The 70,108-nt window shown below is 39.4% G+C and overlaps 6 protein-coding genes across 11 annotated transcripts in view; 4 read left to right on the top strand and 2 right to left on the bottom strand.

Moving 5' to 3' along the window:
• Window positions 1–12,962: 12,962 nt before the first annotated feature.
• Window positions 12,963–16,580, bottom strand: cks1b (CDC28 protein kinase regulatory subunit 1B). Its single transcript, XM_015047913.1, has 4 exons — window positions 16,446–16,580; window positions 16,186–16,253; window positions 15,917–16,044; window positions 12,963–13,578 (listed from the first exon to the last, which is right to left on the bottom strand). Exons 2-4 carry the CDS (start codon window positions 16,242–16,244, stop codon window positions 13,529–13,531), a joined length of 237 nt encoding a protein of 78 aa, XP_014903399.1. The 5' UTR covers window positions 16,245–16,253; window positions 16,446–16,580; the 3' UTR covers window positions 12,963–13,528.
• Window positions 16,581–18,633: 2,053 nt separating this feature from the next.
• pbxip1a (pre-B-cell leukemia homeobox interacting protein 1a) lies at window positions 18,634–32,077 on the top strand. 4 transcript variants are annotated; one of them, XM_015047919.1, is made up of 10 exons: window positions 18,634–18,917; window positions 19,687–19,814; window positions 23,573–23,657; window positions 23,737–23,804; window positions 24,573–25,165; window positions 26,641–26,876; window positions 28,416–28,471; window positions 29,180–29,266; window positions 29,420–29,600; window positions 31,109–32,077. In XM_015047919.1, exons 2-10 carry the CDS (start codon window positions 19,743–19,745, stop codon window positions 32,038–32,040), a joined length of 2,310 nt encoding a protein of 769 aa, XP_014903405.1. In that variant the 5' UTR covers window positions 18,634–18,917; window positions 19,687–19,742; the 3' UTR covers window positions 32,041–32,077. The 4 variants fall into 4 exon arrangements, with proteins under 4 accessions (XP_014903405.1, XP_014903401.1, XP_014903404.1 ...); XM_015047915.1 differs by having other exon boundaries at window positions 18,640–18,917; window positions 24,573–25,176; window positions 26,643–26,876; XM_015047918.1 differs by lacking the exon at window positions 18,634–18,917 and adding an exon at window positions 18,960–19,156 and having other exon boundaries at window positions 24,573–25,176; window positions 26,643–26,876.
• Window positions 32,078–32,661: 584 nt separating this feature from the next.
• Window positions 32,662–36,658, top strand: s100a11 (S100 calcium binding protein A11). Of its 2 annotated transcripts, XM_015047921.1 has the most exons (4): window positions 32,662–34,790; window positions 34,902–35,196; window positions 35,267–35,406; window positions 36,362–36,658. In XM_015047921.1, exons 3-4 carry the CDS (start codon window positions 35,278–35,280, stop codon window positions 36,491–36,493), a joined length of 261 nt encoding a protein of 86 aa, XP_014903407.1. In that variant the 5' UTR covers window positions 32,662–34,790; window positions 34,902–35,196; window positions 35,267–35,277; the 3' UTR covers window positions 36,494–36,658. The 2 variants fall into 2 exon arrangements, with proteins under 2 accessions (XP_014903407.1, XP_014903406.1); XM_015047920.1 differs by having other exon boundaries at window positions 32,662–35,196.
• Window positions 36,659–39,470: 2,812 nt separating this feature from the next.
• On the top strand, window positions 39,471–46,076 carry LOC106956852 (fibrous sheath CABYR-binding protein-like). Its single transcript, XM_015047924.1, has 3 exons — window positions 39,471–39,736; window positions 43,848–43,978; window positions 44,915–46,076. Exons 2-3 carry the CDS (start codon window positions 43,859–43,861, stop codon window positions 45,434–45,436), a joined length of 642 nt encoding a protein of 213 aa, XP_014903410.1. The 5' UTR covers window positions 39,471–39,736; window positions 43,848–43,858; the 3' UTR covers window positions 45,437–46,076.
• A 3,897-nt stretch (window positions 46,077–49,973) lies between these two features.
• s100s (S100 calcium binding protein S) lies at window positions 49,974–53,026 on the top strand. Of its 2 annotated transcripts, XM_015047925.1 has the most exons (4): window positions 49,996–50,079; window positions 51,645–51,691; window positions 51,914–52,067; window positions 52,275–53,026. In XM_015047925.1, exons 2-4 carry the CDS (start codon window positions 51,678–51,680, stop codon window positions 52,455–52,457), a joined length of 351 nt encoding a protein of 116 aa, XP_014903411.1. In that variant the 5' UTR covers window positions 49,996–50,079; window positions 51,645–51,677; the 3' UTR covers window positions 52,458–53,026. The 2 variants fall into 2 exon arrangements, with proteins under 2 accessions (XP_014903412.1, XP_014903411.1); XM_015047926.1 differs by lacking the exon at window positions 51,645–51,691 and having other exon boundaries at window positions 49,974–50,079.
• Window positions 53,027–62,036: 9,010 nt separating this feature from the next.
• LOC106956851 (SH2 domain-containing adapter protein E-like) overlaps window positions 62,037–70,108 on the bottom strand; it is a 10,040-nt gene continuing 1,968 nt past the window's right edge. The window contains exons 2-6 of the mRNA XM_015047923.1: window positions 68,390–68,516; window positions 67,076–67,297; window positions 66,559–66,775; window positions 65,745–65,864; window positions 62,037–64,686 (exon numbers count right to left, since the gene is read on the bottom strand). Of these exons, the coding sequence (XP_014903409.1) occupies window positions 64,503–64,686; window positions 65,745–65,864; window positions 66,559–66,775; window positions 67,076–67,297; window positions 68,390–68,516 (870 nt within the window). The 3' untranslated portion in view covers window positions 62,037–64,502. The remainder of the gene's footprint in view (window positions 64,687–65,744; window positions 65,865–66,558; window positions 66,776–67,075; window positions 67,298–68,389; window positions 68,517–70,108) is intronic.

The following is a 70,108-nucleotide window of genomic DNA, read 5'->3' on the forward strand; positions in this document are numbered from 1 at the left end:
TGGCGCTGCTCTTCCTCCATCCAGCTCCACTCATTGCTCTCTGCTACGTTGCAGAGCTAGCATGACCACCAATGACAGTGTATAAATGGTTTTCCTGTAACAATAAATTGTTTCTCCACCATTAGCACATTTAGCATTTCTTCAGACGACTATAGTAGATCAGGGAGGAACTAGAGGGGATCAATCTTTTCATAGATTATATGTCTCATATTATACTGTCACAACAAAGTGACAATTTTGACAAAATTGTAAAAAACATATTCCTCATAAAAGTTACATACTACAGCTTTACGACTTAAGCTATATTAAATCCAGTGCAAACAGCTGCATTCATAAGTAAATTAATTATCATATAGTGCACCTGTGTTTATTTTTTAATTAAAGTGATCCAATTCATGTTTTTAGAACTGAGATGTTCTAAAAACAAGAACATCTTAGTTCCACCGAGCCCAAAACACAATTTAAAACGGGATGTTGTTCTTCCTTTTCAGGTTTTGGCTCTACAATGAATAACATCCTTTTTTCTTCAAGCAAACAAAAAAATACGACATATTAATTTATTGGATTTTAGCTTTATTCCATGGATACTTTTGACTCTACGATTTTGGTCCACATGATAAAAAATTTGGACACCACTGATGTTGGCTGTTACTAGCATGTTGCCCGACTTACTCTATTTGTATGAAACCAGTTGTTTATAAGATTAAATTAGCTAAAATTCTAGTAATAGCTTAAGGGTTATCACTATCACGTGCTAACATGCTGATAAATAATAACGTAATCCATTCAGTAAGTTAGCTTTAGCTTTTTTAGTAAAAAATTAGCTAAAAAGCTAGTGTTAGCTTAAATGCTATTATTATGCAAGCATTTAACAGGAAAAACATATTGTTTGTGAACTAATAGTATAAAGTGGAATGTAAATAAAGAAAGTTAACCCCTGGTAGCGTTCTGTTGGAGACATTTTATGAAGTTTAGGCATGGACAGTAGTAAAAACTCAGTTCTGCATATTAGTTTCTGAAGCTGCATGTCACCGGTTTCATTTTAAGCATATGATTGTATTAGGACGCCCAGTGAAAGATCAGGTCTCTTCATCCAGTCTGATTGAGCTTGATTGTTTCAAGTAAAGTCAAAGTAAAAATTACTTTAAGACAAAAATGTGTAACTTTTAGGTTAAATTAACTCATAAAAGTAAGTTGTCATCACTGAACCAAAAGAATTAAGTGAGATTAATGTAAATAAGTCCATAACATGAACAACAGCCCATATACACTTTTTCGAGTGTACTTTTCCAAGAAGAATGCTGTCCCGATTTTTAAGACATACCCCCAAAGACTTTTAGCTTCAATTCCAGCAAAAAGTGATTCCACAAAATGTAAACCTAAGAGTTCAACACTTTTCAGACGTTTTTGTGGAAAGAAAAGAAACTAAACTACAATTATGAACAACTTTGTGCCACATAAAGTCCAAATAAAACACATTAAGGTTGGTTGTTGTTGGATGACAGGTGTTCTTTTGCAGGGCTCAGTGACAGCTAAACCAAACACGTCGCCTCCTTCATAGCTGGATTTAGACATGTTCGGCCAGCTGCATTCAAGATTCTCAACGTGTTCTCATTCAGACAGCAACGTTTTCATTTAATTGCAACAAAAGTGGCAATTTCATCCACACGTCAAAGCCCAAGCAGGGAATGTGGACGCAGAAAGAGCAGTAGGCTGTCATCTCAGTCTTCGCCACCCCGGTGCTAATGCGTATATATCTGCCTTATCCACATAATTACAGAGTTATCAGAGGCTTTCTCAGGTCCTCAGCCACCGACAGCATATGAAAAGAGCCCAATTAGGCAATTATCTTTAAAGGTAAGGCCTAATTCAGTCATTTGATCTTCCAGAAGAAGCACTGAGGAGGATACAGCAGAGCCCTGACAGCTAATTCAGGAAGAGGAGCGAAAAGCACGGAGGCTCATATAAAAGTGGAGAGGCCTTGTCATCGTGTAACACTCTGGAAAACGTGATAGCGGCACCCGAATGTCAGAGTCCTGGCAGGAAAGATTAGTTTCTGTTCGCATGTTGTGAACATTCACCTGAGCCTTCGACCCATTGGCTATTTATGGAACTGAAATCACTTTGATAAAACATTTAAATATAGATAAATGCTCCCAAGTTACTTCCCCGGATAAGGCAGGTCCTGCCTTATACATAAAGCTACAAAACTGATATTTGCACTTGTTAGATCCAAGACAAGCTCCCCTTAAAAACTGTTGTGACGTTGCTAAAATTCAACCTTTCCACACAGATGTGTGTGTGTGTGGATATTCTCATATTTCCGCTTTTTCCCGGTTGTCATTCAACCCTCTCTTCAAGCTTCTGCAGAGAAGAGTTTTTCTCTTCTGGCAGAGTGTTGAGCTCTCTGCAGTTGCATCAACCTCAGTTCTCTGTTTTGTTGTCAATGTGTCTATTCTGCTTGGGCAGAGTAAAATGATGGAAACATTTACTTTGGGTAATTGATGGGAAGTGACTTATAATGATGGTTGCTTTATTTTTAGCAACATTTCAGTGTCACACTGCTTTGCGCACACACTGACTTCAAACATGTTCTCAAATATTCCTATGCATTTTAGGACAGCTGCAAACATCAGTGTGTGTTTTTGGTATTTTATGTGATCCACCAACATAAGGCAGTGGAAGTGGCAGCATTATGCTGTGTGTGCTGGTCTGAGTTGATGGGTAGATGGACGTTGGGTCGCCTTTTTCCAGCAGGACAACAAATACAAAACCAGCTGAGATCAAACTCCATTACAAATGTGTGCAAAACTTTGTCAATATTCTACTAATGTCAAAAAAAAATATTTAATTGCCTTCTAATAAATAAGAAAAGGAAACATGCCATGCCATCATCCGTCAACTACTTCCTGTCGTTTCCTGGCAACATCCGGTTATTGATTATGTGATTTTGTGTGATAGAAAAAATAAGTGTCCCATTGCAGTTTTGCAAAATAAACACATTTTGATACAGCTGAAGAAAACCTTTGTCCTCGCACCAAAACCTTTTACTGAAAAGTAAGATTATTTATTTTTATTTGTTTTAAATTGGTCTATTTCCATTATGCAAATTTATTTTCAAAACGTGAATCTGTGCAATTATATCGTCAGTGGAAACACAGCTTATGTTATAATAGTCAAAGTCCAGATTTAAATCCTGATTGGTTTTAAAACTGGGCCGTCCAATCTGACTGCGTTTGAACTATTTTGCAAAGAAAAAAGGGGCAAAAATTTCATATCTAGAAACAAAATGCTAGTAACCCCAAAATACTTATAACTGTAAAAGGTGTCTTTTTTGTATGTTTACTATACATTACATCATTGTCAGCTACATAATGAAATCCAAATAAATACAATGAGGTTTGTTGCTTTAGAATAAAACTGAGCAGGTGAGAATAGATCTGAGTAGAACTGTAGACGGTGTGTTTTAAAACTGACTTAAAATGTATATTTTGCTTTCAGATGAGGGCCTGGAGCCAAGCTGTGTCTTTTTTATTTCAACAAGAGTGCTTTGGCTCATTCTGACAATAATCAGCACAATGATACCCAGACATTCTTCCATGCATTATTCATTTCTGTCTGTCTGATTACCCAGCACCATTTGAAAACCATCAGACTCAAATGTGTTTGGATTACAAGTAGTGAGGAGTGCAAAGGGGAAAATGGCTCTTATATTGCCCATCCATCATACACAAAGAGCCTTTTGCAACAGCAGGGGAAGGAAGAATCCATTCACTGACTTGCTCTTGGTACAGTTCATAAACAACAAGCCCGGTTTGACACAGTGGCCATCCGGAGGGAGGGAACGAGTGGCCATAAGTCACGCAGCGCTCCAAAATCCACCAAAAATAACTCTGCTGTGCCCGAGCCATTCATAACAGTTGGGTTGAGGGGAGTCATTTCACCATTTCCATTGATTACTGTCATTTCTGGAGGGCTATTGTCAAGAGGGTCTGAATGGAGAGGCTACTTTAGGCTCAACATGCTGATCAATAGAGCAGTCTTGATGTTTAGACGGCATTTCACACAGCATGTGGAAGTCCTCCTCAGGTCTCCTCCAGCTGGATCGATAAGCCATACTTACACACACACACACACACACACACACTCCATTTGCTCTTAACCTCAGGTGCGCTTAAATGTGCCTCATTTATGTGAGTGGCTCAGTGAATCACCCCAGATTGAGTCGCCTTGTTCTACATACGGAGAGCGGTGAAACGCCTCGGCCGGCTCGTACCGGTGCAAGAAACACACTAATGTTTAAAAGACCCCCGAACAGATCTGCCAAGGTTGAGAATCAAGATAAAGTGCTCGCTTGACTCTACAATTGATTTATAACCGACCTCACACAAAGAGCTTTTGAAAATACATGAGCCGGCGCCACGGCGCTTAAGGCTGATTTCATTTTGAGTCTGAAAAAGACGAAGACATGAACCAGCAAAATGTTTGAACCCTCACCGCCGCGCCGTGACGGAGAGAGAAGTGAGAGGCCTTGAGAGGCTGCGTAGCGCCCTCACAGTGCAGAGTTATGAGGACAGGAGGCTTGACCTCTGCTGCCCGCATCGACAGACGTTACCGATTTTGCTGCTTTCAGGACCGAGTCTGCCAAACAGCCGACGGCCTCCCGCTCCCAACCTCATTACACTTTTCAATACCGCAATTCATAGAACAACTTTTTACACAAACAGGTCATAAAGTCCAATAAGCTCGATCTGCAAGGGTCAATCGATGCAACCAGACGCGGCGCTGCCCCGAAGCACAGGTCTGAAAATCAGCATCTCCAGAGGAGCTTCTGGGACCGGATCAATGCCTGGCCAGGACCTTTTTAAGAGCGGCAGTGATTGGTTTAATGCGGTAGAGTTGGTGATCACTCGTGGCCTTTAACATCCTGTTGTAAGACAAGTGAATAAAGTCGTCTGCGATCACATTAAACAAGCAGGAGCTTCATTAAAAGAAACAGCAGGATTAAATGTATTTCCTTGAACAGGTTAGGATAAACCTACAGCCTGAACTAAACATGCTCACTGACTCTTTTCCACAAAGTTATTCTTAGATTGTGAGATTTTAGTCTGCTCAGATCTGCCCCGATCTAGTTATTACCTAAAAGTGGGTCGCAGCTAGTTGCATTTCTTCAATTACACTTACTTGAGTAATTTTGAGGTGGGGGGGAATAGTTTTAGCTACTTGAGTGATTTTATTATGAAGTATCACTACTCTGGCTGCACAGTGGAGCAGTTGGTAGAGCTGTTCCCTTGTAGCAAGAAGGTTCTGGGTTTGATTCCCGGCCTGGAGTCTTTTTGCATGGAGTTTGCATGTTCTCCCTGTGCATGGTGGGCTTTCTACCCACTGAATGAATAACAAACAATTCACCAGGCAGAGACACACCTGTAGTTTTTTAAGTTTTAGATTGAAGGAAACCGATTTATAAAAATTTTATTTTGTTGTTTTTTTGTTACTTGTATGGATTATTGTAATTTTGGTTCTTAAAATACCAACATTTCCACTTTCCTGAATATTGCAAAATGTGTTTTTCCTTACCGATGTGTCATTTCTTTACCCTGTCTTCTGTTTAGTTTATTACTTTTATAAATTGTGGAGTACAAATTACTTTAGGCCAACATTTAGGTTTATACTTTTAATAAAGGATCGAGACCAAGAGAAACTCCTGTTAGTTTATGGACTATGGATTAGCGACCCAGAACAAGAGTCATGGAGAACCAACATTTAGATTTTTACTTTACAAATCTAGAACAAACCTACAAAATACTATCTACTTAGCAACCCAGAACAACTGGAACCAGCATTTAGTTTTATACTTCATTAATTCAGAATAACCAGAGAAACCCCTATTAGTTTATAAATTATGGATTACTCCCATGCCTTTTGTCTTTATTTCGGTTTTGTTGTTTTGTTTGTATTTCCTTCTAATTACCTGCAAAGCACTTCGAACTGCTTTGTTGCTGAAAATGTACTAAATAAATAAAATTACCTTACCTTAACTTTACATTTCGGCCAATCTGATTATGTAATTTTTAAATATCAAATACTCTGTTAACTCATACTTGAGGGATTTCTTGGTTGGCTGCTTCTTACTTTTACTTGAGTAAAAACATGTTGAGCTACTTTTGGTTACTCCCCCCACCTCTGGTTCTGCCTATTTTCACAGAACTCAACTGGTTATGACAGCAGAGCCACTGGGTAGACTGGACCGTTCCCTGTGCTGCTTTTCCCACTTCACACCTACTTGCCAACTTGGCTACCCTGAGTGGATCAGAGATGTCACAGAGGCAGGTTAAATTTGACATCAACCAAATCAAGATGGCGGTAAGGTGCTGCAGTCTGATGGGCGATAAGTGAACTTCATAACATATTTACAGAGTGGAAACTCTTCATGCTGGATAACAAAGCGAGTCCTGAAGCAATGCACGCACCATTTCATAGGGTTAGTCTGGTACACTGCAAACAGCAGCTTATCGTAGATATTGCACTCGGTCTTGTTTTAACCCCACAAACCCTGATATAAGCAGTTCTTCGCTGGAATAGATGCCATGTTTATTTCCTAACCTCTGAATGTTAGCTGTTTGCATTAAAACCCACCTCCATTTACCCAGTTATATGTACGGTTATGCACATGAAGGGCTAAAATACAATACAAAGAGGTGTTTAAATGCCACGTTTCACACTGGAGGACAACTAGCCTTAATTAATTTCCAACTGATTAGATTTAAAAGGCTTTCGTTAAAATCAGGGATGTCTGAAAATGTTAAATTATGTCTCAGAGGAATTGCATCCTGGTCCACTTTAGAATCTAAAATAGCCTAAAAATTTTATAAAGTGCGTAACTGACTTTTCTCAATGAGTTGTCTACTTCTTCCTTTCCTGTATTTAACAATATGAGAATAAAGAGAGGCTTTTTGCTTCAAGTTTTCCCCGCAGCTGATTTAATCTGGAAGTTAAACGGATTTGCATCACAAATGACTGAATCGGGCCTTAAATAACAAATGTAGTCACACTTAGCCACATACTAGGTGCAGTGTAGTTGTTTGAGGGTATTTTTAACTTTTTAAATGCTTAAATGGTTTGTAAAAAAGATAGCGAAGGTCAAAGGATTTATTAACATAATTAGAAGATATGGCTGGATCATTATTTTTACTGTCCTATTTCTAAAAACGGGCTGCTAAAACTTATTAACTAGCACCACAAACGGCTGAAGTAGAAAGTATCCACACCCTCTGATCTTCATTAGATTTATTTCAAAATACAACCACAAACTCCAGTCTATTTTTTTATGTGATAAACCAACACTAAGCTGAAATTCTGAAGTTAACAGATTTTCACTTTTTTATGTTTTACAGCTTTTACAGCTACATTTCACTGCTGTTGCAGCTGCGCATCTTTTGGAGAATGCCTAAGAGTTTTGCACATCTGCAGACTGAAATCTTTGCACATTCTTCTCACCCTGGAGAAAAACATCCCCACAGTACCACGCGTCCACCACCGTGCCTCGATGTGGTGCTGAAGCGTTCAGTCAATACCGTATTTTCTGGACTAAAAAAAATCAGCCGTGTCCACCTCAAACATGATTTCCTTCCTCTCTCAGTGGAATCAGTTTTAATCCCACCAGGATGTTTGATTTAAACTTGTTCCCTCCTCGAGGCTCCTGCATCTTTTGGGCGGAAATCATTTAATATTTAGATTTCCTTTCACATGGCCACTCCGGAGGAAATTGCTGCAAAATGTTAGCTAAATTAAATATTGTGCTAGATGTGTGAATGAAGGATTAATTTATCAGGCAGCTTGTTGTTTTGCAGAATATGAATCTATTTTTTTTCTTGTGTACTGTGAAAGATTGGTGCTATGAATTATTTAAGCTGTTCTGAAATTCATTTCTGGAATATTATCCTCTGGACGGTCTAATGGAGCCAATTTTATGGCTCAAAGTTCCATCAGGCGTCCTCCCCCTCCTGCACTTTGCAGCAAACTTGGCTTCGTTTTAGGAGGTGCCCCACTGCGCTGACAACACCAATAAATATGCCATCTTCAAGAAGCACATTTCATTTCCTTATCTACCCTCTCTCCATTCTCTCCTTCTTTGTCTCCATTTCCTCGCCCCTCTTATATTACTTTCTCATTCACATACTCCTCTACTTTTTCACTTTAAAGAGGAGCGTCTGCCCAGCTTGGCTTTGTCTCCTTGAGCCTCGCCTCCTTTCTTCTTCCTCCTGCTCTCCGCTCTCCTCCTTAACTGAACACATCTTCACACTGCCTTGTCATCCATCACACTTCTCTTTCACTGCTTTCCTTTCTAGTTTAAATTATTCATCCACCTGGCCAAACTTAATAGCAGTCTGGAGTTCTTTTGGAAGTTTTATGTTATTGAATGGAGGTACAATGTCAGGCACTCCAATAGACCCAAGCTGTGATTCTGATGTGTTGAGCTGGAAACAAGTTTATTGTCTCTACAGATTAGGCCTGAATCCTTACATGCAGATCCTAGATGAACTAGTCGTACCTCTGAACGTGTTCACAATTTGTGTTTAATGTAAAATAGATAATTCATGATCATCTCTGCAAAGGTATGAGGATCTGCTATTTAGAAAAAATGGCAGGACTGAACAAATGCACAAGACAAAATTTGTTTATCTGTATATGGAACAATCTGTCTAAAGAGAGTAGTTAAATTTTTACTTAAGAGAATAAAATATAAGATTGTAAAAAAAGATTTTTTTCTTCAAGTTACTTGTTTTCATTCAAAACTTTTACTTATGCCAACATTTATGTCAGCCTGCTGAAATCAAGCTGCACCTAATTCAACTTCATCTCATAAATGATTTACACACATACACTGTTTTATATATATACATATCTATGTATCACATAAAGTTATTGATTTATTGATTTTATTTTATTTTGTGTATTCAATTTCTTAATCTGGTACCTGGGTCTGAATTTCATACCACAAACAAGAAAATGTGGCATGACAATAAAAAAAAATCCTTGAATTCTTGTCTTTGACAAACTATAAATTAATGAAATAAACAATTAAATAAAATTAAAACATGTCTGTTTTACAGCCCTACATTTGCCTATGGCAAATGTAGGGCTGTAAACACATATTGTGTATAAAAGCTATTCAAGAACTGAGTCACTGACATTTTCTTCAGATGGTGAAAAATGTGATGTTATGTGCAAATTCTGGCATTTTAAAGACTAAAGTGAAAAAAAAAATTATAGATACAGTAAAGGGTAAAGTAGTTCCTGTGGCGATATATAGGGTTTAGTTTACTCACTTGATCTTGAAATGGCACAAAAGAATAAGCAAATAAATAAATAAAGGTTTGTGCAAGATAAAGAAGTTTCACTTCAACATGAACTGAAGTTTTGTGTTTTTGTTGGGTTCATTTTTAATTAAAACATGTTTGTTCTTCATTAATCAATTTACTCACAGTAAGTAGAGTATCAAGAACCTTTACTCAAGTAAAAATAGCGATAATTCATAGTATTTTTACTCAAGTAAACTCCTAAAAGTAATTTTTGATTTTTAAATTGAGCCATAAATCACCTATTATTTTCCTTGTGCTGATCTGTGGACTCATAAAATACAATAAGATGTTGAAGCTTGTGACAAAATTCAGAAATGTCAGGTTGCATGGACTTATACAAGGTGCAGAAGTGTTAACACAACTTCCTCAACAACATAAGTAATTAAACACTTCAGAAATTATATTTAAAGTTGTCATGAGCAAACACTCATCATCTCTGGGTCCCAGGAAAAAGTTAATTCTGAGAGCTGGAGTAACCCTGGTAATGTGACAGTTATACATCCGACTAAATCTTTCTTTTGATAGTGACTTCTCTGTTGAATCATTCATTTGTCGTCCTCTGCCCTGGGAATCTTTTACTTTTGGTATATTTATCACCAAAAACACGAGCTGCTGGTTTTGTTTTGAAGCTGGAAGATAACAGCAGACGACACCTGATCATGGACATAATTAATATTTTACTACATCTGTATTTCTACCATGTTTTCTGGTGTTTGACTTCAAAAATAAGTCAGTTCAGATTTTTGGGAAATGTGTTTCTCTTGAATGGTTATTAGTAGTAAATATCTTACCAATGACACCTTCTGTGTGATGAAGCTAACGACTACTCGTTTACTACTTTTTTACAAACTGGATCTAGAAAATCCAATTCTGAGCGAACCAAACCCAAAACTTAAGAAATCTGCTTTTATTTTAAATACGACACTACGGTAACCTATAGGAATCCAGGAGAGACAGGGTTTTTTTTCACCTCATACCTGTCTAGCCTGCTTTTCTTTCCCGTCTACTCTGCATCACAGGAAGCAGCTCAGGTTGCTGACCATCACAGCCTAATCATTACCCAGGGGACACTTTGCAGAAATTGTCACAAATCTTCCTGTGATTCACAAAACATTATTTTTCTTCTATTCCCTGTGACTTGTAGAGTTGCGTAGTTACTACCCACGATGTGTGAGTGTCGCCATGAGCTGTTTGCACCCACTGCCAGCCTGCCAGCATCTGGAACACAACATCCTGTCCTCCACAGGCTATCTCCACATCTCAAAGCTTTACACTGGGACTCAAAGCGATGACGCCGTTTTAAATACCCACAGGTATTACATTTTTTATTTTTAGTTTTTAAAGGGTTAACGTTTGATTTCATTGCAGAATGTATGCAAAAATAAAAAAACTAACAAAAACAGACCAGTCAATGTAAATGTTCTCCATTTCTGCTGTGCTGCACTGCCCCCTACAGTTCAAGGTGAAAAATACAGCAGAAACGGGAGAAATTCTGAAAAGTGGGAAATTTTGATCTAATTTTTAAGCTTAAAATGACCTGAGCATCTAACAGAACTGAACAACATGACCGTTTGGAAACTTCAATTAACTTAACACTCTATATTAATACATTTCAGATCAGCCAGAATTACTGCAAACTGTTTAATGGGAATATATTTGTCCTTATGAGAAACTAACATAACTTATTTTTTCCAGTTAACTTTCTCAAGCTGTCATTTTTATTTAATCTAAATGTTTTGAAGTTGAAGCAGTGTTTCAGTGTGGGTGTATATTTGCGAAACAGTTATTTAACTTCAATGTTTAAAGACAAAATATCAAAATTTTAGTATCGTTTAAATAACAGCATGAAATTTGTAGTGTTAAAATAAAATGCCAGCATTTGCAGAGCATCAAGAAAGTATTCACAGCTCTTCACTTTTTCAACATTTCATGTTACAGATTTACTCTAAGTAAATTGAATTGCCCAAAATTCTCCACACAAACAGTCCATGATGACAATATTGACCCAAAAATAAAAAGGTGTTTTGCAAATTTATTAAAAACAGCAAACTTGGAAATCAATGCTGTGAAATAAACCTTGAAAAAAAGTGAAGTGCTGTGAATACTTTCTGGATGCACTGAACATAAACAAGAACTGCAAGATATTACAAAATCTCACAATAACATATTATATATACACTTGTTTTCTTTCTAATTTCTGATTCCTACTATGTGACCTTTAACATTTTTGGCAAGGTTATTTCTAGTGTGAGCTTTTGCTGTCATGAGGCTCACATACTATCACATTATCATGAAAAATACAACTTCAAAACTCCCAAAATATGACCAAAAATTATTGATGTCCTAACAGCCCTTTGTTATATGAATATGGTGCGACTGATATTGCAAAGACAATATATTGTGTAGCCTTACTGGAAACCTAAATCTACTTGTGCACAAGTGAAATTTATTTCTTTTCATAAAATTAAAACATGTTTTCATTTATCTGATGTATTCCAACTTTAACACAAAACCTGATGTACAGTAACAGTCTGCAAATTGGTTAAAAGTTTACAATGTTAAAATTGTAGTTGAATTTAACATTTTATTGGAATGACCTTTGGTTTTTAGTTCAAAGTTGAAGATTCATGCATCATCATCACTTAGTGGCTTTAATAACCAGCTGAAAAGTTCCTATGCCATTTTTTCTTAAGCTTGAAATTGTCCTTAAAAACATATACTCCATATTCTGGGGGAATTTTAAAAAAGCAAATCAAATGAAAATGTAAACAAGATCCAAAGCAAACACAAAAGTGAAGGAACATAGAGAAAGATCCTGCCAGTGACAAACACCACTCCAACTTAGGAAAATATAACAATTTACCGCAATGCCAAGTGAAGTAAAAAGGACAAACATAAAATATCTGGAAAGCATTGAGAAATAAAAATATACATCTTAGAAGAAAAAAAAGAGATACAAGTACATGTAAAACACACAAAGTTACATTTTATTCCAGTAGTTTGTCATTAGATTCAGAGTCTTGAGAAATACGAACTGGCTGCTGCTGTAAAGAGTAAATTTAGGCCGATAACATTTGGTTATTCTGCGGAGACGACTTTGATTTTCTAAGGTCACGGCCTCATAAACAGATCAGTCATGATTACTGAAGACGGGTCTAGACAATAGTTTTGAATTAGTCTATAAACTTTTCTCAAAGTGTAACATATATAATCAGTTTAAACACCCAGGAACAAATTATAAACCCTATAATCCTGCTTCATCTTAAATCTGTAAAGGGCTGCACCATATTAGAAAATGATTCACTAATCTGTGCTCCAGTTAGCATTTGGAGCAAGGCTATTTCCAACTTCATAACACTCTTGGAATATTAGTCAATTAATGCAGTCATTTGAAATATGAATATTATGCTGATATATTGTGCAGTCCTACCTCAAATCAATATTTACATCTTATGATGGTTTTGTAAATTAAGTAAAACAGGATGACAGCACTAACCAACCAGCTTCACCGCTTCCTGGAAAGTTTATCATGTTGAATCTTTCATGTTGCAACTTTAGACAAATCCAAAAAAAAAAAAAAAAAAAAAAAAACCCCATAGAAAAATTTTAAGTTTTAATTTTTTTTTTAGAAGGGCAACACAATTCATAAATACTGAGCAGCTCGTTGGTACATTCAGACCAAGTGAAGTGAAATTCTCTAAAGCAGAATGAAAAAAAGAAAAATCTAATTAGTTCAAAACAGGAATGTTGCAGATTATCATGTGTTAAATGTCAATTTACAGTCTCACACAACCAAGCAGCTACAGGTCAGCTCGAGTCAAACTAATCTAGTCACGATCATGTGCTTCGCTCACCACACTATAGCAATCGCTCTACTAAACTGCAGATCCAAGCAGACGCTGAAGCCGTTTTAAAAAGTCAAAAAGGGTTTGAATGCGTCGGACGACGTGTTGTTGGAGATTCCTTTTCTTACATAAAGGCCAATCCTTTTTTTTATTTTTTTCCTCTCCAACACGTTCACTCCACATCCATTGTTCATAAATGATAGTCCATCTCCAGGTCCGGCATCGTCAGCACAGAGATTCGATCCAACGGTTTGACAGCATGATGGGAACTCTGATCGGAGGCACGTAAAGGCTGAGCTTTGCAGGACCCGAAAAATACCTTTAAGATTTTGGATTAGGCAGAGGGCGCCGGAACAGCAAGATGTGAGGTTCTGGAGGGTGAAAAACGGAGAAAACAAAACATGTCAAATACAACAATACTTTAAAACCGCTGAGGTCAAAACTTTAGACGTCGGGGATCAACATCCTTTGCAGATCCGATAATATCGTGGTCAAGTCCAGTCCTCCACAGCTACATCATCCGATTTTCAAACAGATTCCTACTCTAAACACACCTGGATCCATCAGACATTCAGCTCTACAAAGGCCTGCTAACGAGCCAGTCAGTCAATCCAGGTGTGCTGGGGAAGGGACGCATCTGAAAGTTACAGGATGGGAGCTCTCAAGGACCGGACTTGGGCAGAGCCAGTATTAAGATCATACATGGGTGAGACAATGAGAGAGACTTTATTATGCAGGAGTAACAGAGGGAGCCGCTACTGGAACCCTAACCTGCTCCACAACAAGTCAGGTTTCAATATAGAAACGTATTTAAAAACAGAACCAGCTCCAGGCTTGTGTCAGACGCTATGAAACAAAGATGAAACTCTGAAAACAGAGAATCTTGTTTCAGAATATTAGATATCTTGTGGTGGAGGGTAGGGCTGTAGGATAATATCGATATCGCGATATATATCGATATTTTCTTTCCTAAAAAAATCGATATTCATCCGCAAGTATCGTAACATCCAACTGTCATCTTGCTCACTCACTGCTTGCTTCGCCGGGAGAGTGATTAGGTCATCAGGCTTAGAGTGATTCCTTCAGATGTTAAGTGTCAAGGTTAAAAAGGTATCAAACTATTCAGAGCAGGGTGCTTGGTGCACTTTATTTACTTTATAAATCCATGTAAGCTACAGTTTGTACTGTTTCAATTAAAAGAAACATGTTTTCTCTCCACTTTGATTCTTTTTGTCCAGCTGTCGACTTTAAGTCTGTGTCCAGGTCCAACCAGAGCCAGGCATTGTGTAGTTGGTGCTTTTAATCAGTTTTCCGTTAAATTAATTCAATCCAACTCTATAACAGTCACAAAATATCACCAAAATCACTCTGTCCCTCTAAAATCTTCCAGAAAATCGCAAAAGTATCGTCTGATGAATATCGCAATATATATCGTATCGTGGACAGAATATCATGTACTGTATCGTATCGTAAGATTACTGTATCACTACAGCCCTAGTGGAGGGAACAAGCAAATCTCGAAACCTTGAAGCAGGGAGGTGATTTAGGGGGAAAAAACCTGAAGGCAGGGGTCCGTTTTAGGCCGTTGAAAGAAAATTACATTTTCACTGTGCATACATTTTTTTTATTCACTAAGGTGATAACATTTTACTACATCCTGTTCCTAAAGAAAAACTTTTGGATGAATAAATAAATAAATTAAGAATTTAATCTATTCAAGTGTCTCCACAAGCTCATCTTCCAGTCTGCAAATGGGAACACGTGTTCATTTAGGAAACAAGATTGGATTTCACTGAGAACTGAAAAGTTTTGCATCTACAAGTTTAAGAAAACTTGCAGATGCATTTCTTGTAAAAACAAACAAAAAAAAAGTAGATAATCCAACATCAATACTACTAGTACAAGCATACATAACCAAGATAATTAAAAGCTTAAACCTCTGTGGCTCTTGACACGGTGCACTCAATTGTCAACACTTCCACTCCAACCCAGCTTCGTTTTGTTGCTGTGCACATTTCGTGCTTCGCCGTTTCTCTTGCTATTTTTACCTCCCAAACACTTACAATAGTCTTGTAAGCTATTGGGGGGGAAAACTGAATGTCTGAAGGTACATTCCTTTTTGACAGACCCATCACTTAATTGCATTACAGAGGTTTTTCTTTTTTCCACACCACAACAACCACATTATTCAGAGTTCCAAATCATAAGTGTCAGTTTCTCAAAGTAGAAACTGCATACATCAGTCAAAACCAAAGATAATGTATGATCCATTATTAAAACTGTATGCTAGACTTCAAGTTTCATCTTTATTAATTTCAGAACTTAAGTCCTGATTTAAGAAGAGATTAAATATGCATACAAAAAAAGCTTATGGAGCAACCACTTCATAGTTTTATAGTGAAGTAATTGTTTAATAAGCCAGCCAACATAGGAGAGACATACTTGTGGATTTCACTTCTTTTTTTTTCTTTTTTTTTTAAAAAAAAAGCAGGTTAATCAAGCAGTATGGATAACTAACTGCATGTTAATATTCAAAACCTGGTAGTCATCTTAAAGAGTGGATCTAATCACATGGTCACCATCAAGGCTAGAACTTACACATATCATTAACAGTCACTTGTATAAATAAGAAACTGAAACAAACAAGGGTAAAATCAGTAATATAGCTGTGTAAAGGTAAATTTATGTTTCAGCCAACACCACCCGTACCTGGTTGATGGATCATGTAATGCACCCATCCCTGGCTCTGCTGGACCCCCAGGTTCCTCCACTCGGTCTCGGACATCAAGTGGGTCTTGGGTACACGTTTTGCGATGTCTTTGGGCAGCATTACATGTCTGCAGAATTATACAACGTTAGAATAAACTGGTTCAGTTCATGTTGGGTTGCCAGCTACAATAGTATGTCATACAACAGTTACGCAACATGAGGCCAACAAATGTCAATCATGAAAGTTGAAAACTACGAATAAAGCCCACCTGTATTCGTATTTGTCATCGTCATATTTGTCAGAGTAGTAGATCTGTTTGTGAGACATGGCGGAGGCCTGGAAAGAAGTTTCAACCGTCAGTTAGCGTCCAAAGTAAAACTAGGCTAAGTAGCGTGTTAGCAGCAAGTTTTAGTAAAGCAAGCGCAGCTAAGCTAACGGCTTTAAGTTAGGCATGAACTGGTGAGACATGTAAACAACAAGACATTATTTACCCGTTATAAACGACAGTGGAATAACTTTTACACTTACCGTATGAAAGCGCAAAGTTGCTCTGATCGAAAAATAATCAAGTTATGTAGTTATTCACATCCGATAACAGCAGGATGTTCGCTCTCTCTTTGTTTCCCTCCCGACTGTTTTCAAGCCCGCTTTACTCCGTTCAAAAAGACCTGGCTTCCCCTCATTGGTCAACCAGAAGACCAAGCTTACCTTTCATTGGCTGCTCCGAAGGTGAAACTAGATTTCATTGGCTAACACATTTTGTTAGAGGAAATAACGTAGTTTCTATCTGACTTTCCAATTGGCCAGTACAATTTGGTCTGTGGCTTTAATTGGAGGTAAAAAAAAAAAATCTTAAAGCTTACCACGTAATGAAGTTTAAAGTCTGCTCTATTTGCATTTAGTGTAGTAGTTATTTTATGCAAAAGTACAAATGTCTTGTTTTAAAATTTACATTTAAAACGGTTTAATTTTTGTTTTCATATCGATTACCATCAGTGTCACAGCAGGAGACATTTTCTACAATACATAGATCACAGTTTTCTGTAAATACTAACAAAACATGTTTTTTCTTTATTTAATATTTTCCTCTACTACTTAAAAATATTAATCTAATTGTTCCATCTTTGACACTGGTTGGTGGGATGTCAAACCTGGGTTATACTACTATTTTTAATTATTAGTAAGAAAATAAGACTCTTGTGGATTACAAGAAATAAAGGGGTTTCCAAAGTGAGTGTTTTGTTTAATGGTTTCTTCCTGTGCAGAAAACAAATCCGGATCATTTGAGACTATAAGGTCTCAATCTGATACCTGTAGTTTTAAGCACAAACATGTACACGCCGTATCATGAATATTCCTGTACCAGTTTACTATTTGCAGGGGCAAGGACCAACTTTCACACCTATTGACCACTTACAGTGGCAACCCTATATTTTGTTTTGGGACAGTGAGAGGAAGCTTGGACACCTTTGGAGAATCCATGCATGCAGTTTATTTCATTGATATAGGCCGGCACGAAGTAGAAAATTTAAGACTATCTTTTTAAATAAAAAATCTGAAAAGTGAATTGTGAAAAATGCCATGCAATTGCATTTAACCTTAAGTAAAATCTGCCATTTTGTCTATTTTCTTTACCAAATGGCCTATCTTAAAGTAACAAGAGGCAGGACATACAACCACATACCTGATGGCAATTAAGATGGATCAACCTCTATGCAGAAAGAGCGTAGGCCAGGATTCTGTGCAGCAACATAAATATATATTTAGATTAATCCAGTTGTACAGAAAGATCCATCTTTCCGTCATCAGCTTTTCCAACTCTTTGAAGCATTCGCAAAGCATTCATAGGAAGGATCAAGAAAATTATGGGCAACCCTGACCATCCTCTTTACGAGGCTATCTTGGGAAGGCAGAGCATCTTCAGTCAGAGGCTTCTTCGGATTCAGTGCAGTACAGGCTGCTGCAGAAGACCTTTCCTGCCCACAGCCATCACGATATTAAATAACTCTAAGAATCTAAGTTTATGAGTTACAACAACATTTAATATTTATTACTTCCCTTTGGGATTGATAAAGTATTTTTGAATTTGAATTGAATTTTGAATTTGAATGATTCAGTCACCACCATATGTCATGGTGGGGGAGACAAATTGAAGACAAGTTGCAGTGTTAGTTTTTCATCACATATAGCATTTTTCATATCAGACAAAAAGCTAGAATTAGATTTTATCTGACTAGATCTCATTCTTCCACATGTCTCTCATGTCCCCAACATAAATGGCCTTTTGCTTCTCTAGCAGCTCTTCAATCAAAACCTGCAGTTTTAAATGTGCTCAGAATATTTTTGACTGGACTAAATTAAATAAGAAAGACTAGAGTTGTTTTATTTTTTTCCCTGATCTCTGTATAGTTTTACCATATTCCACATTTTAATATAGATCTACGGAGTTGTAGGAGGCAGAAAAGTGCCTATCACAGTCTGAACACTAAACACTAATTATAGAGGATAAGGAATCAGATGATGAAACCAGTGTCCACTCTGCAGCAACCGGATCGTTGGGGGTGTCCACTCTGGTAAGTCCCACAGTCAAATATAGCTGTGTAGACGTGTCAGTGAGCCGCTGGTCCGTCCAGCCTCTCCCTGCTGTGTATAAATATGTGTGCACGGATGCATCCTTGGGGGTCGGGGTCACACATGAATCTGTATTATTATAAACCCAGGAGAAGAAGCCCCGTCCATCACCTGCCGCTTTTTTCACCTGCGTGCGTCAATCACGTCCCTTTCCTGACACAACGCTTCTGCCTGAGTGGTTCAGCTGTCATCCGGGGGCGGGCGCTCCCTGGCAGATCCTGAAATCCCATTGGCTGAGAGGTTTCTTTGGTTGACGTGACGCAGCTTGGAATTCCCAAAGTTCCCAAGTTCACAGGAGAAGAGCGTTGATTTTAAGAGTAAGCAAGAGGTTTTGGAGGAAAAATCAGCTAACGACTGGAGTATAAACAGGTTTGTGTAAATAAACCGTCTTTTATCGGGTGTAGTTTGGCGTGCTCGACGCTCCTGCTAGCTGCAGGGCCTGAGTGGGAACGCGGAAGAGTGGGAGTGGGAATGTTCAGGCTACCATCCTTTGTTTACCATCATGAGTGTACCTTCAAATCGGTTGCTACAACAACCGCAGCCCCTAAAGTGTGTCTCTAATGTGATTTAAACGGAGCCGTTACACTCCTGAGCCTGCGGGTTAGTGAGTATGTGTCTCTATTTGCCTGTTTTTGGATCAATGAGCTGCTCCAAGCTGAGGTTTCACCATCTTTGGTGATTTATCTGCCGCTCACACTGTCTGGCTGAATGGATGTGGATGAATTGTTTGTCTGTGGATGTTAAGTCAGGTGTTTTGCTTGCTTTTCCCTTCTTAATTTTACTGCGCAGCTGTGTATTATGGATGCCACCATCCCATTACATAACTGGAATCAGGCACAATCAGCTCTTTATCCCGCCTGAGCTCCGTATTGTTGCTTAAATCTTTCTTAGGTTGCACAATTGTGTCCTTTTAAACAACAGTTTGCATAATCACCTCAAACACTGCATGCATTGTGGGAGACTGTGCCTTTTTTGTATTTGTTTTCCCCCTACTTCAAAATCATGCACGATATATGCAGTAGTACTGTTATAAAATAATATCACAGCCAGTTTGTTGAGTTAGGATAATTTGCTTGAAAAGATTAGTGCCATTTGGACATGTCCACTGAGGACACGTTGTTGCTTTCGTCATGTGCAGGATATTATAAAGGTGAATCTGTGTGGTGCTGTGCCAACCTGAGCCTGCAGAGGGCGATGTCTGACAGCAGCAACAGCACAGGCAGCACTGGCTCCTCCACCAACAGCTGGACCCTCCTCTCTCCTGAGGTAAGAACCAAACTTTGGCAGCCATACAGTGACAGGAAGTCCAAATCCTTTAGCTTAGCTTTATAAGAAGAGAAAACTAAACTTAATTTAGAAATTATTGATGAGTTGCATGTTGGTAAGATGCGTGGTTTTCCGCTGTTGTTAAACATCTTGGTCAAAACTTTAGATGATCAGGACAACAGGTGAATGTGCAGGTTTGTTGCTGACCGATATTTTCATTTTTCAAAAACTCCACTCATCCTTCCAGTCTCCAAAGTCATGGAGATTCAGCAAGATGCTGCTTCTTTTCTCGCTCATTTCTTCATTTCAATCCAGACCTTGTCTTCCTGGTTCCTGGCCTAAACCACTATGTTCACTGTTGAGCTGAATGTAAAAGTCGCACTATTAGGTGCCTTGAAATTGTATCCAAGCTGCTCCTGCCAGTTTTATAAAGCACCCCCAGGTGTGGCTTTCTTAAATTATTTAAAGGTGTCTTGGTGTGTGCAAACTTTCATCTTTGAAGTAATAAAAATGTATTGCTCTCATTATTCTGGCATTTAGAGGTTAAAAATTAATTCGGTAGTCCTCACTGACATTGAAAATACACCACTTTAAGTTGTTTAATTTCAGACAGTGAGGAAAACTGGTTGTATGCTCTTATTTGGTGTAACAGAGTAGATATGGTGGCAGTAGAAAGGGAGGAGGGTGAAAAATTAAAGCAAAATTGATCACTTGTAAAAGTTGGGTCACAAGAAAAAGGCAAAGATTTTGAATAACATCAGAAAGTGTACACATGCATAATATTCACCCAACCTCATTTCATGGAGAAATGTCAGGACCTTTTTGAGGCTAAAGTTTGTTGGTAAGTTTGTGGTTGTTGTTTTCAGAAAGGAGCTTTTTAATGAGACCTGTGATTATTTCAACTTCTACATGTTGTAAGCTTAACTCCTAACCTTTTTTTTCTTTTTTGGAGGGTTTCAAACTTAAATATCTCTCATAAATGGATTCATTTGTTTGCCCAGCACAGTGCTCACATATTTGCTTCCTTAGTCAGGGTGACTTTCATTGTTGAAAGACAAATAAAAGAAAGCTTCAAGCCACTGGCTCTACCTCATCTGACTTTAAAGCATCAACCAAAATGGATGAAAGCTTTGAATTTTCAATTCTGTCCATGGAAAGACGGTGCTGTTTAAATTAAATTATTATGTTAGTATGGCAATATACATTTAAAAAAAAACTGAAATGACAAAACCATAATAACCAGCAGGGGGCGATGTTGGAGAGGGAAATGTCTTTTACCTTGACTTACCTGTATTTTAGTCGTAACCAAAGCATTTCCATAGCAACTGCTTTTTTTTAAGAGATCCAATCGTAGTTTTACGCACAAACATAAAATAAAGAACACTAACTACTGACAAGTAGCTTATAAAAGACAACTTAATAATGTCTGATTAAGAACCTATTGAGCCACTTGAGTCAACAAATGAGTGAACATATAAACAATAAGGAAGATGTTTGTTTCTATGCATTTTTTAAAACGGGTACAAAGAATTATTTGGGTAAAAATAAAGAATTCATATTAAGCTTTTTTGGCTCTAGCTTTCTCACTGAATCTATGACAACCAACTCTAATTTAATAATAACTGCATTATAAGATAATAAAAAAAAAAAAAATCATATCCAGTCTTTGCCTACCTGCGTTTCACCATACTCAACTAGCCCATGTGAACAAACAATCCGGTTCGTCTATGGTTTTGAGATGGCAGGTGTCAATTCATCAGAGCATAGAGGGCGCTCCTTTTTCGACAACCAAAGACCCAAGACTTCTGAAAACTGAACACAGCTGCTCTAGAGCATTTAAGATGCAAATTCCTCTCATTTGTTATTGTCATCCAGTTTACTGGTCAGAAAAAAATAAACTAAGCTAAATATGCCTGATGCAGAGAGTTTTCAATAACAGAAAATGCTCTGACCTCCAACACTTCAACCAGAAAAAATATAATAAAGAATCCCCCCCGAGTTTATTGAAAATGTAAGAAAGTATTTTAATTTAGTTTATTTTAGGATGAGTTTTAATCCTGCTTGCTTTAATATTTAATAGCTACACTGGACATCTGCTGCAGGCATCCTCATCTCATTCTCCAGTCACTTGCCAAACAGTAAATTACATATATCTTCAGTAGGAAACATTTGCATGCCAACGATGTGGGAAATTAAACTCTTGTTCTTAGGGAGATGCTTATCAAGGCATACCATAAAGTGGATGTCAACCTGGCTTGTGAATGCAAGTTTAAGTGCAACATTTCCTGTCTAAACTTGTAACCCCCGAGTCTAAAAATCCTAAAAATCTGCCGGATGTTTGCAGGAAACCAAATAATGAGTCACCAGCCGTACAAAAGGCTCGGTATGAATGAAAGCCACTCCTTCCTCTACTATCTTTTACTGCAGAGGAATGTAATTGCATTGTTGGTTTTGTCTGCCTCAGGTGTAAAGACGGCACAAAGTTTTCGTTCCTTTAAGGAGCCAAATGCTGGGATTGTTGCCTGGCTGCGTTCTGATGCAGTCTGCAGAAGAAAAATAAAATAGAAGCTTTAGATATCATCTAGAATGTGGTCAAATATTAAATAAATCTCATAAAAAATGGTAAAAACAAAAAAAAAGCAAAATATAAACTTTTTAATTTAATCTAATTTATGTACTTCAGAAATGTTTGTGCTTTTTCTTTTAAAATAATTTAGGAAATATGTTAGTCTTCATGCAAGTATTATTTATTTGTCATTTTCTAGGATTTTCTCCAGTGGGAAAAACTTAAAATGCAATTTATCCTGTTTAACTTTGGAGCCTTCTGCTGCAATACCTGCGTACTGTGGCGCTTTGTTGAAATAATCAAGATGTAGGCTGGAACAAAAGAAAAGTTAGACAAATTAAACCTTTTAATTTGTTTTTGTTATCAATGTGGAACAAAATCCCTTCAGGAATAATTGTATTTATTTATAAAGAAAACCACAGCAACGAGGTTTTGCTGTCTCCAAACATGTAATGGAGAAATATTTGTAATGTCTCCATTACAAACATTAGTCGGCACATGATGTTTGCAATGGAGACATTACAAACATTAGGCACCAACTACACACCTACTAGTTGTTCGGGAGTCCTTTGCTTCCTACCATCACAAACATAAACCATTTAATCGGTTAAACTCCACCGGGATTTTAACAAACGTCACTAGTCTGCGTCCTGACAGACACGTGCAAGCTAGACGAAAAACAACAACCATGACGGACTATAATGAGGATTAAGTTGTTAATATACTGGCTCCGATCGGACAACAACTTTAAAATCGCAAGCTGAGCTCCACCGTTAGCATCCATGTTTATTTCCGCAAACGCTGAGCTCTTCTTCTACGTCTTTTTCGTGGCGGTGGACAAAACACTGTACAGGTGCTCTCGATGTGTGACGGTATTGCGCCCTCTACTGTGCATTCTTCACACTTTCAGGTCGCGTCAGGTCACACTGGTGATCACATACAAGTCGCCTATATTTGGAAGCGTAAACAACCACAGAAAAAAAGATCAGATTTGACAAAAAAAATAGGAATAGGGTCACTCCAGGCTACAGTGTGAACATCTCCCTTGTTTTTTATTTTATTGTTTTCTAAAATATACTTGTTGTTTTCACCTTAAAGGACGTGTCTGTTAGTGGTTTAAGTTGACGGGTATGTTTTCCTGTCATTGCCACCTGTTTTAACGCGGATCCTGTTGGCTCTTCTCTCCCCACAGGAAGCTGCCATTGAGAATGTTGGGCCTGCAGACGACGGCACAGAGAGTCTGGGCGATGCCCCCAGTCTCTCTGAGGAGGTGGCAGGTACTGACCAGTCTACCTCTACCCTGGGGTGTAAACGAGCTGCTGTTTCTGTTCCGACATGCTGTGAACTTTGTTTCAGGAGCTGCAGCAGAGGAGAAACCAGCTGAGCTCCCAGTAGAAACCATCTTGTCTGAAGAAGGCCATCAGGTTGGTGCCGAGAGTCGTGCAATTACAGACCTTTTAAATTATTAGGAAGCAAACCTTTAAAGAGCACAAGTCTTCATCAGGAAATACTGAACTATAGGGCTGAAACGATTGAATGAATCGATTACTGAAATAATCGTCAACTGATTTAGTAATTGATTCATCATTATCAGGACCATACGAACTTTAAAAAAAAGCAGTTTGCTGAAAGAACAACACACTTGGAGCATTAATTAAGCCAAAAAAAATGTGCAAAGAATTTATATTTTGCACTTAAGATGGAAAAACATTCTTTGTTTGTAAGCAGAACTCCTCTAGTGGCATTTTTAGCTTCACCTGGTTAAATTTCTGCTAAAAAAATCTCCTATTAATCACTTTTTCTATCCATTTATTAATCCCAAAAAAATTATCAACGATTAGAAGGGACAAGGGTGTAAAGAAAATGGATGGATGGATAGAAGGTAGTATTATTTTTTTAGCTGCAAATGCATCTTTGCTACAAATGATCAAGCGTTCATTAAATAAATGTTACTGCAAAAACGCAGCTGAAAAATTAACTTATTTGCAACATTTTATGTACATTGATATTGTGTAAAAATAAGATAAGTAGATGAAAAGTTTTTTGTTTTTTTTAAATCTGATTAATCGTCAGAATAATCAAATGGACTAATCAGCTACTAAGATAATCATCAGTTGCAGCAACAATGAAATATGTTGAGCTCGGTAGCTAAAAAAGTGAAATCCTGAATAATAAGTTTCTCTCATGTCCAGGTGTGTCAGGAAACTTCCCCAGAGTCCGGCGAGGGTCCGATCCCTTCCAGCCCGTCCCGACTGAGCCCTCCCCCATCCAGCCCTCTGGAGGCCTTGTACATCGACACGGAGAGTCAGCCGCCGGTCATCCACGACATCGTGACCACCTCTCCCAGCGACAACGAGCCTCAAGGCGCCATGCCTTTGGTCGGCAGCATGGATCTGGCCGCTCAGCTGGACATCCCGGCTGACGTTCTGCTGGCGGACCCCGCCGTGTCTCCCCCTCACACGACGGACGCCTCCGCCGAGGCTGCGCTCCACACGCCCGCTGATTCTGAACCGACGCCTGCGAGTGCGGTTGCCCGGAGTGACGTCTGGAGCTCTGAACCTGAGGTCACCGTTCCCACGGAGACCCTTACAGCCGCTGAGCCCCCGCCTCACGTCGAGGCTGAGGTCAGCTTTGCTGCAGAGCCTCCCAGTCCGGTCCCAGAGCGACCGAAGACCAGAGGAAGTCCTGACCCGGAGACGGTCGGCTCTGCCGAGGCAGAGGAAGGCGTGGCTGATGCTGAGAGAGAGGAAGAAATGCCATCCGAGTCACAGAACATGGATGAGGAAGAAGAGGAAGGTACATTGGTTTCCGATCACTATTCCTAAATACATTCCCAATCATTTTTTTAATCATGAAAAAATGAATACAGTCAAAAAAACGTAAAACGCCTGAAGGCTAAAAGCTAATAAGCTCATAATTTTGATATCTGAAGAAAATTGAGCTACAAATCATCAATGCTAAAATCTGTTATTTTAAAGAAATGCCTTCGTTTAGATACTTTGAAATAAAAATAGGTTTTCTTAAATGAGAACTCATTTTTATCCTTGCCCTCAAAAACTCAGCTGCGCCTGATTTTATCAATAAAACCTATTCACAATCTGTTAAAATATCAATAAATAGCTGCCTCTGTACTTTAAGTACTTCTTAAAACGCTGAACATCATTTTAGATTAATGTAAGTTGGCAGCTGACAGAGAGGCCTGTGACAATTAATCGCAATATTAAATTAAATCAAGCTCAATAATTTCCATTTCCTGATTTATAATTTTTCTGGGTTTTTTTTCTCTCTTTCTACCAAAAACCTTCTTCAGTCTTCAGTCTAGTGTTTTGGTCTCAACTAAACCTTTTTTTGGAAGTACAATTTTGTTCACAGCGACTTCATAATTATTTTTTTCTGTTGTTTTATTTATTCTGAGTATTTAAAATGCCAGTTTCTGAGCTAAATGCAGTTTATTGATCTTTAAGCATGCGTCCTTACATTATTATCCCATTACCATTATATTAAATTAACAATATCGTCGTTTATCGCTATAACTTCAACCCTATTTTCTAACATGACAATCCTACATGCTGATAAAAATCGCTTTGATTTGATTGATAAAATCATGTTTAAGCAAAGTTATTGTTTGAAGGTTGTTTTTATTTGCCCCTTTGGTGACGATTAAAAATGTTTTTGATAATCTCACATTAACACAGATTATTCATTAATTTATGAAGCTTCTGCTGCATCAGGAAGGCGTCTCATTTCTGTTCATGATGCAGCAGAGCTTCGTTCTTTGCAGTTAAATCAAATAAGAAGACGAAGAGGTGAACTCTGAGATGATTTGGGACCACATTCGTGTTCGCATCTGGAATATGATTTACTGGTCTGACGGCGAGTCCCACACCCCGTTGAGAAAATGCATAAACCCTCAAGCATGAAATTGCTGCTGTTGTAATTTAGAGGGGGGGGAAAAAATGTCACCCATTTCCACATGCAGCAGTCTGCCTTTGTCACTGGCGTTCCTCACATGGTGTTTGCAAAATTCCCTTTGTTTTGCCTGCCATTTTCTGTATGTTGGGCAGGCTGCCAGTGGACGATTGTCGTTTTGGAAACGGGTTCAACACTCGACAGTTTAGCCTCCAGAGATGCAGGAATGATTAATAGAAGTGGTATGGCGGGACAGCTGAGTATTTGCGGTTGGGTTTGAGGCTCGTTGGCACAAAGACTCTGCTGTTTTCATCTTCCGTTTCTTTTTGGGTTTTTTTTTTGGTTTTTTTCAGATCAGTCCAGCAGCATAGAGACGGGTGAAGTGAACGGCTTTGATGATGGACTGAGGAGGAGGAATGTTCCCTCCTTTGAAGCGCCAAGACCAAGAACCTCCGATGAGGAGGACGACGAAGAGGAGGTCGAGTTCAAGATGGCAGAGAGACAAGAGGACAAGCCGTGGTTCTCCATTAACAAATGCGTTGTGGCTGCTTTGGTCCTGCTCTTCTTAGGTTCCCTGTTTCTGTCAGGTGAGTTCCTCTTCTGCGCTGCTAAATCCCAGGAGGTTCTGCTTTTTCAAGCTTTTAGCAGCAAAAAAAATTGTCAGTTTAGAGACGTGCACAGCTAACCAAAAATTAAAAACAAACATACAAGTAAAACTGACTACAAGAAACATGTTGAGTCAAAGAACGGCAAGTTGATTTAATCTTTGCCTCCTAATTATCTTTGTTTTTAATTTATTTCTACCTGAGAGTCAGAATCAAAGAATCAAAGATCACAACAATTTAATTCTACATTTAACGTTAATGTTTCCAAGCCCTCTGAATCCGCACCACATCCTTCCCTCTGGAACCAACTCGCAGCACGACGAACGGGTTCAATTTCTAACCAGCTGCAGGGTTCCTATGTGTGCTTCAAATCCTTGAATTTCAATTGGATGTTTTCAAGGTTTGGAAAGTGCTTGATATTCAAACTGCACAGTTTTGTATTAAAGTACAATCTAACATTTGATTAAAAGCCTAAATTTAGAAAGCGTTACTTACAGTTTTCTAAATATTTTTTTTCTCACTGTCTTAAGTTAAATCAGATAAAAATGTCAGTTAGAATGAGCAAAACTATTTCTATTTGCTTAAAGCCAGAAAACGTAGTGAGAATATTCCTCAGAGATTTTTTTTTTTTTTTTAGCTTTCTTTTTACATTTTGTTTTCGATTAATTTGAGCAGGAGGATCATTTACCCATGATTTGTTTGGATTGTTTCAGTATAATTAATATTTATTATTCCTAATGGCTCCATAAGTTACTGATCGATGTAATTTATACAAAAGGTTGTTTTGTATTTTATAAACAATCATTTTTATGTCAAACTAGTGTTTTGTTCTCGGACCAGTCAGGTGTGTAGGATGTCTCTGTGTGAGAGAGACATTTCTGAACATAGAATTTTTATTTATTTTAGGTAACCTTGTCCCTGCTGTGAAACATAGAATACTACATTAATAATTGACACTACTTTTTTTTTTAGTTGTATTGTTTTCATCTTCAGTGTGTGGTACTGGAAGCTGGAATAGTCTGAGTTTGTACGAACCCTGCGGTCATACAGAATGATCTATTAGAGAACGACTGCATTTGAGTCGCGTAAACATGTTTCTTTGCCGTCGTCAGCAACACTCAGGTGTCCGTGTATTTGAATCCTGTCGACTAAGCTGCGCTACGTCAACAGGCTTCCTCTCTGACCTGGATAATGCTAGGTCGAGCATCAAAGATGAGAGCGCAGCGTAAGCTCCGGCCCTCGCCGGCCAGCGCTCTGCAGATTGTCGGGGGGGTTTATCTGCTCTGACGGTTCCTGCAGCGACAGCAGGAAAAAAGCAAATGACACTCTTTCTGAAGCGCGGAGTGACGCCGTTTGTTGCCGTTTAGGGGGAATCGTGAGGGCGTGGTTCGATATCGGCGCAGAAGTGCTGGAATGTTTATGTTCGATGGAGTGAGAAACACGATTCCTTTTCAGCTGGCTGTGTGCTGCGGTTGAAAATACTTGTTAATAAAAAACATCTTGTGTCTTCTTGTCTTGCAGGTGACATTGACAGCCCTGACTTGACTGACAGAGACATAGTCAAAGACCAAAAGCAGGTCAGCTTTTACCTTTTAATCTCACAAACTGCAAAAAACATGAAATCCTGCCAAATATTTTTGGTCCAGTTTTTAGTGCAAATATCTTAGTTTGCTTGAAATTAGATGAAACTGACTTACACGTAACTTTCAGCAAGACACAGGACTTTGATTTAAGTAAATAAATCCTTAATATTGACGCAAAAGTGCAACTGGCAGATTATTTAGCTTGTAAGAAGAATGTTTTCCATGTTATGTTGTTTTAAAATATCAACATTAAGGAGTTATTGACTAAAAACTTCTTGCTCGTAAGTTAGTTTTGTCTTATTTCAAGTGTACTAAGATGTTTTACTAAAATGTAGGCCAAAATATTCAATGTCCAGTAGCCATCTGAGCCATTTTTGTTCAACAAATCATCAGTATTGAACCTGTTCAATAAAAATAGGTAAACAACATACACTGCTCAAAAAAATAAAGGGAACACTCAAATAACACATCCTAGATCTGAATGAATGAAATATTCTCATTGAATACTTTGTTCTGTACAAAGTTGAATGTGCTGACAACAAAATCACACAAAAATCACCAATGGAAATCAAATTTATTAACCAATGGAGGCCTGGATTTGGAGCCACACACAAAATTAAAGTGAAATGTTCCCTTTATTTTTTTGAGCAGTATGTTTTAAAAGCATGCATTCTATTCACACACCCCTGAATTTCTCTTCAGGGCTGTATTTACAGTGATCCACAGAAAATGAAAGGAATGCTGGATGAAATGAGAGAGCAAATCACTCATCTGGAGACTCGAATTCAGGTCGGCATGCAATCCTATTGGTTTCAGTTCTTGACCTTCATCCTTCCTTACGGCAAAGCCTCTTCAAAGCGCAGATATCCCACCTTTTATTTATTGCTGAAGCTTTGGGATTTCATTTGCAACCCGCCTCGATTTTTGCCTTCTGCCTCTCAGATTAGGACAGAACAACTTAATTCGGAGATGCAGGCGATGGCCGAGAGCGACGACGAACTGGACAGAGCTGGTCTGGAGGAGAAGACGTTAAATCTGAAGGAGGAGCTGGCGACTCTGCTGCAGCTGAGCAGAGAGCTGGAGAGTCTGCGGGACCGAGTGAACAAATACAACCAGTCCGCAGGTACGACTGCGACGTCATAAATCTGGTTTACGTGGAAAAATAAACACATTACTGTTACAATGCTGGCCTTTTGTGATGCAAGAAAGGAAGAATGAGCCTTTTTAAATGGAAAAACCTTGAAAAAAACAACTTCTTCACGCTCAAGCTAATACTTTATTGAAGAACCTCAATTTAATTATAAAATTCAGTTTTTATTTGCAGTTTATCGAGAAGACTTGACCGACGTCCCTTCTTTATTTGAAGAAGTTCTCCTAATCTCTCAGAATGTGATGACTGTCCTGATATTTGGTTACTAAGTTTAACTTTGCTCAGATAAACTCATTGTTCTGTTAATTAGGGTGAAAACTGCAAAAANCCAANATATTACCAAGTAATTTTGATCCAGTTGCAAGTGCCAATATCTTAGTTCACTTCAACTAAGACGAAATTAACTTACAAGTAATTTTGATACAGCAACTTAAGTAAATAAATCTTTAATATCAGTAAAAAAAAAAAAAGAAAAGAAAAATAGTACAATTTAATTCATCCTTTCCTGTAGTGAAGACACTGAAAGATTATTTCAGTTCTAAGAAGACATTTTCCTATGTTAGAAGTAAAATAATCTCCTTAACTTTGGATTTCTCATCAATGTAAAGGAATTATTTACAAGATTTGCGCTCTAGAAAAAAGACTTTGGGTTTTTGCAGAGAGGTTGAAAAATAAAATCCCTCCTCATCCTCAACTTTCAGATTTCAGAGATTTGGATCTTATCATTTCACCCCTAATGAAAAGTAATCCCACAGCATAATGCTGCCATCTCCATGTCTCATGGTGGTTCACGTGTTGTTTTACCTTTAAAGGTGATCCGTTATGCTTCCTTGAACAGATTAGGATATGTCCAAGTACAAAATCATTCTTAGAAAATGAGATTTTAGGTCAGTTCTGACTATTTTGAGCTCCTTTCAGCTGTTTTGTTAATTTAAATGCAAATAAGCTACTGCTAGCTACGCTCCCTCCACAACTCGACGTTTACACTCCCACGTGAAAATGGCTGCAAACAGAGCCGCAATTATACAACCGTACATCTTGGAAAAGAAGAAGTAGGGGCTCCTGCACAACCAACAAGAATGCAGCAAGTGGTTTCTGAATGGTAAATAAACAACAAAACACTTATGTCTCTTCCAGCAGCCATTGCACAGGGAGTACAGTGGTAAAACCAGCTGACCCAACATGGTGGAGCTCCACTTGGGTTGCTAGGTAACGAGCTGGGGCTGTCAGGTAACGGTGCAGTGTGACTCAACATTCAGGAGGTTTTTTTAAATGATTCATTTATTAGGTTCCAAAAAAACGGCTGGGTGGTTTTTTTTTTGTTGTTGTTTTTTTTACAAGAAGTTGAGACCCAAACAAAAGTGCAAAAAGTGAATTTTGCACTTTCAGTCCGCTTTAAAGCTTTGTTCACAGTTTCAATACCTCAGCACTCGCACCGTCTCTGAATCTTTAATATCCTCATTTCTCTTCATATGATGCAGGAAAGGCGTCGTCTGCTCCCGCTTCATCTTCTGAGTCTGATGCCGAAGACGCTCAGAGCTCCCAGACGGCAGCCGGACCAGAGAGGGAGCAGGACGAACAGCTGGAGGAAGACCTCCACTGTCAGAAGGATCTGTTGGACGACATCAAGAAACGCCTGGGAGGGATGAAAAAGGACGCAGGGGATGGGAAGCAAGTTTGGGAGAACCTAGACGGGATCCAGGAGCAGCTTTCCAAACATGTGGAGAGTTGGGAGAAGACGAAGCCGCACGGGCCAAAATGGAAAGGGAAGAAAGAGAAAAAACAGGAGCGGGACCACTGGAAGAAAGAGGAGAAGAAGGACAAGGAGTGGAAGCACAGCAAGGAAGAGAAGAAGGAAAAGGAAAACTCTCACAAAGAGTCCTGGAGGAAACACCAGGACGAGTGGCAGAGGAGGAAGAGCGAGCGCAGGATGGACCGGGAGGAGAGGAGGAAGGAGAAGCCGTGGCACAGCCGGCCGGGGGAAAACTCCCATCAGCCCCGGCAGCCGCATCATCACCATCAGCACCACCACAACGACTTCTGGAGGGACCAGGAGCTCAAGCTGCACCGCAACGTCCGCCCCCAGCTGGGCTGCTCCTCGCTGGAGGACTGCGCCTCCAAGGAGGGCCTGTACCCGGTGGAGCTGGCCGAGTTCGAGGAGCTGCTGGAGGGCTACCTGAGCAAGCTGGAGGGCTCCCCCAGCGAGAGCAAGGACGAGCTCCGCAAGGTCACCGCCGACTTCTTCGAGGACGGCGTCTTCATCCACGACCGCGTGCGCTTCGGGGACTTCGCCGAGGATGTGGCGGACGTCCTGGAAGACATGGTGGACGTCATGGAGGGCAGCGACTCCCTCGAGGAGGAGATGGAGGAGTTCGAGCGGGAGGCGCTGTGGAAGTTTGCCGCCACGGCTTAGAAGGATTCAAAAGCATTAAAACCCAAGAAGAACAGTTCTCGTGGTGGTTTTGTAGGACATTTCCCTTCCTGCTCCTCCTCTTCTGAGCTGTAGTTGTCGTAGCTTTTGGTACGGACTCCTAATTGTGTCCCTGAAAGTCTCTAATTATAAGCTAGACTGTGTTTGTCATTTTGGGCTTAGTTGTTACCTACCTCTGTCCCGGTCATGGCTCCTGATTCAGAGTAACCGTAAACTGTGTGACGTTTTTTTGTTTGTTTTTTCGCTTTAATCGGTGCATGTTGCAGTGATGTGAATTTAAACCCAGACCAGACAGGAAGCGACATGAAGTCGATTAGTATTACCCAGTAAATCATTCTTCCAGTTGGTTCTCCAGTGAAGAGGAGATCCTGCTGCGTTCGGCGATCGTTATCAGATCAGGTCCGACCGGTTTCTTTGCCAGCATCCTTTTTTTTTTTCTTTTTTTTTTCCACCAAGCAAACAAGAGAAAGAGAGAGAGATCTGTTATGAGCCTCCAGCATTTTTTTAATTTTTCTTTTATCTGACTCGCCTCTGATCTGTTGACTCGATTTCTGCTCCTGGAGGGGAAAAAAAGCAATAGCAAAAGAGTCGAGACTTCTTAACCACTTTAGCACTTTTCCTCAAGCATGTCGGACACATTTCCCTCCACTGCTTTCTGTAACGCATAAAGACACTCAGACCAGTCTGGGGTTAGTAAACATGGAGAACTTCCTTCAGCTCATCTGCTGATGCAGCAGAATTAGTTCTGCAGCCAAACCTGTAATTTTCCTCCTCTCGTTTTGTTCAGACGTTTGACTTGACTTGCATGCAGATGATTTGGATGTTGTTTCCAGAGTTTAGATTATAAAAGACATGAAAGCATCTGATTTTCGCACATCGGGTGAAGGTGAAAGGAAAATCAGCACAAAGACGAGCCTGAAAAGTTCACAGTTTGTTCCTTTTCCTTCCGCCGGTGTTGATGTGAAGTTGGAGCCGTCGGATCGGGATTGTTCAGGAGAAGCTCTGGCGTGATTATTTATTCTGTCACTACTGCTCCCGTCTCCTCCCCGTCGTCTGTATGAATCCGAGGAGCGACGGACTCGGTCCCGGGCCGTTCACGCCGAATGTTGAAGCGACCTTCGTTTACGTTGCGTACCAGCTGCTGCTTAACGTGCCTTTACCACAATATGAAGAACTCGGATTGGACCAGAGTTTCTCCGATTTCGCTGGCTTCTGCTAGAAGAGGAAGGAGTTTCGGCGACTTTTAAGTCGCCCTGCTGCTCGCAGGGCAGAGAGTGAATGTTTGGGGAGTTTACTTGTGAGGTGGTTTATTTCTGAAGACCTGCTTGACCAAAGGTGTTTGAAGGAGTCCTCGAAGCACAGATCGAAGCGAGAGTTTAATCGATATTTGAAAGTGTTCCTGCGTCCGCGGGGCGACGATAGGGCTCAATGGATGTGACTTCATTTGACCCCTGGGCAAATATAATTTCTTTCATCATCAGTTGTCTCCTGTTTTTTATGAAATAAATGTTGAGTTCAATAAATTTTTCACCATTTTGGTTGAAGTTTCTTTTTGTTTTCAGAAATTTTGTGGGCTTATTTTGGTCCGTTTGACGGGGGTTAACTCCAGGGTAGAGTGACTGATTATTTTTGTTGTCCACTCAGTCCATTGGTAACTCCTTGTTTCTTCCTGAACATCCAAACAAGTTTCCTACTGGTAGAGGTTGACGGTTTGGTCTTCGACGAAGGCTCAAGACATCCTAAAAATGTTTCTTTAAAAGATTAGAAAGGGATCCGAAAATCTTTTCCCATAACCTGGACACTTCCTGAGACATTCCCATTGTTCTGAGGATTGTCCGATCCGATGAGTGTTAAATAAATTATTGTCCTAACCTTCGGCTCCAGGCAATCACAAGATTTACTGACAGCCTAAATAGCTTTCCACCAAGTGGAAAGAACTAGATCAGGGGTCTGCAAGCGCCACTGTCCTGCAGCGTTTGGATGCATCCCTGCTCCAACACACCTGTGTCAAATTGTCGGCCAATTACTCAGCTTTTGCAGAACTTACTGACATGCCAAAGAGGTAATTCAATCTTTCCATTCAGGTGTGTTGGAGCAGAGATGCAGGACAGTAGCAGTCCAAAAGTGGAGCACTTAAATCGTTTTTTCTGTTCCAAGCTGGAAAGAAACTGAACTACTTTTATTCTGCATGATCGGAGCGTATAAACTTATGCACAGGCTTATACAGTAACTGGCTACAATTCCCTGGAGCCGCCCAGCCCAGTGTGACACACGCCGCCTCTCTGAGTCGCTACGTGCTGGAAACAGGAGCTGATGGCATGACTGGCATCCGTGATCTCAGCTGTGATGCCCAGCTGAAGCGTTTACACGCAGGCTCGGGCCTGTGCCTCAAATAAAGGCATGCAATCCATGTTGGCTTCCGCCGATGTCACCCAGCTGATATGCTGATGAACGAGAACAAGTCGTTCATTACGACAGCGCAGACAGAGCCTGCCATTCTTTGCATAACACAACCAGGCAGATTAGAGGCGCTTCGGCGCAGATTCGCCGCTTCCTCCCTCCCTGGAATGGCGTTTGCTTTGATTTAAAAAAAAAAAAAAAAAAGTTTAAATCCCAACAACTATCACATGAAAAAAAGAAAAACAGCTAGCTAGTCGCTCGGTTTTGCAAACACGTAAAGAATCATCATTTCTGTCTTTGTTTTGAGTGTGTTCGGTTGGAGACAACAGAGGGTGTGTTGGACCTCGGTACCATTATTTGAGTCATGTTTTGTGTAAGCTAATTATTGCTTATAATGCACGATTCAGCCAGTTGATTGGACTCGCCTGATGCTGTCTCTGCAGACGGACCCAGGCGGCATTTTGTCCAGTCGTCAGGATCCGCTGTGACCTTTTGTAGGTCAGCGTGGCAGTTTGCTGTTTCTTTTTTTTTTTTTTTTTCCCTTTCTTTCTTTTTTGTTTGATGCCATGGAAATCCGACAGAGATGAGGGCAGGAGGGGAGTGACGATGAGGGGTTTTCCGCTGATGTGTGCACCAGCGATGAAGATGAAGCGCGTATATTTAGAGGAGATGGACAGAGATGAAGAGGAAAAAGGACCAAAGCACCTTTCTGCTGCTGCTCAGCCTAAACTTGTCAAGGTAACGCAAAAGCTGCTGATTCCGGTTTTTATAACAATGCATTCTTAGTTTTTACTGGTTTTATTCGCAGCACAAGCCACCATGGAAGCCGCCATCACCACCATCGTCTCCCAGTTTAAGGTGTACGCTGGGAATGAGGGATCCTCCTCCACGCTGAGCAAAGACGAGTTTCACAAACTGGTGACCTCTCAGCTTCCCAACTTCGTCAAGGTTTGTCTCTTTAGTTGCTTTTATTGTCTCTCTCTGCTGATGTTTATCATCCACCTTTGAAGGCTCTGAATGCAGCTCTGAGGAAAAAAAGAGAGAGAGACCACTTAAAATTATTAGTTTCTCTGATTTTACTTTTCAGAGGTTTGAGTAAAGTGAACATTGTTCTTTTTTTTCTATGAACTACTGACAACATGTCTCTGAAATTCCAAGCAAAAATGTTGTTTTTATTAGCATGTATCGCACGTTTCAGCAACAAGCGAATTCAAAGTGCTTTACATCACAAATGATCACGACAAATGCCATCGTTAAAGATGATCAATACATATAAAATATATTGATCAATATTCTAGCTTTATGAAGCATGTGTCTTTTTATTCTGGATCTAAAGGCACTCTGTGTTTCAGCTGTTTTGCAGTTTTCTGGAAATTTGTTCCAGATTTGCGGTGCATAGAAGCTGAATGATGCTTCTTCATGTTTGGTTCTGGGGATGCAGAGCAGAACCAGAACCAGAAGACCAGAGTGATATAACAGCAGATCTTTAAAATGTTTTGGTTCTAATTTTGGGGGGTTACTGTCAATGTCTTATTTATATGTTTAATTTAATTGCACATAGGAGGCTGGTGAAACGCAATTTCAAACTTCTGTGTTAACCCTGCTACATGGATCTTTGACAATAAAGTACACTTGACTTGAGTTTCTATAAACTAACAGAATTATTTTAAAGTCTGTTCTCTGAGCCAGACTTTACAACTAGGATGATGTTTTCCATCTTTCGAAACCTCAAAATTTTTAAAGATGGTGCATTTCAAACTTATAAAAGAAATAAAAGTTGTTGGTCTGAAGCAGACTAACAACTTATTGACACCCATTAAAGTGTAACCGAGTATCGTAAAGTAATTCAGTTTCTCAGTTTCTGCTCCGTATTGATCTGCGTCTCGTCTGTGATCGCCCGCAGAACGCCAGCGACCCTGCCTCCATCGACCAGCTCATGAGCTCCATAGACGAAAACAACGACGGGGAGCTGACCTTCTCCGAGTTCTGGCAGCTGATTGGAAAACTGGCGAGCAAACAGGGAGGCTTCAGTTAGTCGACCCGACCCCGTCGGCTCGCTTAATTCCTGCTGTAAACGGAGCGAGAGGCCATCTGATTTCTTTTATCTCTCTGTGCCAGAGCCGCATGTGTAACTGCGTAGTTAACCATTTGTTTGATGGGAGGAACTTTGAATTAAAGTCTCTGTTGTTTTAAACCCTGAGCCACCTGCTACGACTCTGCTGTCATTCATTCACCGCGTTATATGATTTCCAGCAAACCTGCATCGGAGCTGTGGTGATTTAAGAGCTTGTGATCTTAAAAAGTCTGCAGCTGTCCTACATTTATAATGCCCCATAAAGCTCCTGCTGCATATCATAATGACCCACACTGCAAAAACACAGCAAGTGTTTGTCTAGTTTCTAGTGCAAATATCTTAGTGCACTTGAATTAAGACAAAACGACGTACAAGTAAATTTTCATTAAGACACAGGAGCTTGTTTTCAATATTGACGAGAAAGTGCTAGTTTCACTGGCAGATTATTTCATCTGCAGCAAGACTTTTTCCAATTTTATAATTGAATTATTGACTCAAAACAATCTATCCTCCTAAAAAAAAAGTTACTTGTTAGTTTTTGTCTCAATTCAACTGTACTAAGATATTTGCTCTAGAAATACTTGGTGATATTTTGTGTTTTTTGCAGTGCAGCGGTGAAGATGGTGACCCAAATGCATCCTATTGTGTTTTCCTTAAACGGGTCATTTCAGCATTAACTCTAATGTCCAGACAGAGTTATGTGTGCAGGAATGCTTCCCCGCCGTTTTATCGCCGATGGGCCTGTTTTAATTTGCTACAGGCCTGACTGTGAGAGTGCGCCTTTTTTTTTTTCAGCGCGATAGGTAAATGTGACCTTTGTATCCAAATTACAGCCCCCACCCCCCTTCGTCGTGTCAAGATGTGAGCGTGGGAGGGACGGACGATGGTCGGATGAGTCACAGAAACGGTTGAAATGGGAACGTCTGTCTGTCTAACACAACATGTTAACAAGTAGCTATGGTCTAGTTTCTAACGTGAATCTTTTGGTACGCATGAAATAAAACTAACTTACAGGTAAATTTTTAGCAAGAAATAGGAGCTTGTTTTAAGCAAATAAGTCCTTAATACTGACTAAAAGGTAAAATAAGACATTTTCTCCATATTAGTTAAAATGTCTTGTTCCACTGGCTGATTATTTCACTTATAACTAGCACTTTTAAGAAATTACTTACTTAAAACAAGCTACTATAGAGTGCTGAAAAGTTACTTGTAAGTTGGTTTTGTCGTACTTAAAGCGTACCAAGAGATTTTCACCAGAAACCAGACCAAATCACTCGGTGAGGTTTTGTGTTTTTGCAGTGCGGGCGCTTCTGCAGGTAAGCATCTGGTTAGCCACGCCTCACTTGCTGAGATAAAATCTGCAGATGTAAATCTTTTACATGGTTGTAAAAGAATCTGGCAACAGCGACACACGAAATGTATCCCAGTTTGTTCCGTCCGCTTGTATTCGAAATCTAAGCTGACTAAAAGTTGGCCACTGTATATTCAAAGCACCTGTTTGAAATCCAGCCGTTCTTTCAAAATGTTCATGACCCTTGAACTTTTCCACAATTTTTCACGTTACAACCATAAACTTTAAGGTGTTTATGGTTTAAGGTGGGGGGTTGCTTTTATGATGGACCAACACAAAGCAGCAGGTTATTCTGTAGAGAAAGTCAGAGCATGCATGGTTCTTGAGGTTTTTATGAATAAAAGTATTATATTGCAGCTGTATTCACTGAACCAGTGCTTCCTTGTTTTGCTCCAAGTACATCTGCAAGACTTATTGATTCTCAAATTTAGGTCTGGACTTTTACTAGGCCATTCTGACACATGAATATGCTTTGATGCTTTGATCTAATGTATATCTGACTGTGTGTTTAGTATTCTTGGTCACGCCTGTATTTAGCTCTATCTTTCCATCAACTCTGACAAGCTTTATTGTTCCTGCTGAAAAATATAACTTGCTGCTGGTGCATCTCCATTTACCCACTGTGGGACTAGAAATATTTAATTTAATACATATTATCATTTAAGGCCAGAAAACAACAGAAGTTGGATTACAAAAAACAACATTCCTTGTTCCAACATGAATAATTTTCCATTTTGTACATTCTTTGCAAATATATATTAAAAACCTTTTGTGTTACCTTTATATGTGATAATATAGCCAGAAACATTATTAGTCAGTTTGGCGTACTGTTTTCTAATCTAACCCTGCATAAAACTACCTGAAGTATATTTTCATAAAGCTATTTGTTCACTAATGTTACTTAAATATCTGAAAGAAAAGCTGGATTTATATTCAGATTAAACTACAAACAGGTGAGATCTCTTAATTACATGGCCTACATGAAGGCATTTGGGTGTGCTGAATTTTATTTAGGGGTACCAGAGTTAAAAGGGTTTTGAAGTTTAAAGCAGATCATTATTTCTAAGTTCGATTTAACGTTGTGTATCATTCTCCTTTGGCAGTGGCGCTTCTTTCTGTTTATCATAAAATCCTAATAAATCACATTAATGTTTGTTGATCTGATGTGATAAAAATTTATTTTATTTCTTAAACCAGCAAATATGAAAGAAAAAAAATGCCTTCACTCAGATCAAAATCTGCATTTCAGTTCTGTTTTAATGTAGTTTATCTTTTCGTACGTTTTGAAATGTATTCTCATAACTAAAAACAAGTAAAGCTTCGTGTTGTGGCCTGATAATTTGTGTTTTAAAGTTAATTTAACAAGAATGAACATGAAGTCACCCCACCCGCCCTGCCTCTCTGTCCCAGCAGATGAAGCCGCTTCCACCCGCCAAATGAGGAAATCACGCCTGACGCCAAACAGCTGGCTTATCAGCAGAACAACAACCTGAAACGTCCAAATAATGAAATAATAAGAAAAAAAAAAAAACAACTTTCAGTCAGTGTATATTTTCTCTGCTTGTATTTCCATCTCCTTCCCTGCTTGCCAGGGTCGCTGTCTTCCACTCCTCTGCTCTCCCTTCCCACTCTCCCAGGTACACGCCCTTTGACTTGTGAGGGGGGAAAACTTTTAAGGACAGGAGGGAGGGTGGGGGGAAGCGAGCCCAAATCACGGAAGAGATTCTGCAGTCCTACTAGTTTGGCAAGTCCACAGGGCTCAAAGCAGCGCAGAAAAAAGGCGGAGGAGAGCTCCGAAAGTCACTTTTGGCGCACATTTTACACAGTTCTCTTCTCCCGCAGACGGTAAAACGGTGAGTTTGGATGTTTTTCTTTTGGTTTACTGTAAGTGTTTCCTGCATGGAAGCGGCGTTTTTTTTTTCTTTACTTTTTCTTTTTTTTCTCTCCTGTTGCCACGTTTCGATAAACTCCCGCAAGAGGCTCCCTGCTCCTGTCTGACTGCAGGAACCGTTCACTGGCTGCTGTCCTACAAAGCGCAACTTTCCTACAAAGTTGTAGAAGGAAAAATCTAACTATTTAATTTATATTTGCTAACTTTTTTTTTTTTTTTTACTTCTCGTTGCGCTCACATCCATATCAGATTAACGTGAAGATGTTTTAATATAGACTTGAACTGAGTGATCAGCTGCAAACAGTTGATCTAAAATCCAGGTGATCTGAACCTAACCTACCCACCAGGTGTTCGAGTAAAGGGCGCAACTTTTACGTCCTGCTTTTATTGAGCAGGAAGCCGAGAGCAACATTTTGTATCTGGTTTTCTCTCTATTATTATTTTTTGTTAGTTTTTAAACCAATCCGTTAATCATGAGTCCTTGCGCACACCCACGGGTCTGGATGCGTGGATTTTACTTGGGTGGGAGACGGTGACTCTTCCCGCTGTTTATAGCCACAGCCCGACTTGTTCCTCTGTTAATATTTCATGCCACACCAGCGGTAGTATTGTCATTACTCTGCGCACGGACCGTATCACGTTCACCCGTTGTTGTTTTTCTTCTTCTTCTTTTTGAAACGCAACACCCAATCCCCCGTAGGGTCTCTGCGGCGAAACGCGAAACTCTCGGTTGTAGGACTTTGCGTTTAATTATTTGCGCTGTTGTGTTTTGCTCTTTTTTTTTTGTTCTTTTTTTTGAAGGAGTAGATAAATGACATTGATTAAATTGAATTGGATGCTATTTTTTCCTGAATGTGGGGAATATGTTTATCTATACTTGTTCATAGAAAGTACCCGGCAGTGTCGGGAGAAGGGTGGAAGATGTGTGTGTGGATACGAGGCCCCTGTGTACTGAGGGCTGGAAGGGCGTGTCAGGCACAGGAAGAAGTCCCCTAAAGTCCCAGCTGAGCTCAGGATCACTTTAAGTGTTTGGATTACTTTGACAACTAGGAGTGGTTACGCAGCACTTATGTATACTCTTGAGCTCTTGGTCTTTTTTTTTTTTCTGTGTCCAATTTGCAAAGTCGGCCTAAGGCAAAAGCTTTCTTGGATGCTGTAACTGTAGGCAGCTTGGATATGATATTTAGTGATATATTTGACGTATTTCATTAACCATATTCTCCCTCTGTCAGCCCTCACACTAAAACTTATGTAGAGTTTAGGAAGTTTCAGAGGCACCTTGATGATTGAAAAGACTGGCACAAGAGAGTTAATCATGACCAATATTTCAATACTTTACAAATATTACAGCTTCAAAGTTTGTTAGTACAGTGCAGCCCTGCCTCAAGTCTGTAGTTGTTGTTTTTTTGTAAATAATATTATAAACCTGGTTAAAGCAACAGTATGTTACGTTTAGAAAAAAAATGATGTATTTTTTTACATATTTGTTGAAACTGTCTTCTATTATATCTGGTATGAGGCAGATAATCTGTGAAAAAAAAAATCCAGTTTCTCTGCGTTCTCCCAGTTTTGATAGAAACAACCAGCCGAGCCAGGAGGAGAATCTTAGGGCTGTCAATCACCCCTCCCTGCAGCGCTGCTCACTCCACCCTCTTGCTTCAGCCTGTCATGAATGCTAAAGCTAGTTAGCATGGCCACCAATAACGGCAGATAAACAGTTTTCCTGTAAGGATAAGTTGTTTCCCCACCTCTTACACATTTAACAGTGAGTACATGAGATTGATTCACAGCGCTAAGGCCCTCCCTCTGGCTCTGATTGGTTGCTTTCCTTCAGACAGCAATACCAGCTAGGTAAGGAAGTGGAGGAGCTTGATCTTTTCACAGATTATCTGTCTCATAAGAAACTATCACAACATGGTGGCAGTTTTAACAAATTTGCAAAAAAATAACATATTTGTTATAAAAGTTACACACTGCACTTTTAAACTTTTCTTTTTGCAGTCAGAATTACTTTCTCTGTATTTCATGCACAGACCTGACACTGTTGTTAGTGATCAAGATCCTAAAGTTAGGTGGGAACATTGTGATTTTGGCAATTAAAAAAAAGAAATGACCAAACTCACATCAGTCAACTTTTGAAAATATTTGGTTGCTTACAAAAGAAGTTCAACAAAGAATCAGAACGGTTATTCTTTAAAAAAAAAAAAAAAAAAATCCTGTCAAAATTTCAAGCTACACATATAACAAATAAAAAACCCTGAAACTGTGTTACTACTTTTGGTTTCAATACCAACAACTTGAATCCAAGTAGTTTGTTGTGATTGTGATATTTCACACATCCATATTGACAGATGTAAAATGCAGCTGCAAAGAAACTACCGATAAAAGACAAATTTCCATTGAAATCGAGTCCTCCCTTTAGCTCTACCGCCTCAAAACTGAAGCACTTCTTTACTCCAAACTCTACTGCCAGACCAAACCTGGCAATTTATTACATTACATTAATTAAAAAATTACAGAGGCAAGCACTGGTGTTGGCTCACTAGTGAACCGTGTAATTGATGGGTCACACTGGAGACTCCAAATGGTGGCTGCTGGTTAATGAGCTGGCGTTAAACATTTAAAAAATATACCTAAAAGAGAGAAGTGAAATGTTAGATTCAACAGCTCATAGGTCCCTGTCACTCTATCGGCGTAACGTCACTAACTGGTAATATTTAATGTGCGCTTTGGAAACTGCTTGTCTTTCAGCCTGACATGCACACCAGTAACGTAGATGTCAATATGCTGCCGCAAGCTCTGCTGCATCCTTGTTAAAACAAAGAGTCAACAGTCTCTCCTCACACTGTTTATTTGCTCTGCAGCATTTGAATACCGAAACTGACTGCCGAGCGTGTTTGGCTTCAACGAACATCGTCTCTGCGCTTCAGGGCAAAGCGAGCTCGGAGGTATAGCCTGTAAATTCCTGTCTAAGTGATCTCCGCAGAGAGCAATGAGAGGAATGCCTGCAAACGCGTCGCCCTTACTGGCTAGTTTCAGTCTGTGCAACACGTGAAGATTATGTGTGCATCGGAGGAAGGCTTGGAGTATGATGAGGGACGGACAGGAAGACGGAGAGGGAGGGAGACAGAAGGGCAGACAAGGACTAGGTAATCCCTCTGGTAATCCAAGCTTGCCTGGTAGTTTAGAAAGATCAGATGACCTATCAAAGATCAGAGCCGCCATTGTCCATCGCAGCTCGTCTCTCAATCAGACTCCCTCTCACCTTTTCCACCTACCTCACGTCACTGTTCGTCCCCAACCGCAGATCAGGAGTCTGACAACTGAAACGAAAACTTTGCAGGGATCCTTGGTTTCAGTTTTCTCAGAACATGCACCCGTCTGAAAAAATATGACTTAAAACTCAATATTTATCTAGATAAGTGGTTCCCAAACGATTTCAGAAAAGTGTCTCATTGGTCTTCAAGGTATTTTGACAGATATTTTAAAACAGAAAGTTCTACAGCAAGTTTTTTGTCACGAAATAAGAGAAAATGTTTTTTATCCATTTGCATTGCAATGCTTGTGCTCAAATTATAACTTAAAGTTGAAAAATTTAAGGTAGACAAATGTAAATAAATAAATTGCCCTAAGTCGAAATTCTAAGTTTGAGGTTTTGTTTTTGTTGTTTGGTTTTCTTAACCGCATCCTCAAAATACAACATGGCCGCCTTGCATATAAACAGTTTATTTGCACTTCTGATGATTGTCTCATTAAATGTTTCACATTTAGTTAAAAATGCAGAGAAAAATAAGCTCTTATTGTTAGTCGTTAGTGTGGTCACTGGTCAATCCTACTGGTTTTCAAACTTTTGAACTGGAAGTTGTTTGTTTTGGTCAATCGCACATCCAAATTTAATTGGTAGAGCACCACATGAGTCGCACCAGCACTTATCCCTGGTTTTACCGTTTGTGTTTTAGCTGTGTTTTGTGTTTAAAAAGTTTCAGATCAAAAGTTATAGACAAATGGACTGAAAGATGGATAGATATTAATCTGATCTGTTTCTCTAATGAATGTGTCTTCCTGTATCCCAGACAGGGGAGTCATGGAGGGTGCCATCCAGGCCGTGGTGAAAACCTTCCTGAAGTCATCCAAAGGAAAAGAGAATATAGGAAAGAAAGATTTTCAAAACCTGGTCTCATCCCAGCTCGGCAACATCCTTTCGGTCAGAGCGAACTTCTTTGAACAGTTTATGTAACCGATTCATAACGCTAGTTTTTGTGAGACTGACCAGTTCTAACTTGTATTTGTGAATAATTAGTCAAATTATTGTGTGAAAGAAGTGGACGAGTCTCAGAAAATGTCCAAAAATAACTAAGGCTACGTTCACACAGGAGGTCTTGAAGTTGGATTCTGGTTTTTTTTGTTTTGTTTTTTTTTTTCTTGCGTGGTTGTTCGTACTGCTAATTAAACCTGACTGCAATGAGGCTTTGTGTGAACGGTTTACAACCCCAAAGTGGCCTGCATGCGCAGACGAAGGCTGCTGACGTCACACGGCATGGATGGATCCGTTTATGGATCAATTTCAAAGTTTATTCAGCAACGAGCCATCATTATCGACACAAGATTAACAACACAAAGCAGGATGATAGAAAGAAAGTAAAACCTTTTGTGGACCACTGACTGCAACTTCTGTAGGGAAGTTTGTTTGCATGTGAAGTGGTGGGATTGTGATGTGATGCACTTCAGAGACACAAAAGTCATTCATAAGTTTATAATCCTAATTCTCAGTCGTTTACGCCCAGATTCACCATGTCTGGCTTTTTCTGGTGTTGAATGACGCATGTTTCACATCAATCACGTAAAAGCTGGATAAAATGCAGCATGACCATTCAGACAAATGCTTTAAAAACAGCCAGATATGTATCCGAATTAGCACCAAACACAGAAGTGGCACAAATTGGATTTCTCAGGAGGTGAAAAGATCGCAATTGGGTCGTTCAGACTGCTGTGAAAAAGCCAGTTAAAGGTTGAAAAACCGGCACAAAAGTGAACTTGAGTTGCATTTACCTACTGTGTGAAGGTAGCCTATGTTATGACTGGCTTCTTTTGCTCACTATCATTGTTGACTGACTTGTGGTTGTGTATGTCCAACTTGTAGGGTGCAGACAGCAAGGAAGCGGTCAACAATATGGCCCAGGGACTAGACTCTGACGCTGACGGAAAGGTTGGCTTTGAGGAATACATGAAGCTAATAGGCTACCTGGCCTGCTCACTTAGTGAGCAGCGTGTCCTCAACAAAGAGGAACCTGCAGAAAATAATGCATCCCAACCAGTGCAAAGCTCCCCTGGTGGCGCAGCAGAGCAACCAAAAGAGAACGCAGAGCCAAAGGAGGAACCAAAACCAAAAGAAAACGACGAAACAAAGGCAGACCCGACTGCTGAGGCAACGGTAGAAGCAAAAGCGGACGCAAACGCCGAGGTAAAGGTAGAACCAAAGGTGGAAGGGGAAACCAAGCCAGAGGCAGCTACGGTGGAAGCAGCAGCGTCGGCAGAGGTAAAAGCTACAGAGAAAGACCCAGAAAAAGCTGAGGAAACACCAAAAGCAGAGGAGCCAACAGAGAAGTCGCCTGCTGCTGCTGAGGAGAACGTAGCGGCGAAGACAGAAGAGGCGTCTTCATAGGGGACAATCCACTCCGTCACCAAAATCACACTACAGAAATCAACCCTGCAGAGAAATGTAACATTAATTCCAAAATAATGTGGAAAGCCACTATTTTTATATACATTAAAATACAACAGTTTAAACACAACAGAAACACTATTCCATATATATGATTATGTACATGACAGTAGCGTTGTACTACTTCTACCACTATGTTTATATGTACAGGATGTGCATCCCACTATATAGCACATTTACCTCATTATGATGGTGTACTATGACAGCATGCAGTTGTCCACTTTCATGTGCATGCAGTATCTATGTGAAAGCTTCCCTAGAAACTATGATTTTCCTGCACACTTGACTGAAATAGCTTAATTTACCACTACAATCAACAGGCCTTCCATCCACCCATGCATTCTCTTTCACTTTCTGCCACTTTTCCACTAACAGTAGAGCGAAACGGTTCTTTTGTAAAAGTTTGGCATTAATCACTTTGCCAGGCACGTGTGACTTAAAGGAATAACGGGACATTTTGGGAACTTGCTAACCAAAATTTACGTCAAATTAACTTATCAAATGCTTGATTCTGATCAAATTTAACATTAAAAATAATAATAATAATGATAATAAAATTAACATGCACCGGTAAATCTTACTGATTACATTATGAGCTCTTGTTTTTATTCCACACAGACATAATTTTAAATTAGCCTCTGAAGCTAGCAGTAAGGATAGCTGTTGCTAGCTTAGCTTGTTTTGTACCCTGATAGCATATTATTGTTGTTATTCAACTTGAAAATATTTCTGTATTTGGTGCAGTTAAATATGTTTTTTTAATATTCAGCAGCTTGACACTAAATTGAAAGATACAAATAAGATTTTAAAGTTAGCTTAGCAGTAAGTAGATAGACAGATACAAAATAGCTACTTTCCACTGCTAGCATGGGCTAATGACACATTTAATTTTACTTGGAAGGTGAAAGTTTTGAATTAAAAAAATCACAAATCAACAGGAATATCCCTATTTAGTTAATAGACAAACAAACATACAACCTAAATTTTAATTGTTAGCCTATCAGATTAATACGAATGTTGAGACAGCCATTGCTTCAGTCCTCTGTTAGTTAGCAGGGTGTGTTGCAGCATTTGTACTTTGAAATAGGCATTTTGGTGTTTCAATTTAAACAGGACTTGAAAAACTCTTGATGTTGACATTCTTGTCTGAAAATTCACATCCTTCTCACCAAACCTGGCTTAAAATCCAGCATATCTGCAATATTACAGTGTGTAGATAATCATCTGTATTCTGTTCTGGTGCTTTAAATCCCATTATACGAGTTGTACACAAATTCCACTTATTTTTTTTACTAAGTTGCAGCTAAGTTGGTTATCTCAGTTTTGACTTTAAACGTAGTAGCACATAAAGCTTAGTTTCATTTTCCCCTGATATTGACTTTTTGTTTTGCTTTTGTCCAGTTTGTCCCAGTAAACATGTCCAAATATTCCTTTATTGGATGCACTTAAATAACTTTTTTTGTATTTTTCTCTAAACTAGCAATGTGGCTAATTTAACAACACAATAAACAAACTAATTTGTTAAAGTTCTGCTTGCTTATCTTAATTGTTTTCTCATTGCCAAATTTCCTTTTTTCACTTTTTCTTTGTCTGTTGCCTTCAGTGTGTTCCCTTAACTCAGACTCAGACATTAACTGGGAACTGGAGCGTTGGGTGTGACCTTCGGTTAAATAATTAAGTCACTGAGAGGGAATCTACACCTAAAGGACCAATAAGGTCAAAAAGGGAGCCCAGAATAGTCCTGTGGGAGTGGGCCAGGCACTAGCAGGCCAGGTCAGAAAAGGTTTTTGTGCAACTTTTATGTGTGGAAAGAAAAACGACTGCAACAAACCACCAAAGCTCATCTTATTGGAAATCTTAGGTATCTCGTTTTGAAGCCACCGCAGGTTAACAGTGACCTGCTTCTTCAAACACTTAGCAATGCTACAGCCTGACCTTGATTTTCTAAACTGTGTTGTTGGTTCGAACTCCAGCTGCTTGTTCTTGTGTTTTGTCGGTCACACCCTTGTACCTTTTGAACACCCTGTTTGACCTGCAACTGGATCCTAAGGGCATTAGGCATTGGGAAATTACTGGATTAGGGATTTCATGAGTAACACGCCCAAAGACGCAAACAATTGCATGACAGTAATCCTGGATATGGTGTTTCTCATCCTGCCTGCCGGCGGTTGTGCCTCTTTAAATCAAGGAACAACACTGAGTGTATCATATTACCTTTTGTCTTATAAGCCATTTCACAATTATTTCCACTGCTATTCAAGTTTTTCTTTCGTCTTTACTCCAAAATTTATTGCTAACTCGTCATTTAACCACTGCAGCGATTACTTGCCAAAGTACCAAATTCTGTTCAGTTGTTGCGTTTCCGCAGCTTGCTGCTCCTCCACACATGACTAAAACTACGCATTGTTCCCTATCAGAGCAGGCAGCACTTCATTCAAGTGCCCAGTGAAAATGAGAAAGATAAATAAGCACAGATCATGTGATCACCTTGCCTCACTGAGGCACTCCCATTGTAAATACTCTCATTTACGCCAACTCGGTGCAACTTTTGCGCTCGCAGTGCACACTGCTTCCTGCTGCCTCTAACAAACTTCCTGAACTTTTTTGGTGGTTTTATTATAACATCTTTATTGAAATGTCTTCCCTTTTTTTTAATGCATGTTGGTACTTTTTGGGACTGATCCGACTCCTGCACCACCTCATATGGGCCTGTGAAGCTTGGTTAAGGTACATAAGGTGGTTTACCAAAATGCACAACCACTGCCTAATGTGAGCACACTTAGACTCAACATCTTCTGGGAGATGATTTATAATCAATATTGTTCATTTGAAGCCATCATCCTTTTAGCTATTTATAAAGCTGTTTTATTTTTGTGTCCCGTAGCAAAAGTCCACCCAGCTTTTAAATGGTTATAGAAACATACTGGACCTGGAGCGCAGCAGGGAGTGTTTGCATCGCCACACAATAAATCTCATTCATTCTCAGAGACAGCAGATGAAGACAAAAGTTATTAATCCCCGAACTGGAACAACAAGTGTATATAAATATACAAATGTGTCTTTATGGCTTCTGGGGTCAAAATGTTTGGGATAGTGGGATGTTTCCCAGGAAGCCGTGCAGGCCTTACTCTGTTTATGTCCTAGGTGTGTGTGTGTGTGTGTGCGCGCGTGTGTGTGTTTGGCAGAAGGACTCGCATCAGTCCACTGTCGTGCCCAGTGAGCTTTACTTTGCTCTTATTTCATATGTAACGCTGTATCATTTTTAATTTTTTTTTTATTTTTGTGCTTATAATCTACATACTGGCTAAAATAGAATAAAACTGTGACCGTAACATCAATGTGTGGCGTGTTTCATTCCCACTTTAACTACAAACACTAACGTCAGTATTCTAGTGCGATTTAATTTAATAGACCAACACAAAGTAATGCTTACCCAAGAAGTTAAACATAAAAGTTCCCTGGTTTTCAAACTCTAACATAAATATGAAACAAGTGGCGTGAATTTGCATTCAGCTCCGTTTGCTCTGATGACCTTTTGCAACCAGCTGCATTCTGAAGTCGTCTAATTCGTAAACAGACTCTGCCTGCATGATATTTAATCTCATTATGAATCCAGCTGCTTCGTGAAGGTCTGAGCGGTTTGTTTGAGAATATCAGTGGACAAACAGGAACATGAAGACCAAGAATCACACTAACAAGTCAGACATGATGTTGTGTTGAAGTTTGAAGGAGGGTTGGGTTATAAAACAAGAAATACACCTAAAATTAAAGTCTTTCAAGAAGAAAATGAATAATAGATCCAGCCAAGAGGGTCATAGGGCCTCCTGGTGGGAGAATCTGTCAACGCAAGAGATGTTTGTCTACAAAGTCGACAATGCAACACTTTGACCTTTTAAAAATTAACCAAAATATGAAAAACTAAAACTAATGTAACTAATAAAAAGCAACTAAAACTAAACAATATTTAACTAGTAATGACTAATAAAAAATAACTAGCACGCTCTAAAAACTAATGAAAACTAACTTAATTAGACAAACAAAAAGTCAAATAAAATACAACTAAACTATAACAAAAAAAGATCCCAAACTATTATAATCCTGCAGTGTCTGAATGTCCAATTGAGAATTAAAAAATATATGACCAGAGATTTTCTCCACCCAATTCGGACTGAGTTTGAATTAGGGGGCATCAGAGAAAACGGGGGTGAATAAAAAATTTATTTTGCAGAATTTTATACATAAAATATTTTTGAAAAACTTTTGTTTCTTGTCTTTCCACTTCACAATTATGCCACACTTTGTGTTGTTTTATCGCAGAAGATCCCAATAGATAACACAAATGGTTGTTCAAGGGATATTCTGCCATCTTTTTTAAGTGAGTGGAACGGGAGAAGTGAGGAGGGACACCTTCAGGTCCAAAGGGGGTGATAAAGTTTAGGGGAGCGGGAGGAGGAGGAGGAGGGAGGGAGGCGAGGAGCAGGTGATATTTAAGCCACTGGCAGACTCTCTCCCCATCCATCTCTGCCTTGGCTCTGTCCCCTGCTGCTCTTTAAAGACAAAGGAGGCCCTCCATCAGCACTCAGGTAAGACCGACACAGAGACATGCTGCTTTTCTTGACTTTCTCCTCTGCAGCTGGTAAAAGGGTTTCTTGCAAACTATTCAGTGCAGCTGAAGTAGATAACCGAACGGGTCCAGGTGGGGTTTGTGGGAGAACAGACTAGAGGAGAACGACGGCAAACTGACCAATAACACAAGTTATACCAGTTCAATATGTCCTCCAAAACATTTCCACGGCAAATTACCAACCTGGTTGAATCCCTCAGCTTAAACTCCTTCCTCATGAAATGTATGTTCATTCTCAGAAGGTCCGGTGTTGCGTTACAGATAGGATCTGCATCTATTGTATCGTGTCAGCCAGTGAGACGGCCGACCATATAGATTTCCCAGATAGCCAGCCTTGTGTTGAACCCTCAGCAGCTTAATCAGACCCAATCGCCAGTAAGTGACAGCAGCTTAATGCAAGAAATAATTATAAGAAAATCCTAATTTCTAAAAATAGAACAGTTTGAATATTTTGAAAAAAACCTACTGGTTTTCTCTTATGTTTTTAGCCTTTTGTGGTCATGTATTTATTACAAAATATATATTTTATAGGTTAAATATCTGTATGTACCCCACATGAGAAATATTTTTGCTTTACTCAAGGTAGGAAGAATATATTTCATACTTTGCAAAAACTTGGCTATTATGCGTTTCTCGTAGGAACCTTTCAGCTACTGCGCAAACAACTTTTTAATATACAAAAGAAAGTTCTGCCAACATGGTATTTCAAGAAAAAAATATCAAAACTCCCAAACCAAGGCTGCAGTAAAAGAAAGCAGCCATTTTGTTCCTGCAGCCCATAGAGAGAGAACTACTCTTTCTCTACGTATAGGTCTTTAAACAGTTATTTTCTGCATTTCTATGGAAAATGTGGAAAACAGAATAGACGTTCTTGACAAAATGAGTGTTAAAAGTGACATATTTGTTGGTGTCAGGCTGAAATTATGCATAAACATATGTATATGTTAACTGTTACATGATGTAAATATTTGAAACTAACTTGCATCAGAAATAATTCAGTTGACAGTAGATAAAATTCTGCACAAAAACGTTACTCTACGTTACTCACAAATGCTTGAGAAATATTTGTATAAATAATGAGATGTTTGACATTACAGGGTTGAAATTATTCACAAATATTTTAAGAGCTTAATAATCTCTTTTGGTATTGTTATAGCCTATTTCTTAACAACATTATGAGACATAAATGCTTGAGATGTATCAAAACATTCTGCACAAGGATGCTAAGAGTTTTGTTGCCATGCAGAGGAAATGTATGCGTATTTTTAGGTCACCTTAATGATTGCATCTATGGGAATGGCTTGGTAGACTCTGCACTGGCACCTCGGGTTACTCGCCTCCTTAGTTTCTCAATGTAAGTGTTAGGTATCACATCGGAGACGTGTTTTCCTACAGCGTTGCGCACATTACCAGAGCAACCTGCAAGAGAGATAACCAGACGAATGGCATGCATCAGTTGCTTAGATTCAAACGTCCCAGCTTTACATTATTGACAGTGACTTATCTGTGTCTGTGTGTGCACAGTCTCCCCACGAGTCCAGCACAAGACGCTCCAAGATGCCGGACACAATGTGTGTAAGACTGTTCAGCAAAAGTAAAGCTTCTCCGAAAGCTTTATTCCAAAAAATGTGACCACACACTCCTCCTATCCATCAGTCTACCTGTCCCTCCGTCACTTCATCTTTGAGGTTGCTTCACCTCTGGTTGCCATGTGGCCACACATGTAAGCAGAGGCTGGAGCGGGCATTTGATCCAAGAGTTTAATGATTTCTACTTCACCCCCCACCTTCCAGCATGTCCAAGGAGCCCAGTTCCAACCTGGAGAGTGCCATGCAGATGCTCATAAAAACCTTCCACAAATATTCGGGGAAGGAGGGCGATAAGTACACCCTGAGCAGGGGCGAGCTGAAGGAGCTGCTAACGGAGGAACTGGGGAGTTACCTAGGGGTAAGTGTGGAGTGTCTCACAGGATAAATATGTGGTTGCGAAGAAAAAGATAGAGTGCATTTGCAAACATGTGTGACACAAGTAGAGGTATGCACATTTATACTTTCATGTGCAAGTTTTGACAAGCCTGCACAGCTTTGTAATCCTGCACACACACATAAAAAAAAAAAAAAAGTTGATGTTATTAACTCTGTCTGTCTCCAACAGAACTCCAAAGATAACGAAGCCGTGGAGAAGGTGATGAACGACCTGGACGCCAACAACGACGGCGAGGTGGACTTCACAGAGTTCATCATCCTGATGGGCGCCCTCACAGTGGCCTGCAACGACTTCTTCCTGGACTCAAAACCGGATGACAAGGGGAAAGACGGGGCAGAGAAGAAAGATTGAAACTGTGCAAGAGAGGCCGGAGTAAAAACAGGAGGAGGAGGACGACAATGAAGGAAAGGAGGAGGGGGAAAGGACTGTAAAACTGATGGCTGCTTTTTTTTTTTCTTTCGCTTTTCGTCTTACGCAATTTCTAAACACTACAAACCCATATGAGAGGAGATGTCCGGCGCTCAGTTTATGGGGTTCACAGAACATGAGGAATTCAGTGGGAGTGCTGTTTTCCCCCATGCAAATGTTATTCATACCACAACTAATCCGGATCAAGTTCCTCTCAGCGCAGCGAGAGACTTAATGTACACATCAGGGTTTATTTCACCACGTTTCAGCTCAGACTCATCCGAGTTTTACAGTAGGGGAGGTTATGAGAAGGCACCAGACTGGAGATGTGTGTTTGATCCTTTCTTGCACAATGGAGTATCTGTGAACATATATATGACTATATAAAGTTTCAGATCATTATATCATTGTATGTACTCAGAGTTGAAAGATAGGTGATGTTGCACCTATTTTTTAATCTTTTTTGGAAATAACCAGTGCTTCAAAATATTAAACATTGCATTTAACCAACATGGATGACGTGGTGTCTGATTTTTCCAAAAATGCTGCAGTGCTGATTCTTTAAATGTATTATTATTATTATTTTCTCTGGTTTTAGGAAAGGTAAATCAACAGCAAAAAGTTATTTTTGAAATAGGAACGGTTAGTAACTTGTATTTTGCGCAATAGAAAATTGCAACAGCTGCACTCTTCAAACCCCACGTCAGATAAACACTTAAAATAGCCCCAGTTTTATTAAGCAGCATCAACAAAACACAATGTTGGCAATATTGTTGGTTTGTGTGTTCAAATTTAGGGGCTTTATACTTCGAAAAACCCGACTTACCTCATTGGTAAGAGGTTGTGAAATTGAACGGTCTACCTTCAGATTTATTCCCGCCCTGACCTCAACCTGTATCCTGTTGCCTAGCAATCATAAAGCTCGTAAAAATGAAGTTCGAAATATTGCAAATTATCTCGTATTTGATCATTTTATTGATTACAACAATTTTGATTACTTAAAACATTGTAATAAAACTTTTTTTATTTTTGTACAGCCAGATTTTAATACTTAAAACTGTTCTTTTTTTTTCTACTTCATCCCCCATTATTACACAAAAAAAACCCCTAAAATCTCACGTTTGGCCCACAATGCTTCTTGGGATAGGCTGGTCCACGAAGCATACGCCAGACCTGTCCTTCAAATCTGGAGGAAAAAAAACATTGTTTTTTATTCCAACGGCTAATAAATTTCAAGAAGAAGACGGAGTCTTCGTCGCATTGCTATGACGTAGGCGGCTTGTAAACGCAGCGTTCGAAGGATGCCGCTCCTAAATTTGGACCTTTCGGTCTTTACTGTAGGAACTTTATTCATATATTTGTTAAATTGAGGATAGTCTAATCACAATGCAGCAGAGGTTCCCGTCCTCACCACCTGCCTGGTGTAGAAGTCAACTAGCTGGACGTAAGTACTCTTCAAAATCTTACCAGACACTCTCCAACCAGAGAGATTGCCATACCAAGAAATAATAAACAAAGATCATAATTTCAGATGAAGCATAAAAATAACCCCGTTGTTGTTGGAGCTTTTTGTTGTAACAGCAAGCGATTATCAAGAACCCCTCTCCAAGTACTGAGCAGAACCAGAAGCGTTGAGCTAATAAGAAAAATATCCACTGACTTTCACACCATGAGGATTAAAATCAACTGGTTAAGAAGCTTATCAGATAAATGATCTGACTGGATAGTATTAAAAGCTTAAGAAAAGTGAAGAAATAAGAGAAATAAGAGCTCATCCATCCAGATGATGATACTGGAAATTCAATAAAGGATAGTCATACCACCTCTGACCTAAAGCGCCACCGCTTCTTTTTTTAAATAGGATTAGAGAAGTAATATTTAGTGGTTAAAAGCACTTGGCCATGTTTTCCTAAGTCCTTTTAATGTTCTTGTGCCTGACCATGGCTGTGGGTTGAAATGCTGTCCACAACAGATTGATGGCTTGAAATAAAAGTCCTTAAAGGTCAAATTTCATTGTATTTTATAGACAGAAAACTCTGGATCATAATAATCTGCTTTTTATTGCTTTCAAAGCAGATAATTAATTCCATAAACCCCTTTCTGACATCTGCAGAGCCTTTACAGCAACACATCTGTAGAAACTGAAAGCCATCAACCTGGATGGAAAATGATTTGCTGCCAAGGAACGCAAAGCGTGACAAAGACCTTTTTTACGGGAATAAGTATCCAGATTTCTCCTCAACCACCAAAAAAAAAAAACTCTCTCTGCTGGTAACACTTATTGCTCCAGGATTATCACTCAGTTCAAAACCTAAAGCTTAGGGAATGATGACACAATACAGATCAAACCACAGCTATGACAAATATAGCTAGCGGAGCCACCATTGTGACTGTTATGGTGGCCGTGGGTGTTATTTGTAAGCATAAAGTTTCTGAGGCAAAAACAATTGGGTTTTTTCATGTCCTTTCCCAGTAGAAAGTAACTGAAGGGGAAAGATTACTTCTTTAAATTTAATCTAAGTCGCTCTCTCCAGACTTTGCTCCAACATGTTTACATATAAAAATTACTTGCCTCAACAAAATGTTTATTCTTCCCATATAAGCCAGAGACAAACTAACCATGTATCTGTACTTTGTCTTTCCTTCAAGCTTTACATGTATTATCTTGAAGACATTTATTTAGACCAAACAAAATGTAATTTAACTAATTGTTGTATGTAAAAAATGTGTCTCCTCTGTAACATTTCTAATGTTAGATTATTGTAACCCTAATTACTGATGATGTATAGAGTTAGACTTTCAGCTGCTTCCAGTCACTGAAGCTGTGTAATATGTAAAATATAAGATATTTGCTTCAGACCCACCTTTTTTCTACAAATGGAGGCGATGATGCTGAATCGCAGCTAATTTGGAAACGACTTAAGAAGGTAACTGGGACTTTTCTCGAAGACGTTTCACCTCTCATGCAAAAGTTTTCTTTAGCACGAACTGAAGAAGCTTTCCATGCATTACTGTGGTCACTTACAGGCAGATTCGGTAAGTCACAGAGAGCTTTTAAATATCTAGACAGGGTGCTAGTCTGTTAGATCTCCCTGCTAGTGCTTATAAATAATTTATTAGAAGGAAAGTTAATAAAATTCTTTATTCTTTTATTTTGTTAGCACTATTTTTTGTCTTGTATGGTATGTGTGCCTTATACTTCTTTTCACATATTACTCAAAATATTAAGAAAAATAAATATACCAGCTATGCGCTATAAAGCTTTAACATAAATTAAATGGAAAAGTTTTTACCATGATAGTTTATGCAGTTTATTGAACATAAAATAAATCCAGCAAGCACTTAATGTAGGAGCCGAGGAGTCTATTGTAAAGCAGGTTTTTGGCTAATTGTTTTGGAAATCACTTTATATTTTGTCTTTCAAACAACATTTTTCTCTGAAAATGGCTCGACGCAAAGTACAAGGGAACTAAAGGTTGCTTAAGGCTTTTGTCTAGTGCTGCTTGAGAATATTATTTTTTCCCTTTCCCTTGAGAAAACACTCCACAAGAAGATGTGAAGCAACACGGAGATTTAAACAGCACCCCAACATTTGAGGAACACAGGTTGTGCTCGGAAAAGCTATGCCTCATACGTGTGCATTAAAGTGTCTGGACTGAGTTGTGGCACCTGGATATGAGATCGAGCAGTTGGGATGTCAGCAGTGAGTGTGTGTCGGTGTGTGAGCATGCTCTTCACTCTGTGTGTGTGTGTGTGTGTGTGTGTGTGTGTCTTTTTGTTGGGGATTCCCACAGAGTAAACTGCTTCAGCTCACACATCACATCCTGCCAACAATATCCTGCAAGTCTTGTTCTGCTAGATCTAAGCTGACCCAGATGTTTGACTTGAATCTGCATAGAAAACTCCTTTAGGAGCCCAGAGAAAAGAGAAAACAGAAAGAGGGCGTGATACGCGAGAGGATATGTGTGCATGCCTGTGTCAGTATGGTGTGAATAAAGGACAGCAACGACTGGGAGGGGATCCAGATTGTGAAGTGCATTACTGAAGTGCGGAGCTTGGAAAGCGGGGGATAAAATCACGGAGGAATGCTGGGGTGGCTGTTACAGCAAGCAGCTCTTTCTGTCCCTCATGCATGCACATCAGTAGATTAGCACGTCCTCCTTCACCACATTGGCTTTTATTGCTCAGACTGAAACTAAGACAAAGGGCCAAATGTAAAACAGCTGAAACACAGATCCTATCAGCCGGAGGGATTTCTTCATATCTGGGTGTACACTGTTAATCTCAAACAACTTTTTTTTTTTTTTTTTTGCCTTCAGCAACATTGAGAAACTGACTCCAGGTCAGCCGGTTGTCATCTGGGCGGGCCTTTCCCCGATCCGCTCTCATTCCTCGGCCATCTGTGTTCTCCAAAGGTGTCCTCTGATAGATTTGTTTGAATGTTTTCCACGTGCGCAGCCCGCTGACGGCTTCCCGATCCGAAGCAGTGTCCAAAAAATGTTAACCCTGCTGCGACCCTTCAGAGAACCGAGCAGCACGCTGTAATCGCTCATAGCCTCGCTAACAATCTGCTGTCACCTTCAAAAGGATCAACAAGATTGTTTCCACGCTGAGCAAAAAAGTTCAGACAACATGCAGTGTTTTAATGCCAGCTGTCTCCCAACTGCAGACAAATCATCCTAAAGTCATAACTCCATATGTCCCTTATGCCAAAAACAATCAGTCTGCTCAGCATCTGCGCCACATGTGGCAGATATGTGCAGGATAAGAGAGAGAAGTTAAAATACCGCACTGAAAACCAACATGAAATAAACATGTACAGCAGAAAAATATTTGCTCCCTTACTGATTTATTCAATTTTTGCATTTAAAATGTTTCAGCTTGTAAAATAAATGTTAATATTGCACCAAGATAACGCAAAAGCAGGCGATTTCATTTGTTAATGTAAAAAGTAATTACTCCCTAGACCCAATAACTGTTTTTTGACAGGAATGTTTTACTTTTTTTTTTCCCTCATTACAGCACCACTTCTTAAGGTTTTGTCACTAATTCTTCATTAGATTTAAGTCTGAACTTTGACTAGACCACTGAAAATCTTTCTTCATCTGAGCTATGTGGACATGTTTTGCTAGTGTGTTTCACTCAGTTGCTTGAGTTTCAGAATTTGAACTGATGGCTGGAATTTAGTTTGATAGAAGCAAAATTCATGGTTCCTTTCATTTTGGCAAGTCCTCCATGTCCTGAAGCAGCAACTTAGCCGAGACTACAATGCTACCATCATTGCATTTGACAAACAGTACAATGTTCATTTTCTAAAGTATTCTGATGAATATAATCTGACGCACCACTTCTAAAAAGTCTTTAATATTTTTACAATAAGCTTTGAGACAATCAGGAAGTTTTTGGGCAGATGTATGATACCATTAAGCTCTGCTGATGTAAAGAAGACGATGTGTAGTGGAGGTCAACTGGGTCGTATTCCCAGTGTCCAGGTAACCTTTAGAGAGGAAACCTTTTCCAGACCAATATTTGTCAATAAGTATGATTCTCATCTGTTCTGTAATTTCTTCACATTGGTGCATGGTGTGTTACGTTTTGAAATCTGTTAGCCTACTTCATGTTGTTAGATAGGTGCTATTTAACTGATTTCAGGGTGGATGGCAATTATCTTTTCACACAAGGCCAAGTTAGTTTAAGTACTTTTTATCCCTTCATGAATAAAACAATTGCTGTAAAATAGCTGCGCTGTATCACCTTCAGCTATTGCGACATTTTTTCAAGCAAATATTAATGAAAATTACAAGTAGGTTTCTAAATATCTTTTATTTTTAGTCCCTTGAGGGATTCTGCAAGATTTCTTTCAGTTAAACAAAAAAAAATCTTCTTAATTCTGGCACAAACTGCAATCATTTTATTTTTTTTATCTACTCACTTATTTGTTTATTTAATCTTGTAAAAAAAATATTGTGTATATGCATATTAACTAGATTAAATTTTTTTTGTTTTCCCTTTTTTCCACATATTTATGTTTTTAAAATCTTCATTTAGAGCAAAGCTGAACCGAAGTCAAATTCCTTGTTTTGGTGCACAAACTTGGTGAATAAATCTGGTTCTAATTTATCGCCGAGATATTATCGCAAAGCATTAAACGTCAAGACTTCATGTTTCCGATCTTGTCGTCAGCTCGTAGCTGACTGGTTGTAAAACAAGTTGAAACAGAAACCTCCTGCAAGTTATGCTCCAAAGCAGGCCCTTAACTCGCACAACCTCCTCGTTCTCTCATCCGCAAACAATGACTGAAGATCACCGTGCAAACAGTGACTGAAAACACGGCCGACCTCACCCGCCGAGGTCAAACCGCACGGCGAGCGCGTCAGCCAGGCTGCGATCGCCGCGTGGCAGGTGCTGCCGCCTGCATGCATGAAGAAAAGAAGATGAGCTAACAGGGAGCCGGGCCGTGTCACTGGCACCAAGCCTGACTCGTCTGATAAGGCCGACAGGAACACTTCGGTTACCAAGAGGGCAGGTCAAGTGAAACCAAGATGTCAAGGCACAACGTCCATCAGGAGGAGTCGGGCGGCGATCGTGTCAAACTGTCATGCAAGCCGAAGAGGGGGCAGCGGCTGGACAGAGGGGTAGGATGACTTATACATGGGAACAAAGTGGAGTTATTCATTCAAGTATACAGCAGAAGAGGCTGTAGCTCCATATCATCTGATGATTAAACCCGTTCCAGGTGTAGCTGGCTCCGTCTTTAGAGAACTTGAGAAGGGCGGCTTTGCTCGTGTTCATGAAATTAATCTCGATAGACGTCCTCGGGGACTCTGAGGCTGCCAGAGATGAGTCAGAAGACAAATTTCTGATGTCTTTGTTTCAGGAAGGGCTTAAACTCCACCTCATTTAACTAAAAACCTTTTAGAAAAATAAAGTTTAATAGAATGTTTTACTGTTTGTTTTTTTAAATGTTTTATCAATGCCATAGCAGAAAAACGTCTTCAGCAGCTTCCTGCTTCTGAAACGCATGCAACCTGCAATGCTAAAACACACCATCCACCGCTGCACCGCTAATATTTGTGGGTAGAAGTCGCACTTTGATCAAATACTTGAAGAGGACATGAACTTCTGGCATTATTGTGGTTGGATATCCGACCGCTCCTCTTGGCTGCGTTGGTGGCGTTCCGTTAATCTTGTTGGTTTCCTGCAGCTGACCCAAATTCTAAGTCAAGGCCGGGACTTTGGCAGGAGCAGATCTGCTGGTGTATTCACTGCATGACTAATTTAAATCTGTTTGGCCTTATTGAGCATCAAAAAGTGTCCCAGTTTGCAATGCTAAGGTGATAGTGAAGCTACGTTGAAAAATTTGGTGGCAGTTCATTGACAACTTGAAAACATGGATCTTCTGTTTCATGGTGAACCTTGTTTGATTTATTAGTTGCTTGTTTAGATCTTTGAAGTTCTTTGCTTTGTTTTACGTTCATGCGCCCGATGAAAACATCAGAACTTTTATTAGTACTTTTTGCATGAATACTGGTTTGGCTTCCCTCTCCAAAAGCCACCAGACCTTTAAAACAAGGCATATTAAAACCTGCAACCAAAGGGCAAAATGTCCTGCAGAAGACCTTTATGGCACATTTAGTTTCATTGGTAACACTTTATCTGAAGGGGTGCATAACACTGGCATGACGGTGTCATAAACATGACATAGCTTTCAACAAATAAGCAATTTCCCCTTGGGTCTCAATAAAGTATATTCTATTCTAACAACGGTCATGAACACGAAAGACTCTTTATGAATGTTTACAACTGCTGTCATGAGGTGTCATTTGGTAAATAATGACTCTTTAAATGCAAAGTTGCATTAGAAGTCCATTAAAAGTGTCCACATTTCATTATTTGGTCTATATTTACCCATTTAATGGCAAGTTCTATTAAAATGGGCATAAAAAGTCAATTAAAAGTGTAAACTTTGCATTTAAAGTGTCATTATTTACCAAATGACAGCAGTCGTAAACATTTATAAAGACTCCTTCATGTTCATAAAAGGTGTTATGTTTATGACAGTGTAATGTCAGTCACTTCAAATAAAATGTTACTGTTTCATTTCTTACAATGTTTTTTTTTTTTTTTCCACTAAATCCCGTGTCAAACTCGAGGTCTATTGGCCAAAACTGGTCCTGTTTTCCTCTCAGGAATAGAAGTCCAAGATATCAGTCAAATGAATTTAGTTTTTATTTGTATTGGGTCAAATTACATCAATGTTTAATGTAATATTAAGGAGTACAAGTCAAATCCAGAGAAAGCTATAATGTTTTAATGGTTCGTTAATAGGTAGTTTTATTGTTGCATTGTGTCATAACTGGCCCTTTGTAATGATTCATGATCTTGATGTCACCCAGAATGAAAATCGGCTTGACACCTTGCATTAAAACCAAGTTTGTAAAACTAAAACTGTACATTTTTACATTTTTAATGCCTTCTTTTTTTTGGAAAAAGTTCAGGAGGAAGCGTCTCGCGGGCCACCAGAAGCCAGCCCGCGGACCCAGAGGTGTTGCAGCGTTCGTGAGAAGACTGAAAGCCATCTGAGGTTTTAAGGTAATAAGAGCGAACGCGTTGGATCGGTTCCCTTCATGGGTTAAAGCACAAACTCCTGGCATCAAACATACATAAGAAGCAGCCGCGTCCTCCTCTGCGAGTCAGACAGTCACCTGCCTCAGGTGACACAGAACCGGCGAGGACTGTAAAGGAGATCCGTAAGGAAAGAAGGGAAGACGAGAGGGACGGTGTCAAATGCTTTTTTCTCTTTTTTTTTACCCTCTCCACCTTAAGCATCCTTGACATTAGAGTAATGATACGACTCTTACTCCTTTTAGGGATGCGTTTACTTTAATCCATACTATCTGGAGTACAGCGAGGTAAACTGTTTGTGCTCTGCATAATCCTCCGGTTTAAACCTAATCCCTCATCCAGGACTTCACCTCTTAACCTTGTCAATCTTTGGAACAGCAGCTAAAAGTCGACATGCAGATTGAGCACAAAAACACAAAAAAAAACAGCCCCACCCTCATTCTGATCCTGCTCCTTTACATCTCATAAAGCACAACAGACTCACGTTTTCCATTTTCTATTGCTTGTTTTATTGGGATTCAGCACATTCAGGACCACTTAGTCTGGTTTCCATTTAAATTACATCAAAATACATTGACTTAAAACAATAACACTTTGAAGTGGCACGTAAATGGTTAACGTTCAAGTATCTGAGACCGTGATGTCGGCCTGAAACTCGGCTTCAGGCTGACTCCTGGTCTCCAGCGTGCCACTAGCATAAAACGTAAGGCTCGGCATGTTTGAGCTGATGGGCAGTAAAATCCAAAGACTTTCAGGGAACATTCAAACATCCCCCATCAGTGACTTTCCCCTTAAAGTGGCAGGACTGTCTCACCTGGAGGGAGAACCGTCTCTCTTTTAGGCATCAGCTATCAGAATAAGAAACATCTAAAGGTCAGTGGTGATTTTTTTTTCTTTTCGAAGCAGAATTTCCAAAGGTTTTAAAAACTCAGTAAAGAATCAAACAGATCAGCTGACACAAGCAAAGAGAGAACATTCGAAGAAAGAATTTACCTGAAAACATGCAATGAAAAACAAAGAATAGCAAAAATTTCAAATAGACTGACTTTAGAAATAATCATATTCCTTGTGTGATGTCACTGTGAGTGGGCCACTTTTAAGGTTGTTTTTGCAAGGGAAGATTTAATTTTCATCAAATAATCTTTTACAATAAAATTAACCATAACATGCTATCGTATATATGACAAACTAGATCTAAAGACAAAAAAAAAAAAAAAGAAAAAGAATAAATCTGATGCTTAGCTTTAAAAAGGTAAATTCTTCTTCCAAGATGTTTTTATTTAATAAGCATATTCCCGTAACCTTTTCTCCTGGTAGCCCCCCTTTGTAACGCGAAAAAGTTATGCTCCATCTGGCATCTGTTAAATAGGAGATTAATGTTAAAAATTGGTCTTGATCAATCAGAGCAGATCATACACAACTTAAAGATGAACTTAACTGTTCATCACAGCCAGGGTTTGCATGTATGTGCTTTTTTATTTCATTTTAAATACTGTTCATAACCATGTAAGTACAGAGCATCTACATCTACTTTGTTGCTTCTCAAATTTGATTTTTTTTTTTACTTTCTTCTCCAGTTTATTCCACTTAAACTGGAATGGTGCCACAATAATAACAATAATAATTAAAAGCCACACCAGTCCCTTTAAAATAAGCCTCAACTGATTAAAATATTGTACATTTTGTAAGTTAAAGTTCCAAGGAATTGGTACAGACATAGACCTTTTTCTATTTTCTTTATGTTTCTGCAAAATAAAATAATAATTTGAAAAGCTGCTCGCCTGAGCTGTCTATAAGGTCAGATTGTCTAAACATTTAAAAACAAGAATAGCAACAAACAAGGCTCTATGAGGGATCAGATTTATCTTGGCACCAGACACAAACAAGCTCAGATGCAGCAAAGAGTTGTACCTTAACATCACCAAGTCTACAGGAAAACCATTAGATCTGCCAGAAAAAAAACGCCTAAACTTTCCTACTGTGACAAAAGTAAACATTTTCATGGACCATAACATAAGCTGTATGTGAGATGAAGCTGAGGTTCTGTGATGCCGTGGGCTGGTTTCTCCTCCAAAGATCCTGAAACCTTTGTTTTGATTCAAATCCTTTGGCTCTCAGTACAACAACTTGGTGTTTTGGTCAGATCAGACTAAGACTGAGTGTTCCTGCAATAAATACGACATGTGGGCGATGTGGTTTCTGGTTTCTCATTCAAGTAAATTGACATATTTTTGTTAGAGTACATTGCATTACACAGTCTCTTAAATACCAGAACATTTTTAATAGAAATCTGGTGGTCTGAGTTGGTATTCTGAAGCTTTCCGTAACAAAAGGAACCAAAACAAACGCCCAAATTAACACGGAAATGGTTCACCAGACACAAAATCAGCCTTCAGGCTGCAGATCTAAATCCAATCTTTTCTCCAAACTTAGGCGAGAAGAGCAAAGTCAGGAGAATCTGGAGGGAAAGCAAAGAGGAATGGTCAAAGGTTTCTCTGTATACTCCAACAACTTTGACACAAATCTGCATGAAGGGTGCCAGGAGTAGAGCACAACATATTAAAAGTCTCAACCCATCCCCCAAGCGCTGATCGCCCATCTCTTAGCTCTCTGCTTCCCCTACAGGTTGGGAATCACTGTAACGCTCCCTGAAATGAATAAACATCTTAAGCCTGATCCTCGGGTCTTTGTCAGTAAAAAGTACAATTACCGCTGAGCTGGAGCTCTGTCTCGCACATTGTTTTGGGGTGAATCACCCAGTCACCCAGTGCACACAACGCAGTGGAAACTGCTCCCTCATTCACAGTAAAACGGAGAGAAAACAATCTTCATGGGACAGCTGATGCCGAAATAAATTATAATTTTATGAAACTGCTCTGAGAATATCTTTTTTCCATATCTTTAGATGTGTTTTATTGCATGGAGCAAGTCTTTGTCTCGGTAAAGGTGCAGTTCATCCTCCTTGTCCACTAGAGGGCAGGAGAGATAAACTCAAATGTTTTCAATATCTGGAAATTTAACTTAGTAACAATAAAGCAGCAGTTTTACTTAGAGGCACAGTTAATAACACATTCTGAAATCAGGTCACATTTAAATCAGAAAAAAAGTGCCTTGTCATTTCTGCAGGGCTTGTTCACATGCAAAATAGCAGCCTGGATGTTTTGCATCAGCTGCACATGAAAGTAAAATAAGTGAATAAAACCCAGGCAGCTGAACACATTTTAAACATCAAATCAACAACAAAAAAAATTTAAAAAATACACATTTGAGAGGGTTGTAGTTGTACAGGCAAAAGAAACATACTTTCTTAGATTATTTCCTCTCATCTCTGCTTCAAATGCGTTTGAGGTTTTAAGGTCAGAGTCAGTGGATGCGAGGTACGGGGTGGAGCAGCGTCATGTGCTCCGCCCCGGTGAAAGGCAGGCGGCTGGTGCGGTAATGGTGCACCACCTCCGGGATGCTGGGGAACACGCAGCTGCTCTGGTCCAGGGTGAAGCCGTTCTCTTTGGTCTGGGCCACGATGATGTGAACGCAACCCTGACTCGTCCTGGACACAGACGAGACTCATGAAGACCAACATCCACTGACCTTTTCATCAAAACTTTCAGGTTCTTTTAGCAAAGGAAATGCAACGGAGATGTGACGAACGTAAGATAAAAAAGAACAAAGATGAAATTAATTAAAAACAAAGATGTTTTGCAAGGGGTGCCTCTTCATTTATTGATGGTTTACTTATTTCCTCCCTCCTTAGTGCATTTATTCCCTTAGTTTTTAACTTACATAATATGTATATATAATAACAAATATTATTAATAATTATTGTGTAATAATATAAGAGCTATTAGTATTATAGCAATACTAACAGCACAATTATTATTATCAATGTTATTAATAACATGATAGCATAATGATTATTAATAATATTGTAATATATTAGCTGTTTTATTATTATGTAATAACATTGCAATAATAATTGCATAATATATAATAAAAAATACTGATATTAGTTATATGATTATAGGCATAATCATATTTGTTTTGCAAGGTTTCCCCCTTCAGTAATTTCATTGATTATTTTTAATTTATTTACGTATAGCTACATTTATTTAGGTTTTATCATAAATAAAAGCATTATATTATATTATATTATATTATATTAGTAGAGTCTGCATTATGGCCTTTTTGTGTTCTCATTCTATCCAACAGAAGTTTAGTTAGTTTAGTTTCATGTTATACTTTATTTCATGTTTCAGAAAAGGTTGTAGCATCTTTGAGTTTCTAGCGAAATCATATGAAAAAACACCGGCCGATGCTGGTCAGACCAGAGCGACGGCTGAGCTTCAGCTCAGGAGAAGCCGACCCTTCTTTCTAGCTGCGCGTCTTATTTTATGTCCTGCTGGGTGCAGCTTGGCTTTCTGTTTCGTTTTTTTCAAAATTTCTGTTAATTTCAGTTTTTGGTTTAAATGCCTCTTTATCTACACCCACTAACTTGTCCTGCATTCTTTCAAACACAGACTACAGCAAAGCCACAAATAAGAAACGTGCATCCAATTGGAAACGTTTCATCCAGCGGAAGCTGAGCCTGCACCTTCAGGAAACACTCACTTGAGGGCGATGGAGTACTTGCTGCTGTCTGACTCGCTGTTCCTGACCAGGAAGCTGGCCTCTCTGCAGGACTGCAGCTGGAACTCGGCCTCCTGCCGGGTAACGCAGCCGTGGTACCAGCTGGAAGAGACGCAGAGCAGAATCCACACGTCCCTTTGATATTCAACATGTTTGTTGAGATTTTAGGTGACGTTGGATATGACTCCTAAAACATCTACACCACTGAAACATGTGGGTCATGGAGTGCTCTGCAGAGTCCAATTTGAGCTTTAAACATTTTTAAAACTCTACATGTTAAATAATCTCTTTTCATTTTAGCTAAACATAATTTGTAAAACTTGAGAAAACATCTAAACACTGTAACTGAGTAATGTTTCATCAATAACCAGACATTTAGTCGGAGTCACAGCTGTGAAATCTGTACTGATCTGCCCAACATTTACAGCTCCTGCTCTGTAATAAACACTTCCTATTCTTCTGATTCAGAAATAATTTTCTTCAGCTTTCTGCTTCTCTTTAAATGTTTTTGTAACTTTCCTTTCTTTATTTAATTTTTTTGTTGTTGTTGGTTTTTGCCATTTTGGAGAAGGATATTGTTTTTCTTCATCTTAAATTAATTAAAGACTTCCCAAAAAAGAAAACACTATTTCACAAGAACAATAACTAAATGTACTGGAGCATAACGTGGACACATGATGCTCCCTTCACATTTCAACCTGCCCAATTGTATATAAAAAATATCCAAAGGTGTGATTAATTTCAGAATATACTGTATGTTTTGTGTTTTTATCTATAGAGGAGAGCAGGGTGCTACCTCTGCTTTTCCAGAGGCAGCAGTGGATCCACGCAGCATGCCTCTCCATCAGGGCTGCTGCAGGGAAGCGTAGATGGCAGCAGAGTCGGGTGAGAGGATCTCAGGATCTTTTGGCTTCTGCTTTTTTGCCTCAGATGCTGCTGCTGCTGCAGCATCTGGGTCTGCATGGTGAGTGTATGAAAACACGTCTCCTCTTTGACTGGGTTGTCAAATTGTGCTGGGAAAAGACGAGCACAAGCAAAGTAAAATAGATATATACAGAAAAAAAAAAACTTTCTTCCTGAGTTTGAACTTTCTGTTGATGTCTAAAAACACAGCAGAGTACTTTGATGTTTTATACAAGATGTTGAGTATGCTGTTGGTCTGTGGGGCTTATAAAATATGCATGTGAGGGAGAAGCAGGCGGGGCAACACAAACACAACCATCTACTCTTGAAAAGCTTCAACCAGAGTCAAACTTCAAACTCAGTGACAAACCTTCAGATAATAACAATGTGATGAAGATGCTTTATTATACCCGACAGAGTTCGGACGATGTGCTGCTTCCTCCATTCCCATGGCAACTCGTATTCGGTTGCGGGACGCTGGTCCAGCTCCGGCTTCGTCCGCTCACCATCGCCACTTCCCTCATACGGGTTGTCATAGATGGCAGCCGGCTGACCTTTCTCCGCAGGTCCCTCGCTCCCGTCTGCCGACATGCACACCTTCAGCAGGTCCTTAGATCCCCGACGTCTGATCTCTGGCAGGTTGAAGAGAAGGGATTAAAGATTAAAATCTCTGCCGAGAGATAAAAGCCTCGACCGCTGGAGCGACGCAGAACCTGCAGCAGCTGCAGGGAACATTGTGGGAGAAAGACGGGAAAGCTGGACACAAAAAAGTTCTGCTGGATCAGGTTGTAGCTGAATTTCAATCGAACCAGTTTCCTTTTTTTTTTTTTTTTTTTTTTTTTTTTTTTTTTTACATCATCGGAAGAAAACCACTCTCAAATGTTTAATCTCATGTTTAAATGAGACGATGACAACGTTTTCCTTGTTATTTTAATAATCGAGACAGCTGGACTTTATTTCAGGTTCATTAGTGGCACTTTAATTGATGTAATATGTGTTCCAAAAAATAAACAATAAATGCTGAAATTGCTTTAAAAAGTGCTTTAACAAAATATTAGTTTAAAGGTATGCACATCTGTTTAGATTTTTCCCCAATAAAAAAAACTCAGAGGAGCCTGGCTTTCAACCCTGACTTGAATAAAAACGAGAAAAATAGAAATTAGCCAAAGAAAGTCTGCTTGAAGTTGTGATTTATTAACTGATCTCAGCTGCTAAATAATGCTGGGCCGCGTTCACTGCCCTGCTGACCTTTCCATGTGATTTCAGCCTCTTAAACCGAGCGACTCACATCATCACATCCTCTGCTGACTTCACACCGTCTCAGCGAGAAACAACCTGAGAGACGGAGGAGCAGTAAAGCCTGTCCACCTTCACGCAGTGCCATTGTGTGACTCTGCTGGTAAAAACAACAAACTAAAAAGTTCCCGGCAGCATCCGATTCCCTGATTAGACACCGTATTTCCTCTGACTCTGAGAGGCCCAAATAGGGGTGCATCCCAGATTCTGGGAGCCGGCGATCGGGGCCGACTTCCTTTTGAGAGAATAGCACCAGGAAACAGAAACAGGAAAGAGGAAGTGAGGACAGGAAACTACACCCATTGTCCAAATGAAATGCAGTCATCATAGCAAAGCCAGAGAGCAGAGTGATTCACATTCTCAGAAGGATGATGAAGTGACTGAAAATGGGAATCCTGTGAGGTCGAGAGGGTTTTACGAGTTCCTACCGGTTATCATTTGTTGTGCATCGTACGGCTCCATGTAGCCGTCGTTCTCCCCGACCCTCTCTGCGTCCCTCTGCTCTTTGGTCTTCTGGGCATCGAACGGGTCTGCGTAATCCTCCACAATGATCAACTAGATCAGGAAAGCACAGGAAAAACAGTCATTTGGGGGGTGTAGATCCTTTAAACTGTGAACTCATAGACGAAACTCATGTTTGAGGTTAAATTTACACAGTAATCAAGTCAAATTCATTTCAAAATGAATAAATGATAGAATTTCTGCTTGGGAAAATGGTGTTAGATTGTTCTTTAGAATATTTAGTGTAATGTTCATGGTTTACTAACACATTTTTTTCGTCAAATGTACACTGTAAAAAGAAATTATGAAACGTCTCTGATTTGCGGTAAAGTACTGGCCACTGTGGTTGCTTGAATTTTACCGTATAAATACCATGAATTAAAAACGCTTTCTTTTTTTTTTTAACAGTGTACACAACTGCTCAACTCTTCCCGGTCAGCTAAAGGAGGGAAAAGTGAATGGCATTTACCAACTCACTCACTCTTTGGTTACCTAGCAACGACCTACTGACTTACTTGTGGTTACCTAGCAACAACCTGCTGAGTAACTTGCACAGCAGCAGTTTAAGGTTTTGTCACTGTGCCTTAAAAATACTGTGGATGTTGAAAACTGTGGATAAGACAGGAAAGGTCACACCATCAGACTGGTAGAGTTTCAGATATTTTAAACAATAATTATCAATATCGACTGATATGTAATACTTTTATCGCGATACTTTTTTGTCAGCCATATTGTCCAGCCTTACAACAAAATGGAATATTTTATTCACAATTTCTCTATTTGGCTGTATTTTGGATTTTTGAAACACAAAAAAAAAACTATAATTATTGATATTGACTGATGTGAAATGCCTACATCGTGATACATTTTTCAGCCATATCGTCCAGCTCTATGTAATTCTAATATCTACTATAATTGGTGTAATTATTGATGTTTTTTTTCCCCCCCATCATACTTTTTTTTAGGATAAACTGACGAAGGTTTTGGCCAGCTCCTGATTTCAATCCCACTGAGTTTCGTAAAACATGGCAGCAGTCACCAGAGGGAAAGAATGTTATGAATGAGAGGGACGAAGCAGAGCGAAGGAGGGAGGGGCCTCTGCGTAGGTCAAAACTGAGCCAGAGGAAGGTGACGACCTCATATGTCTGCCAACAGTTTTGTAATCGAGGCAGAGGAAGACGAAGGTAGAAGGTCAAACAGTGGAGAGGAGCAGAGTGACACAATCTGGGAGGGATGGGCACAGTGGGAGGCACAGACACAGAGAGGAGGAGGGGAAATGAGACAATAATGAGTCTTTTCTGAGTTTGGACTGGAGCCAGGCTTCTTCACTTTTATGCCTTTCCTGAAGCTGCAGTCAGACAGTTTACTGCTATCCCATTAGAGAAGGTAGGAGAAACATGTCAGATTAGCATGCAACATGCAAAGAATCACAAACTAAAAACATGTGTTTGTACTTTTACCATAAGAAAAGCTTTAAGGACACATATGTTTTGGTATTTACCTGTCATTTTAGGAAAAATATTACATTTTGTACACAAATTAAAACATTTATATTTTTAATATTAGACCTACCATTAAAAAGTACAACAAAATCTAATAGAATCCTAATTAAATTTTCTATATAAGCTATTTAAGTAAAGAAAACT

This window comes from Poecilia latipinna, unplaced genomic scaffold, assembly GCF_001443285.1.
Source record: "Poecilia latipinna isolate Pla-1442-1.1 unplaced genomic scaffold, P_latipinna-1.0 Scaffold849, whole genome shotgun sequence".
In the NCBI taxonomy this organism is placed as follows: domain Eukaryota; kingdom Metazoa; phylum Chordata; class Actinopteri; order Cyprinodontiformes; family Poeciliidae; genus Poecilia; species Poecilia latipinna.

Coding starts and splice junctions, on each gene's coding strand:
- cks1b (XM_015047913.1), bottom strand. CDS start 16,244: ATGTCTCACAAACAGATCTACTACTCTGACAAATATGACGATGACAAA. Junction 16,045..16,185: donor GATGACAAATACGAATACAG/GTGGGCTTTATT, acceptor ATAATTCTGCAG/ACATGTAATGCTGCCCAAAG. Junction 13,579..15,916: donor TTACATGATCCATCAACCAG/GTACGGGTGGTG, acceptor TTCACCCTCCAG/AACCTCACATCTTGCTGTTC.
- pbxip1a (XM_015047915.1), top strand. CDS start 19,743: ATGTCTGACAGCAGCAACAGCACAGGCAGCACTGGCTCCTCCACCAAC. Junction 25,177..26,642: donor GGATGAGGAAGAAGAGGAAG/GTACATTGGTTT, acceptor GGTTTTTTTCAG/ATCAGTCCAGCAGCATAGAG. Junction 29,601..31,108: donor CAAATACAACCAGTCCGCAG/GTACGACTGCGA, acceptor CATATGATGCAG/GAAAGGCGTCGTCTGCTCCC.
- s100a11 (XM_015047920.1), top strand. CDS start 35,278: ATGGAAGCCGCCATCACCACCATCGTCTCCCAGTTTAAGGTGTACGCT. Junction 35,407..36,361: donor AGCTTCCCAACTTCGTCAAG/GTTTGTCTCTTT, acceptor GATCGCCCGCAG/AACGCCAGCGACCCTGCCTC.
- LOC106956852 (XM_015047924.1), top strand. CDS start 43,859: ATGGAGGGTGCCATCCAGGCCGTGGTGAAAACCTTCCTGAAGTCATCC. Junction 43,979..44,914: donor AGCTCGGCAACATCCTTTCG/GTCAGAGCGAAC, acceptor TCCAACTTGTAG/GGTGCAGACAGCAAGGAAGC.
- s100s (XM_015047925.1), top strand. Junction 52,068..52,274: donor AACTGGGGAGTTACCTAGGG/GTAAGTGTGGAG, acceptor TGTCTCCAACAG/AACTCCAAAGATAACGAAGC.